At 44.0% G+C, this 71,706-nt stretch overlaps 1 protein-coding gene across 3 annotated transcripts; it reads right to left on the reverse strand.

The window, feature by feature from the left end:
- Nucleotides 1-17,954: 17,954 nt before the first annotated feature.
- PDGFRA (platelet derived growth factor receptor alpha) lies at nt 17,955-54,329 on the reverse strand. Of its 3 annotated transcripts, none has more exons than XM_021267644.4 (23): nt 54,269-54,329; nt 45,193-45,253; nt 43,665-43,979; nt 40,726-40,989; nt 39,815-39,945; nt 38,218-38,389; nt 37,925-38,114; nt 37,280-37,395; nt 36,656-36,782; nt 35,715-35,908; nt 35,150-35,244; nt 34,910-35,042; nt 30,646-30,750; nt 30,073-30,183; nt 29,678-29,831; nt 28,204-28,370; nt 26,972-27,087; nt 26,290-26,412; nt 25,583-25,694; nt 23,511-23,610; nt 23,287-23,392; nt 22,326-22,561; nt 17,955-21,312 (listed from the first exon to the last, which is right to left on the reverse strand). In XM_021267644.4, exons 1-23 carry the CDS (start codon nt 54,311-54,313, stop codon nt 21,165-21,167), a joined length of 3,321 nt encoding a protein of 1,106 aa, XP_021123319.1. In that variant the 5' UTR covers nt 54,314-54,329; the 3' UTR covers nt 17,955-21,164. The 3 variants fall into 3 exon arrangements, with proteins under 3 accessions (XP_021123319.1, XP_005012768.1, XP_005012769.1); XM_005012711.6 differs by lacking the exon at nt 54,269-54,329 and adding an exon at nt 52,390-52,655; XM_005012712.6 differs by lacking the exon at nt 54,269-54,329 and adding an exon at nt 52,383-52,644.
- Nucleotides 54,330-71,706: the final 17,377 nt, after the last annotated feature.

Raw genomic sequence — 71,706 nt, forward strand, 5'->3', positions numbered from 1 at the left:
AATACCTCTTAACACAGGTTTCAGCTCTGAACCTAAGGAAAATGTTATCAGTATCTCACTGTGGTAGCAGACAGTTCTGGGAGAACAGGGCTTATTCTGGAAAGAGCTTCATTTCCGCCAGCGTGGTGTCAATGCTGAACCTCTGGAGTGGTATCTGGGCCTGATAGCTGAGGTCAAAGTGGGATTGTGGTGATTTTCTTGGGTTTTACTGTAGCCTTCAAGCAGCAATGGCCCCAGGGTCATCCTTGACCTTTCTAACCAGCCCACAAGACCTAGACTTAGTCACCTTAACCCACCCATGAGATCCAGAATGAGTCAGCTTGACCCACCACTGCTCCAGTCTGCTGTAGAGGGCTTGGGAAGGCTTGGAGAAGGGGAAACATCTCTTACCCCAGTCGGGTCCAACTCTCCTGCATCTTTCAAGCTCCCTACAAGCACCTCTCAGTCAAAGCAACGAGGCCAAGATAAAAAGATATTGACATCTGTATTCATATTTTAAAGGAGGGGAAAAAAAAAAGAAAAAAAAAAGAAAAAAAAAAGGCCTGTGGGATCCTCTTTTATTTCTGTTCAAAAGGATTAGTAGAGGCTAAGTCCATTTTTTTTTGTTTTCTCGCTTTGACTTAAACAACGGCCTTGCGTTTAATAACTAGAAGGACATTGCAAATGGGTGGAAAGCAAATCTGAACAGCTTTGTAATGCTAAATAAAAGTTACCAGAAAGCCTATATCTGCCCTTGCAGTCTCCATTTAAAAAAGAAAATTAAAGCTTGATTTTGGTTGCAAGTAAACTGCAAAGTTTAATTATTCAAATTAGTATCCCACAGGCACCCCTGTGAAAATATGACTAGTTCAACAGGTGAGCAGAAGCTTACCTGGTAATCACTTAGCAAGACCAGACACAGCCCTGTCCCACCCAGCATAGCCCTCCTGGCTGGCAGTGAGGAGCAGAGCTCCCCCTTGCAATGTTCACATTACTTTAAGTAGCTCTACTGCAGTTTTGGGATCCTCTTGTTCCGTTAGTGATCTTAGTGCGAGTTTTTACTCTATCTCAGTGTAAGCAGCATGTTTATGTTATGTGTCTGGTGGCAGATACCACTTTGAAATTTCAGTTTATGTTTGTGTGCTTCTGCCTAGTGTCTTCTTGGTGGTGATGACCCAAGTTTGCTTCACGCAACAAACTGTCGCTGATGTGGCATTTTTTCACTTGTTGCTCTGAAATAGTTATGGCATGCTTTTGGGCCACCCTTATATCAACATCTCTTTTGTTTTTGTCATTTTAAACACTGAAATGTGATTCTCACAGCTGATGTTTATGACCAATTGATATGAAGTAACCATCAATCATCAGGTGATACACACATATCCAGCACTAATGTGGCTAAATGAAATTAACTCTTCAACAATTAGTTGTGGACATAACTTTAATGCCTACAATGCATTTCTCTACAAATTCTATACAGGGGGTAGATTCTCAGAATTAAAGGTTCATGTTTTACTCTTTCCTATTTTTTTTCTTCTTTCAACTTTCTTTTTTGCTATTTCCTGTTCAGACCCAGGAGTATTTTCATAAGGCCAAACTAGCTTTGCAATTGTTGCTCATGTCAATAATTTCTGCACAACACCACATTTGTTTGAGCGTTACTCACAGGTGTAAGGCTTTAAAGGTTTGGGCTCCTTTTCAATGGAAGATGAGGTACCAGCCACCAGTAATCATTTTTTCCAGTGCATGATGAAAACCAAGCACTGTCAGGAAGAACACATTTGCTTTGGAATACAGCAAATAATAAAATTGAATGAATAGGCATGAGGCATCCATGAGACAACAGCAGGCAAATGTTTTAATCCTCTTTCAAAGCATAAAGAAAATGTCCAGGAGAAACAAAACCATGATGCCAAGTGTTCTCTTAGGTAGCTGTGCTTGTCTGATGCTCCAGTCAGCACAAGAGATGACCTGCAACAGTAATGCCCTGTTTTTTCCCACTAATGATTTGTTATAAGCATTCATATCAAAGGAGGAAAAAAAAAAAAACACATAAAAAGATTGTTATTAAAACAACGGGTTATCTCTAATACCTGCACTATTAAAATTATTCTCCTTTTTCTACTAAAGAAACAGTGGTGTGCTTTATATTTTGATGTGAATTGAATGTAAATATTTTCCCCAAATTAGGCCAGCTGCATCGCAGAGATATGCTCGATATGGTTACCTGGCTTGTCAGTGGATTCACAGCTTCTTTTTAATTTCTTTTCTGCTGTGGCACCATGCAATTCAGTGCTTCCTCTCTCATTTCCCTGGCAAGCAAACCAGTGCCTTAGGGCTTTTAGGGATAGTCACAGCCCTGTGCAACACAGGCTGGCTCGCTTGTCCCTGCGTGCTGGCTTAATGTCACTCTGACAACGTTACTGTGCATCGTGTATACCAGCACAACATCACCCTATTAGAGCATTTGAAAGTAATTGTGTCTGCCAAGGGAAGGCTCTGCAACATGCAAACTAAAGCATACTTCATTTAAAGTACTTTCTCTAATTGCTCTGTGTGGCCAAAATTCAGTTACAGATGCTGTGAAGCCTGGACTCATTCCTGCAGTCCATATGCAAACAAAACTAACTGCTCACTGGTGAGGAAGGAATTATTCAGTGCAAGGAAATTCACTGAGAGTATTTAATTCCAGCTTAAATAAATGAACGGCTTGCAAAATACTTCCCTGTTTCCCTTGAGCTCCGGGCAGCTTTTGGGCAGCTAGGTCAGCTTCACTGCTTCTCCTGGTGCCTGGTGGGGTGATGGGATCAAATTGATGTGAGACCCACACGTGGCAAACTGCCTTCACCAAGGTGGCCAGCCTGCTTTCTCGGTACTTAGGAAAGCTCTGTATTGCCTTCCTAAGTGTAATACTAAAAGAAATAGTTTCCTACCATTTGAAGAGGAAAAATTTCTCAGCAATGAATAATGAATACCTAATACATTTCAGATTTGCTTTTCAACCACCTATAACTTGTCCCTAAGGATAAGTAGCCATCCACTTATCTTAGACTTCATGCTGTCCACATCAATTCTGTAGCATGTAGGGTAAAGCCCTGCAGAAACAGCATGGCTTCAAGTTGGCTTTGCTGGGTGCAGAAGGGATGCTGAGGACACTGGTGCAGGATTTGTTTGTGTTTTGTGTATGCTTGGAGCAATGGCTGAGAAATAAGTGATGAGTAACAAACCGCCTACTCTGGATGTCAGCCTCTCTAGATGAATCCACCTAACTTTAAATAATGCAGTGTGGGGAAAAAAAAAAAAAAAAGAAAAAAAAAAAAAGTTTATTCACCAAATACCATTTCCAAGTGAGTCTCTCTGGTGGATCTGCTTTTTTACACACACTCTAAATCATTCAGGTTTTGTTAGGCAGTATTATTTTTACTAAAATGATATTTTGCATTCCACAGCTTCCCATTTCCTGGAAAGGAAAGCAAACTTAAAATATATACCTAAACCACTAAGCCATAGGCAGAGAGTAATAAGCCAATGCACAGAGTGTCTCCACCTGTATAAGCAAAATTTTAAAAATAAATAAAAAAAATCCAAACAAATAAAAAGACAAAGCTGGAGTTAGAGCAGACAGCCTCCCTTCATAAACTTTAACATTATTTTCAGTTCCAAGTGTCAGGATGCACACAAACTCTGTGTTAAGTTTCTAGCTCATTCCTTGTGAACTTCACACCTTCCTTGTGAACCTCTTACTCCTTCCACTGATTTCCTGTCCCCAGAATAATTTCTCCTGGAAAAGTGGTGGCTGGCATAGGGAAACATCCTACTAGAGAATCTCAGAGGCTACAAGAAAAAATAAACACCCATGGACAAGCATATTCCAGAGCACGAGAGCCTGTTTTTGTCTTTTGCCTTCACTGATTACAGAATCAGCCTCTTGATTTTTCTGACATTTAGATGTTGTTTTCTTTGTTTGCAGCTCCTTACACATGGTTCTCAGTTCTGAATTTGTTGAGCCAAGCATCTCAGAAATCTTTTTTTAACGTCAATTGTAATTCGTACTTTGCTGGCAATTCTCTTCTGGATTTTTGTACTTCCAGCTTTTGCCCATGCCCCAGGATGACAAGAATCTGAGCAGTGTCCTCATTTTCTATCTCTCAGGCATTTGTTTATGAGGGGTCTCTCTAGTCAGAGGGAATATCTTCCCCACTTTATGAAAAGGAGATAAAAATGTTGTATTGTGCTTTAGAAGGCAGTGGATGCAACAAAAATGCTGCCCTATGAATTGAACATGCAGGTGTGCAGAGACAGCGAGACCTCCAAGCCCTTTGGTGTGATGGCAGTCACCTTACAATTGCTGAATTCCCTAGAAATGCTTACAGGAAACCTAGAAAGTGACAGGTCCTCTGAGAGTTTTGCAGCTACATCTCTCCAGCGACCTCCCAAGTTAATGGGGGCTCTGCAAAATCAGCTGCCTTTGGATCAGGCCCTGCTGCCTTCCTGCTGGCAAAGGGTGGTGAGAAACAAAACCCCACTTTCACAGCGGGGGTCTGCTTACAAGAAGCACACAGTTTTTTTGTGTGTGTGAGCATGTGTGATACGCTCTGCTATGGGAAGTTAGCTTAAACTGGCTTTTTTTTTTAACAGAATTAAAAACAGAAGGTTTTTCCAACTTCAAATATTTATATGAACAGGAGTACTGTACTATATCAATCAAATACTTGTGGACCAAAGATGTGTTGAAATCTATGTACCTGATCTCATGGAGAGCCTTGCGAACTGCTCTGAGCTAGTTTATATTTAAAAAAAAAAAAAAAAAAGGAAAAAAAAAAAAAAAAGAAACTAACCCAAATGACAATACCAGAGCTTGTTAGTGCTGTGTTTACACTGTGTGAACTTAAGTTACCAGCACGACAGGAGAGGATGTATATTTTAGATAACACAATCTGGTTTCTATCTTTTGTATTTTTAGATTTTAATCCTATCAGTCTCTTAGCCAAGCAAATGAGTATTGAGTTTAAATATTGTTGTATAGAGGGAAAAATCCCAGCTTATCTTAGAAAACAACTGGTTTGAGTATTAAAAAAAAAAAAAAGTTGAACTTAATAATTCCACTTAGAAACTAAGTCACGTTTCTCCAACTGCTCTTTCAGTTCATGAACCTCACTGTGATAGAGTAAAAGGAAATGGATTTGCAGAATTTTTGATTCTGTTGCCTGCCTTTTTGTCCTGGGTGAACAGAAATAGACTCTGAGAACTGACTTCTGCAGGCATTATTTCTCAACCATTTTCATAACATTTGAAGTAAAACATCCACTTTTCCTCTGCCTGCCCTGTAAACACCAACCTGAGAGGCAAGCCAGATCCTCAGCTCCTTCTGGCTCCTTCTGCATGGCCACGGGGCTCTGTCTCCAGCGGCTGTGGGACCTTCTGGGAGCACAAACAGGACTCTGTCATCTGCTACCTTGCCCGCCTGCTCCCCAAAATGGCATTTCAAACTAATAAGTTGTGAAGTCCACTTTTGGAGTTGGGTTTTTCTCTTTACAAGCAGCAGAGAGAGGTCATAGTGCTAATTACTTGTGGAAACTCATTGGCACCATATGGCAGTAATTATGCCCCCAACCCCCTTGACACAAAGATAATAAGGAATTGGCAAAGTGCTCTCTTTGGCTGGGACAAAATATATTGCTCGGGAGAGGTGTATCACTTTGTGATCCTAAGGTCACCTCTGCACCCTTGAAAACCAGCCTGCCATCTCAGGAGAAGAGGCAGGCTCCAGAGAGGACCTTACTTCATTGCACCTCATTCAGGGGCTGGCCGTGGCCAGGCAGCTTTCCAGAGCCCTCCCTGCTTCCATATCTGCTGTGATAACCACTGCTGGGCGAGCTGTTTGAAGAAGGTTAGTGTTGCACTGTAAGTGCAGCCTGGGATATTGCCCAAGTTGATTTCCACCAAGTGAAACCAGGAAGCAATAGGAGCCAAAGTGAGCCATAACAGCCTGGTTAAAATAAAAGAGAATTTTGCCCGAGTAAGGCTTGTAGCTCAAGCCTTTCATACAAACCAACTCAAGGAAAATACTTTTGATTCAGCACTAAGCTAGCTATTTTAAAAGCTTTGAACAACACCTCTGATGTGGGTGACCTTGAAGAAAGTTGTTATTTATGGTACCATCAGCCAAAAATGTTTGAATTCCTACAGAGGCTTTACAGGGTGGTTTCCTAGGAAATTTATAGCAATGGAAGCAAAATCAGCAAAAGCAATTCAGATAAGCAAATAAGTAGATCCAGACTTGCATTTTTCAGTGGATTTAAAACATAGAGACAGAGAAGGAGAGGAAAACTTCTGTTTTACATGAAGATTTGTGCTCATTAATAAATAATGTATCATTAACTCATGCTTAATTTCCAAGGGACAATAGATAGTGAATAACATCCCCAGCAGTTTTAACTGATGGGCTTCAAATTGCCAGGAGTACAGCACCTTCCGGTGCTGTGTGGTCTCTCCCCTTGCCAGCATGTTCCTCGAGCAGATTGCCTCCCCCTTCCACATCGATTCACACCGGTCCTCTCCCTCCTCACTACCACAGCCTCCAGTGCTCTTCCCCAGCTGCATCACCACTCCCAGGGCCCAGGCTTCTCTGCTCCTGCATATTGAACCAGCAATGTATTTATTTCTGGTATGCCTGCACAAGAGTATCAAACATTGGTAGTGCCTTAGAAATCACAGGGAGGTTTCTGAATGTGTGCTTTTCCCCTCTCCCTCTTCTTCTGTGGCACCACCACAGCCTGATGGGCTGATAGGCAGTGCAGGAAGCTGTGATGGAGACTGAATTCATGCTGATTCTGGGACATCTGGCCACGTCAGATAATCTCACCGGACGTCTGAGCTGACTTTCACTTCGGCGCTTGCAGTGCTCTGTGTTGCTCATGGGCTGGCTGCTTTCAGCCCTCTTACTTAATCTGTGGGTTGATTTACGATCTTTGCTCTGTTCAGCCTGATGAGCACTACTGATAAAAAAGTAGGGCTTTTAAAGAGATGGGTGACTACAGCTGGGGCACTCTGACAAGTGTTTGAAGACGTTTTGAGACTTCTCTTGAGAACAGTTGAGGGATAGATGCCATGCTGAGAACACATTGACCTAATCACTTCAAACTGTGCTATCAAAGAAAATAACTACCTGATGCTTTTCCTCATAGAGCATTATAAATGTTTTGCATTCACGTTTCCATAGTTTCATATTTTCCCATAATCACATATAATCTTCTTGGCAATAATAAATATAGTACTTGTTGCAACCACGGCTACGAGGCCTGGGAGCATTTTCCAGGACTGATATTTTGGCTGATCTTTGAAATCCCACAGGTACAGGGTCTGCCTGTGGCCTGCTCTGGTTTAGTGTGTCAAGTAAGGTGAGGCAACGAGTGGAAGCTGGAAAGTCAGCTATGTGTGCCTGATCTCTCCTTTCAGCACTTAAACACCTCTTGGGTTCAGCAGGAGTTTAGACAATGTTATTTTACCTCTCTTCATGAATCCTGATGGTGGCAGTGTGCTGGGCTTGGAGCTCATGCTCATGCTGAGCCAAGGGGCTCATCTTCAGCATTCTTAATTTTCTGCCAGTTTTCAAGCACATCACCCCCAGTTGGGGTGCTGCAGCATTCCCATCGACTGCAACAGCTCCTGAGGGCCAGCAGAGCCCTAGAGCAGTGCTCAGGGAGGTGCCCAAAGCCAGCCTGGATGCACTTGGGTGCAGGTGTGCCCAAGGCATGGGAGACAAAGGCAGCTGGAAACAGAGAAAAATAATGGGGTTAAAAGAGAAGAAAAGCAAGGGAAATGAATCTTTATATGAACACCAGTGTCCCTCTTTTCATACCCCACTTACAAAAGGATGTGATTTTCTGGTGAGTGATCATGGGACAGATCAGAGGCTAGCCAACGAGTGGATTACATAATAAGCTTATGCTAAAGTCTGTGATGCCAAAACACCCTGTAACAAGGATACTGGAGAACAGTTTTAATAACATATTCCAAACTTCCTGAGGTTGTTTATACCATACTTCAGACTGATGAAAAGCTTTTTCTTACATGCGGACTAGTGTGAAATACCTTGTAACTAGTGCTAAAAGATCTGGGGGTAGCACATAGCACATGGTTTCTCAGCTAGGGACAGAAGAATTGCTTATATACCTCAAGAAAAAAAAAAAAGCCAATCACATAATTACACGATTTGGGGTTTATTCCAAAGCCTTTCCTCCTATAAATTAACATCTCAAACAGGAGATTAGCTGCTATTTTTAGAGTAATGTTATGGTGTAGATGTTTTTCTGCAGCTTTTTCTTTCTCAGACATCAGAATGGCTCAGAGGATTGATGGTGCGAGGTGAAACATCACATGAGAATCATTAGTCTGATCAGAAACAGGGTCACATCCACTTCTGCACCCCAGATGTATGCTCGTGCAAACCCCACCGGCAATGGTACAACACTCAACAGATAGAGGCATGAATCACACCCAAAGTCATTACAGATTGAAGCTAGTTACTAATGAAGGGCTTGTTTGGTGAGCCATATGAAAAAAGATGGTGTTTTCAGTACAAATCCCAGAAGACAGATGTCCACATTTCAGAAATTACTTCCAAACTGGCACTACTTGGCACTCTCAGAAGAGAGGGGGGGGGGGGGAAGATTTAAAAGAACACTCTAAGTCTAAAAACATATTTGTGTCTGAACTATATTTACCCACTATGGCCTGTGAGCTTTTGAAGGAAAAACTCAATCCTGCAGTTATGTTGTTGATTGTGGCAGTCTCTAGATCTCAGAAATACTTTAATATGGCCAAAAAGCATCTATTTCATCTTCTTTTATTGCATATTGCGCCCTTCTACACAATCATCTCCTCTGCTTGTTTCCAGCTCCGCTGCTTTACAGAAATCTCCCCAAGCTGCCAGGTGAGAACCCAGGTAGAAAGTATTTAAGATCTCCACTGCAGGCTCAGGCTTCTTAGTCAGTTTTCACCATCCCTTACACAGAGACAGAAATCTCCATGCCCTACAAGGAACCCCACAGAGCTATGGGCTCAGCACATAATGAGGCCACAAGAAATCCCAGTTCTGCCCTGTCCTGCTGCCGAGCACAGCCCCGCAGGCACTGCCCGTGTCTCCCCACAGCCTCTTCCTTCTGCTGTCAGCACACATCCTTTAGACGCCGGCAGGAAATACAGCACAAAAGTGGAGACGGGAAATTGTTTAATGACAGAAATTGGCAAAGACAGGTGTAATCCTCAAGCTACTTTTAACTCGTTTTAGGAAAAGAGCAGGTATCGTTTTGACAGCATCCCTTCAGCATGCAAAGCTCCCACGGTAAGGTGTGGTCTTCCTAGACTGGGCAAGGAAACCCAGTCTCCCTTCTGCTGGAAAATGAAGGTTCCAGCTTCTTCACAGCTGGGGTGGCAGTTTCTGCAAAATCAGTCCAGGAAAGTGTTTTAAATTTAGCTTTCAGTGCCATTTAACATCATTGTTAAATGACAGCTATGGTGTAGCACAAATTGAAGGAAGTCTATTAGTATCTGCCCTTGGTTTTGCAGCTGCTGTTTAGACACCAGCTTTGCCATTTTCATACCTACAGCTGCTCTTTTGCTGCAGACGTTGGGCCAGGTTTAACTTTGATTTATCTCCAGCATTTTCTCTACCTAGGGATTTGTCTCTGCTCTTTTCCTGCCTCTTCTAATTAGCCTAAAACATACATTTTTTTCTTCCCGTATCTCTATTCCTCTCTCTCTCTCTTTTTATTTTATTTTATTTTATTTTTTTCTTTTCCATCCTCTAAGAAGCAAATAGTGAAAGTGATCATACATCTCGAATTCCTGGAAGTACCACTTTTAAACCAGGGAGGCAACTTGTGTCCTGGAAAGAGTTTGAGGTCCCACTCCTCTGCTGTTCCTCAATTTTTAAGACCCCCGCAGCCTTGCTGACAGCTTCCATGCACAGACATGGGGTTGCTGTAGGGAAAAAAAATAAATAAAAAAAGGACAAACCACCCCCCTTCCCAGCTGTGCATTCACATACACAGGCAAATCCTGCTGGGAAATAACAAGGAGCAGCGAGAGGAAATGGATCTCAGAGATACTAAACGCTCATCGCCGCCTCCCCAGGAATGGATGGGATGGAAGAGGAAGTGTCAAATCCCAAACAGACCCCGCATGTACACCTGTGGCTGTGTACACACGGCCGTTTGAACCTGCAGGAGACAAAAAGCAGGCGAACAGCTCAACTTGATAAGGCAATCTGGATATTTACGTTACTGCATGCTAATGACTGCACATAAGCCAGAGCACAAACCTGGCCTCTGTGAAAATGGAGGAGATAAATAGGAGTTAATCATAGTTTTCCTGCAGTTGTGTTTTAGGAACGTGAATGCTTGAAGGCAGTGTCTGGATATCTTATTGAGCATAGTCCTTGAGCTTCAGTTTTAGTCAAATTACTGCTTATTATTAAAGCTCATCGAGGCAAACTGTAGTATTGTTTAGCAACACCTCTCAAGGAGATATTACTAAACTGAAAAAAAAGATGAGAGGAAGGAATATTTTTTCCCGTCAAAGCAAGTAGTCATGCACAAAATACCACAAAGTCAGCAGAATATTGGTGCTTTTCCCAGAGAACTAAGTTCTGGAGAAGGAGCCCCAAAATCTTCAGTGAACCCCTGAGGCACTCCTGTGCTTCCAGCAGAGACAGGCTGGTGACGTGCTGGGCTGCCAGGGCAGTGTGCTGGGTCAGGCTGCTCTGCCATGGTTTTGAGATGGATGGTGTGGCCCCAGATGCTGGAACCACAACTTTTTCACTGTCATTTGTGCACAGTGCATTGCTCATTCTTGTAGATTCAGATAAACATCATACTGTGAAGCAAGAACAACTCAAAAGTTCACCAGATGGAAGTGAAACAACCCAGCATGGTTTGCCTTGTCTTAAACCATGACTGGTACAGCAGTACTTCAGTTTTTACCTGAATACCATAATCATTTTGCCCCCTAGACAACTACCAGGGCTAATACCTTCAGCCAACAAGCAGTACATTGCACACTATGTAAACAAGACAGACTCCGAGTCAAAATCCTTCTCCTCCAGCAGGAATCTTTCCAAACTTGTACCAGAAGATGTATAGGGATGAAACAGCACAAGGACATTTTTGATAACTCTTTGGTAATATACTAGGAGCAGAGACAGGAGCAGACCTTCATTTACAAAGGGCTGTGGAGTCATGGATTCAAGATCTGCAGATGGTAGCATGGGGCTTGTGCATCTTTCCTGTTTATTGTTCATACACTACCATTTTTTCCTGATTTTTGTTTCTCTTCTTCAATGGGCAGCCTTTACATATAAATACTTTTTTTTAAATTTTTTTTTAAGGGTGGAACTATCTATGTTCCCGGACAGTCACTTACATGCATGTCCCTTCAAAATCCATAGGTTTAAAACCTAAGACCAAGCTGTGATTCAAAGTTTTGCAGCGAGCGTAAAGCAAAACATCTGTGTCCTCCAGAGCAATGTGAATGAGTCACAGCACCTGCAGGGAGGGAAGAAGGAGTCAAACTGATTTTCCAAAGTACTGACCACTGACATATCATAGGGGCGATGTGGCCTTCAGTGAGGAGAAGGACAAGAAAGGAGAATGGCATAGCTTTTCTGTGTCTTCCTTAATGAGATGTTTGCAGAATTAAGAGGGAGGGAAGCAGGAAATGCAAGTATTTATCAGTTGCCATTTTCAGTTTGTTGCATGCTATAGGACTTTTCTGCTACTCTCTTTACCAAAAAAAAAAAAAAAAAAAAAAAAAAAAGAGAGAGAGAGAGAGAGAGGAAAAAAAGGAGCTTGTTGAATCCTAATCTGAAGGTTTGTACTGGAAACAGGACACACTGATGGCAGAGCACAGACAAGCACAGTCACTCCACAGATAGTTCCTGCTCCCTCTGCTCCCCCTTGGACCCTTTTATTTCCTAGTACCCCTTGCTTGTACTAATCCATCCAAAGCAATAATTTATTCTTGTTTCCATGAGAAGTTTTCTCTCCAGAGAGAAACTATGGCCCTTTCAGAAGGAGTTGAGCAGATGTACAGTTGCACATCTATGCATTTAGCAGAACCAATTCTACAGAACTACGTACAACAGAGGTCACATGCAAAGGGTGATATGCTGACTAAGTCTAGATTTTAGACAAAATTTTAACAAATCTTTTTGATATAGTCATGTTAACATACTGAAAAGTTCGGAATATGTATAACTTTTGCAATAAAGAAATATTCTTTCATGATTTCAAGTATTAGTACTAAAGTTCAGTCTTTGAGCACTTCCAATCACAGAACTACTAAAACCAGAAGAATTCAGATGGTTAGCAAAAATAGTATGTCTTCAAGATGTGTCTCCTGTACTAAAATGATTTGATCTCAGCTTTGGCTCTGTGTCAGGTAAGATAGATAATATTTGTTTTCCAATTGCTGTTGTTAAAATGTTTTATGTAAAGCATTTTTTCACTAAATTAAACTTCTTCCATCTTTCCACAATGTTTTTCCAGATTCATTTAAAACGAACAAACAAAATTTCTGAACATTTCAAAAACTTTTTGGTAGGTATTTTAATGGGGAAAAAAAGGCAAAAAGATGCAGAGTGTATATTTCAATGTACAAGATGCCCAATATCTGGAGTGCTTGATCATTCAAAGACAGGAGAAGATACAGTTCTGTACATGTTTTTGGAAATATAAACAACTTAATCTCATGTCACCACATCAGTTTCAACAAGGTAAGAATATAACAACTCCATAATTTGTCAGAATTTTAGCTCCTGCATGGCTTCGTGACATAAAACTCAAGCTAAATGGAAGAATGGGTGGGTTTGGGTGTTGATAGGAGGTTCACTTGTCAGCTGCTCAAGTTCAGCCCAGGTGGCCAAGAGAAACAATGACGGTAATGGAACCACCATCACTATTACACCTGACAGCTGCTTGGCTTATGTGAAATGAGGCAGTGGACTAATTTGAAATTTTTAGGTTAACTGTCACTCCGGTATCCAGGCAGTACCATACCATACCATACCATTCCCTAAAAGAGAGGGGTCAATGCACAGATACCAGTGAGGGTGTCTTTAGTGATGGTGAACACACCTCACACTCAGAAACGTCAAGACAGAACCAAAAAACCCTCCGAGCTCCAAAAGAGCCTCTTTCTGAGCAGGCCTGGGACAAAGTGGCTGCTTTTACAGTTTTCTGGTGTTCTGGTGATTTCCTCAAGGCCCAATGCTCAATTGTCCCTATGTCCCTCTAGGTGGTCCAGAAACATCACATTTTGGCCAGATCTTTCTGCTGTGCTCCCATGTGAATGAGAACAGAGCTGTGTTGTCCTAGGTCATAGTGACAGGGTCTGGTTCTTGCTGGGATGTAGGCTGTGTTATAGGACGACATTTACCTCATGATAGTGCTTATTCCCATGGTCTATTTCCCCTCCCACCACATTCACCCATACGGGGGTTTATCTTCCGTCCCTTGCCCACCCCCAGATCCAAACTGCTCCCCCTCGCCTCCCCAAAGAGACATCAGCATTTTTTTGGGAAGCTGTCAGGATAACGTATCCTGATCAATATTCCCTGTGGCTGAGCCTCTAGCAGCTGTTCCTGTGACAGGTTCCTGTAGCGGCGCAGTCTCGGTCTCAGCGCAAGGTGTCGAAACAGGCGAACAGCTCAGTACAGGAGGTGGGAAGGGGGCCTCTTCTGGAGGGAGGGGGGAAGAGTGGATTACAACAGGGGAAAAAAAAAAGGCAAGCTTTCTGTCTACGTTTTCCATAGCAAGCATGGCATTTTCAGGAGAAAATCTGAATACCAAAATACTCGAGCCAAAATATAAAGTTTTTGAATGTTGGCAGCTCAGGACAGGTTTGGGCTGCTCAGTTTTTGACAGTAAAGCAACATATATTCGCACCATTTTTTTTCTTCTTCTTTTACAGAATGCTGACATTTCCAAACCCATTTTCTCTCGAAACGCATCTTCACTGAACATTTTCAACAACGCTCCTCATGGTATTTAGTTCTGAGGGTTTCTCACTCCTGGGAGTGACTTCGAGCAGTGTTTGGCCTCCTGTGGACCCTGCCTCTGCCAAACAGCAGAGAAAGCAGAATAAGCCATGGCCCAGCATCTTCTCGGCAGCAGAGCCAAGGCTTAAGCCAGACACCTTGCAGCTCTCCCATCCAGCCTGTGGGATGACAACAGCCCCCGTGCTTGCAGCCAAAGGCAGTGGTGCAGACCTCTGTGCTGCTACAAACCTACGTTGTAGCTGGGATTGGTGTAACAAGTGCCCTCTGTCCAGTCCTGCTGTTCCATATGTAAAGGACAAAGGCAGGCAGCTGTCACCAAAGCCCTGTGCATACATAGACCAGGCACAGAGCTCTGCCCTGTGCCTCCTGCGTGGGCTCACCAGCAGCATCCCTCCTGCTCTGCTCAGAGAAGCACAGCTCAGAAAAGCCTGAGAAGCTCCTGGGAAAGAGAGAGAAAACCTTAATGTTTACCTGACTTCACCTATGGCAAAAACACCACACCATTTTTATTTTTGGCTACAGGCACCCTTCCTTTTTCAGGCCAGCCTGCCTCCATTAACTTTCAGCCAGAGGAGCTCCTGTTGCATACACAGAGCATCAGAGTACACACATAGCCAAAACTGCCAAAGACAGAAATGAGGAACTAAACTGAAAGTGATGGAAATGTGTTGACGAAATCCTACGCCCTGGCTCACCCAGCCGATCAGGCTTGGGATGGTGGCTAACGGCTTCCTGAGCTCCTCTGAGCAAACAGCGCAGAAATGTAAGTCGTGGTTTGGTGCATGCCCAGCGTGCTGAACTAATAACATTTGTCTCACATGTAAGCAGCTGCAAAACCTGATATTTACACAAGGATTCACAGAGATGAGAAAAGACTGCTTTTTTTTTGCCTTTTTTTTTTTTTTTTTAAGATTCTTTTTTTAGTCTCTGGTTCAGATGGGAATTAATTTGGGAAAACCCTCTGGTCTGTGTCATACAGCATGCCAGGTTAAATGACGACAGCAGACTTTTTTTATCATTGAAGATTGGCTTTAAATCATTGCCATCGTTCCCACATCAATACAGCAGTGTTTTTACCTACCAAAGCACCCAGCATTTTGCATGCCAAATAGATTGTGAGCAAAACAAAATTCTACCTTTTAAAGCAACCAGCCAAAGACCTCACAAAGGCACTTTGTATAAATACAAACACACACAAATGTGAAAAGAAAATGCTGTGAAGGTCTGGGAATGTCTTTTGTTAGCCCAATTAGCAGAGCTGGAAAATACATTCCAGCTTTAAATGGTCAGACCCTACCTCAGGTCCTGACACAAGTTACTTTTTTTTCTTTCTATCAGCTGGTCTAATAAATCACATCCCTCTTTTTACAAACCTTGTGTCACTTCCATGGAGAAATGATAGAGCAGGTGAAGCTCCTGCTGGCAGACCGCAGCAGTGCTAATGGCAGGGTGGAGATTGAAATGTGTGATACATGAGATTGCTGCAGGATTTAAAATTGTTTGCAAACTCAAAACACTTGAACATGGATGCCTGCTGAGGGGTTAGACTTTGGGGGTTCTGGCTCTGTGCATTATACTGGTTCCACCAGTTTGTTTTAATTTCATTTAATTTAATTATTATTTTTTGAAGTAAAAATCAGAGTGCCCAACAGAGCCATCAGGGCAGCAGGATAGCATGGCAGTTGCCAAAGATTTTTCCAGCTTTGCAGAGAACTGGGGTTATATGTTCTAACACAAAGTGTAAAATTTTGGCCCAAATACATCCCGTGCAATTCCTTCTCTTCCATAATGCTGTTTCAGTTTTTCCTTTGGTATGAATAGACTTGAGTACATGTATTACTCTTAGACGGGAACTTCTTCCACAGGTCTTACCCTACAGAAAAATACGGCTATCATACCCAGGTTAAAAGTCCTTCAAAACAAAACATTTGGAGCTGAGGGACAACAAATGTGTTCCTTTACCTCCTATTTCTCTAAAGGCTCCAGGTGCTCTGCCTCTACCGTGGCAGCACATCTGTGCTGCTGTTGAAACCAAAAGGGGAAAAAAAGATGAGGAAACGAGGAACTATTTAACAGATTTTTGTCTGATGCTTCCATCTTGTGGCCAACTCAGAAAAGAAAACTTTTGCTCATTATTTCAGTAAAGGTAAAGCTAATGCAAGGAAACACCAGAACTTTTAAAGGTGTCTCCTCCAGTTATGTGGATGGGAATGAACTTAAATTAAGTTCTCCATTTGGAGGGCACCAACAATAAATGCTGTCAGAGGAAGGGACTTGGTGCCTCCTTTACCACCCACTGTGTTTTGGACTAATGAAGGCTGGCCGTGCTGAAGGGTGAGGGACAGAGGGCTGATGAGCCCATGGGTACTAAGCCTTTGCCTTGCTGTGGTCATCAGTGCCAGGACTCCTGTCATGTATGGGCTTTTTTTCACCTAATGTCTTCATGGGTCAGCCCAGCTCTGCAATATGGCTTTCCTTCTTCATCATGTATGAGCATGTGAAAGGCTAACCTTTCATTTTCTCTGATCTCTCCCAGGGGTGACCTCAACACACAGCTCCCACACCACCAGGTGATGGGATGTGGCCACCTAACTGAGACAGCTGTGAGCTCACCCTGCCTCAGGTGCCACCAGGAGCTTCCCAGGATGGCTGGGTGACTGCTGTTCCTGAGGGAACTGCTGTTCTCTGTTGGCACAGTAAGCCAGAAGGTTAGCCAAATGCCTTTTCACCTGCATACGCTGAAGTCTCCCACCTAGGGTCCATGTAAAAGGCTTTCCCATCCCATTCTGTCCAGGAACCCACCCTTCTTCTGTCTCCAGGAGCCCACCCAGCTCCTGTCTCCTTGGCAAACGTCTCTTCCACAGGCCAGCAAGTTCCCTTGGTGGATTTTCAGCCAAATATGTGCAGAGATCTTGAGAGAGGGAGTGGGAACATTAACATAACTGCTGGGGAAACCTTGGCTGTGGTCTCCAGTGCAGCAAGTGTCTGGGCTTTTGTGCAGGATGGGTCTACTTCAGCAGGAGTGCTCCCAGCGTGAACACATGAATGCAGTCATACCTGACACAGTGGTGAGTGTGTTCCTGCTCTGCAATGGGAAAGAAGGGGGCAGAAAGGGATTTGTGCATCACCCCCTTAATGGGGCATCAGGATTAATAAGTGTGTCACTCCCCATGCCTCACACAGATGCTGACGTTGCAGACCAGCAAGCACACAGCTGAGAAGGACAGAAGATGTAAGGTCACAGCACTGCCATGACTCTCTCCCCATCCCCTGATGTGGTGACAACTGTTGTGTGTCCACACAGTGCTGTGGGATAAAGCATCCACTTTGGCAAGAGTGCAAAAAAGAAGTAATCTGCTGAGCCTAAGGCAAGGGCTCAGGCTGCTGCACCCTGCTTGATGTGAGGAAGAGCTTTGCTTTGTGAGGAACTGGTGAAGGAGAAGATGTTAGATGGAGGGTTCACCTCAAAGAGTGTTTGAACAAAAGTGACTACTCCCTGGACAGGAGGCTGCTAACGTGCCCCTTCTCAGGGCTTCCCCACTGCAAGCCTTTCCCAGCTCCTGCTGGCAAACAGGGGCAGTTTCCAGAGCAGGGAGCTCATCAGAGAAGCTTAATTCAGTTTTCAGGCTGATATCACGCAATTCTTCTCAAATTCTCATTCAGCTATATTAATTCCTGTGGGATCTCAGCATCATAGAGCAAAATTTGTTTGGATTCGTAAATAAGGTTTGCTCAGGTTTAAAAAAATACATACATCCATGGCTAGAGGAAGAGAAACCATGGCCATGTAAAAACAGGATCATCTAATCCTCTACATTCATCAAGAGCTTCAGACCAAAGAAAAACCAAACAAACAAAAAAAGAAAGACTGACTCCTTATAACCACCTTTCAATAAGTGAGTATAGACCCCTCACATATCCTTAAATTATATATCATTTATTGAAATATAGAGATCTTAATTTACAGGATTTTTTTTTTCAGAGACAAAATATCAACAGGGGCATTTTGTAATACATTTTGTGCCTACCATCACTCAGGCCAGTTTGCCCTTCTTCAAACATTTCACAACAGCCACCATTTTGGAAACACTTCCTTTTTTATTATTCTAAAATATAACTTTTGGACATTCAAAGTGCAACAGTTAACGTGCCTGTGGAATATATCACAGTAAAAAAAAAATATAAACAAAGGCAGTGATATAGCTGTCATAAATGTTTTGGCAGTATTCTAAAAGTCTATATAAAAATACTTATATACATATTGATGTATAACATCACCATATCTCACGTCCTTCATCATGAAATAGGACCTTTTTGTACAAGTTGAAGACCACACTGTAAGGAATTGGTTGGCCATTCCAAATCAAAAGCTGTGTTTCATAGGCTAACGCTGATTGTCATTATACAATTACCCTAGAAAAAGGTTTGGGAATATCTCTTCCAGTGGCTTCTCAAAAATTAAGCCATAAAAGAAAAAGTCGGTAGTACTGAAAATGTTGTAAAACTAAAAGAATCATCCTCCACCTCTCATTCTATTTTCCAGGCCAGCTTATCTGATTCCACTCTGAAGTGAGCTGGGTTTGGCTAGACCTCTGCCACAGATGAAATTCATGTACAATATTCATGAGAGGATGGAAAATTGTCATTCCCAGGCATTGGAAAGTGAGCTGGCTCTGGTTCACATCCACTGTTTGGGTCTAGCCCCAAGATGTGTTGTGCGGTATGGAATGAAACCAGTGAGGGGAAGGGGAGACTACTTGAAAATGTCCTTTGTATTCCAGTAACTGGTAAATAAAACGTGCTGGGCCTGATTTTCAAACCCTGAAGAACACTAGGCCATGTGCAAAAATGCAGGTGAAATTGCTTGCCTAATTTGAGCATGTAGTTGTAACGATTACACATGCAAATTAAGGCACTTGTGTGGTCTCAAGTGGCCATTCAGATATCTGGGATATCCAATAGACAATTTGTGTTTCCTCAATTCATAGTTCATAGCTGGAGGGGGGCTTTACATCACCTTGTGTGTCCTGGCTATATTAAGAGTCTTTTTATTTCACAGTTGTCCCCATACGGAGCTCAGTGGCGTGTTTGGCTGAAGCACAGCTCCCAGAAAGATGCTCGGTCTTGATCTGTTGACTGCAGGAAATGGAGGATGCACCATTGCTCTTGGTTCACTCTGATTGTCAGCCATCACCAGGGCTGGAAATGCAAGTGCCTTGCTTCAGGTTGTGTTTCCACATTTGCAGAGCATTTGTATGTGGCCTCAGCCAGGTGACATTTTGAAACCCAGATCCAGAATTATTTTCCTGTAACACTGACAATATTAAATTTGCTTTCATTTGGTCCACAACCATTCACTAGTGAAGCCAAGGGGAGTTGTGTGGCTTTCCTTCGAGCCATTTCAAGCTAAACTTTAGTTGTTCAGATCCAGGTAGCATGTGCTATAGTTACTGCTGGTCCATCTTCATACTTCCTAGGAAAAATACTGCAACACAGGGATGAACTTACACCACGTTTGCATTGATTGTGTCATGCCAGATGCTGAGCGCTCCTGCGAGGTGCTCATCACACTGAATTAGGGTTAAGTTTGAAAGCTGAGCACCAGAAAGTATGGGGCCCTTTGCAGTGATGTACCTTTTTTCACATGTAAGTCTTCCAAAACATCATATATCAATAACACATTGTATAGTGATAGCAGTAATCATAATACTTTGTTCATATAAGTGGTGTCAAAAATAACTATTGGAGGCTGAGATCAGGTTCATTTTCATGCACCTTCTTCCAAAAAGCACACTTGGAAGCAATTACCATTTGTAATTAGTCTGCAAAGATAATAAGTCAGAGATTTCTGCTCTTGTTTAAACCTGAAAACTAAGACAAGGATACTTGTTGCAGAATTATTTCTGCTTATTTAATCTGGAGCTCGAGGCTGGGAGAGATGTCTTTGTTCCTTGAGCAGTTCAAATATCAAATTGATTCTTCACAGCTAAACCCAGGGTAAGATTTCTTTTGAGTACAAATGAAATACTAAACAATGGGATGTTGCTGGTGGTTTACGATAATTTCCATCCTAGAAATCTGACATAAATTTAAATTTTAAAAAAATTTAACTTCACTTAATTGCAGGACAATAACTGCTTCTAGTACATCTGATTAGAAAAGCTACTCTGTCCATGATAAAAAACTAAATCTTAGTGTATTATAAGATCCAAATTTTTCTCCATATTAAAGTAGTTTTTGCTAATCAGAGCAATTACCATACTCTTCACAGCCAGATAAAAGGATTATTTCTTAAAATTTTTCAGGTCAGATTTTTTTTTATCACACTTTATATAATTTCTTGAGACTGTGCTTTTACTGAAGGACAATGAATTATAAAATATACACTTAGTGTTACTGAAAACAGTAGTAGTATTATCATGAAAACAGCTATCTTCTATAGTTAATAAAGACTTGCTAGGTTTCTAACACCTATTATAGACTGTTTTTTTATTAATTATTATTATTATTATTATTCCCCTTGCATTAATGGTTAAAAGTAACATGTTTTTTTAGTACCGGTCAGTTTTTTTGTGGTTTCAGACCCTTTTGGTCCAAAAGTGGTTTTTGCATGTTCTTCAATTCACATGATAGTTCAACAGCAGCTGACATTGAGATTGAGGGAGGAAGTACACAAAATTCATGAGCAATCTCTTCTAAAATCCATGGAGTGTGTTCAATGTGCACCTCAGAAGATCCTTGAGTAGACAGTTATTTACATAATTACAATGGTGAAGTATTGCTGCAGTGGAAATTCTATACATCAAAGTCATAGGAATGCCCTTGAAACACGAAACTGGTCTGTTTGTGGCCTTTTCCTTCTCCCTCCTATCAGTTTGAATGGCAAACAACACTGAGATGCTAATGAAGTACTGCAAGAAGCAACACTAAAAAAATCCATCTTCGACACGTCTCTCTCATTCACACTCAGGTTGATTCCCGTGCCCATCACTGGGATTTCTCTGTACAAATCCATCTTCTCTTCACATCCTTGACATTGCAATAAAGTGGTTTTCTCTGTGGAGCAGAAGTCTGTAGACAGCACGGCAAGCTTCCCCATGTGCAGAGCTAGAAGGTGTCCGTGGGGTTACAGGAAGCTGTCCTCTACCAGGTCTGAGGAGTCAATCCCGATGTCATCCATCATGTCAATGTCCTCAATGGTTTCATCCTCTCTCTTGATAAAAGTAGAGCTACTGGAACCAGTTTCAATGGCACTTTCTTCAGATGTCTGGGAACTGGAAGAGACAAACATCTCAGAGTTAAAATGTGCAACAAATGTGGCCAGGTAAGTGCCCCAGTTTCTAGCAGAACTGAACACCACCTCCCCATGTGCTTTCTGATGCATGACACAATCTTAGGTGGTTCTGACCACCTGTTTCCTAGGTTGTGACACACCTTATATCTCAAGAGTAATGAACCACCTTGGCATTCAGTGGAGGAGGTTGTTAGTATGCTCCTCCAAGCACTTTCTCTCTCGTTATGAAAATATCGTTATGATGGTGCTGGGACAGTTAGGTAAATCTAGAGAGGTTGAGTGAGAATGAGATAAGAATAACAAATAGATTAATACGCAGTATAAAAGATGGACTTAATAAATCTTAATCTCATTGGCGCTTCATTTGCCCTGTTACTGAAAACAGTGCAAAAATGTCTAAAAAATAAGTTTCTAGGTTGCTAATTCTGTATGCAATGCTGCTGAAAAGGCAGTGGTGCATTAAGTTACTGCCATTCACAGTAGGGGTTAGACAATGCTGTGCTTTAGTGGAGTCATTCGTATATATTGATTAGGAAGCAGTAAAAGGTCCTGGACAGACTGCTGTCAATGAAAAAATATTGTAAAAGAAAATGACAGAAAAATCTGAATTTTGGAGTTGGTCTCACAGAGAACTAACCAATCCCTTGAGACCTGAAAGGCAGCTCCAAAACACTGAGTTGTAAGGACAAAAATGTGCCCACAGAGCACTCAGACAGCTGCTGTGACTTGACCAAGCTAACAAGAGAGTCCCAGTGACACACAGGAGCACCCTGTGTCCCTGGCAGTCACAAAAGCACCAAAATAAGGTATTTCCCATTGAAGATATTGTGGCTAGTCATATTGCCATAGTTACAAGGGACCTTCCTAGTCAGTAACTCCAACAGAGCCAAGGAAACTGTTTATGGAACAGGATGCTAAAAAGCATTAATGCACATCACCAAAGAGGACCCAGAATGGTGACGATGGGCCACCTGATCTGAAAATCACACCCACCTGTGCCGGTTCCTCTTGCCAAGCTCATCTTCAGAAACAGGGTCAATGTCAGGCAGGGGGATAATGTACCCACTGTCAGCACTCAGCCTCTGCTCATCAAATCCACTCTCCCTGTCCTTTAACTTGTCTTCGTTCTTGTAGGTGACACCGATGTAAGCATTGTCACAGTCCCCTCTCATGCGTGTGACAGCTGGGTGATCACTTTTCAGGAAGTCCAGGTGAATCTTCTCATAGCTCTGAAAATATTCATTTCAAACCCCTCATTAGATGTTACTCACTAAGACTGCTTTTCTTCAGCTGGGTAACTGTGATTCATTAACCCATTCATTAATTCATTATTTGCACTTTGAGCCTGCAACACTGTATGGAGAAGCCCAGCCTCTTTAAGTGACTGGGAGTTTGAAGTGACAAGTTGGCTTTAGAAGATGTTGGAGTGAGTGTGGCAGAACAAAGCAGTCAAGTAGGTGTGACAGAGGGGTAGGGAGAGAGGGAATGGATTGAAGGCAGGTTGGGAAATGAAATTAGGAAATGAAGCACTAAATGATGGAGCAGGAAAAGCTTTTACAGAGGTGTTAGGAGATTGAGAGGAAAACTTGGTGGTGAAAAGTGGCAGGGTCCAAAGAGGGAGAGAGTAAGATTGTACATATGGGCCAAGTAATTCCTTTTCTGGAATACTTTCACTACCTGGAAAATCCCATGAAAATACGTGAAAAAAAATCCTCCACTAAAAACCTTGAGTCAGTAGGATTTCATTGGAAATAGAGAGTTCTGCTTCTCTACTTCCCACCTAAAACTGTAGAATTGCTTCTTTTGATAACCTCAGCTTCGTGTCCCCAGGACATGCAATGCCCCTGCCTGATTCATGTAATTCGTGCAGGTTAGGATGTGTCAGTCCAGTGGTTCTGATGGCTGAACAACAGTCACAACTCCCTCTAAAAACGTATGCAGAAAAAAAACAAACCTTTTTGTACTCTCCAGGCAACAAGCTCTCCACGATTTCACTCAAGTGGTAAAAAGAGGGTCTTTTCTCTGGTTCACTGTTCCAGCATTTCACCATGATCTCATACCTGCAGATAAGATGGAAAACAATTTAATTGACTGGGAGAGAAAATGAGTTATCAAGTGAAGACTGAAACCCAAACTGTCCAGGCTGTCCAGATATGGGAAAGCCAAACACACACTTACACTTCATTGGTAGCATGATCAGGTTTTGCCATTCGGTAGCCACTCTTTATCTTATTGTAGAAAGTAGAATCAACCATCATGCCCGGATATGGTGTGCCACCTGCAGATAAAACAGAAGAAACAATACTATTCTACACTGTGTTAATACTTGCAACCTTGCAATAAATCGCAGCTTGTGATATTAAAAATGTTCACAAATCCACAAATACCAATTAGCAGGTGTTTGCTGAACTATATAAAGATGCTGACTTGGGGAAAACCGCACAATTCATATGTCTGGTTAATACTCCACTAGGGTGTATTTTAAATTTTAGAGTGCTGAGGACACCCAAGAGTTTAGATGAGTGAGAAGCAGCTTGGTTTTAAAGGCTTTTTAAGAACTGCTCGGAGGCCAATATATCTATTCCAGTTATTGATCATTTTATGTTTCGTGATGTGAGATAAGAACTGTTAATAAAAATGATAGTTAATAAGCCTGGAAGCTGTGTGCAGGCTTGTGTGCCTACGTGGGCAAAATATTCTTTCCTCTCTGCAAGGGTGTGATTGCATAGAACTGAAGCTTTGTAATTCATTACTTGCAATGTTAAGTGGCTCTAAAGTGGAACCTGCTTATAGAACTGAAACATTGACCTTTTCTCTAAACACTGACTTGCTGCTCAGGCCAAAAAGTGTTAATGCCATGGTTTGACATGCCATTAAAATTAATGAAAGTAAACTGAAGTAGACAAAAAAAGAATAACTGAAGTACATTGTGTTGCATCAGCTGCAATTTCTTTCTGAAATGGTCTGATGTGAAACATTGGCTGGGAAATTTTGAAGTGGGAACCACTTTAAAAAAATACCTTTGCAGTGTTTCTAAAGTGTATTGACTGGGCACAGAGTCTGGATGACACCCAGACTGGGTCATCAACCTGCATTTGACAGACCTAAGGTCACTGCTCTGCTCTGCTGCTGGCTTTCTGTGTGACTTTGGACAAGTCCCTTGCTTGTGACTGTGTTTTGCTTTCCAAGAAAGAACAACTTTCTTGGGTGCAGGCATGCATGCTGTAATATTTCCTCCAAAGACCTCATCCCTTTCAAAAGCAAGGTTTTCACCTCAAACTAGGCTTCAGACCCTACCTTACAAGCAGGACAATGAAGCACAGACAAATGTGCCTTGGTTCCCAATCTATACAGTGGCACTTCTGTGTTTCCCACGGATGCTGGTGAATGGATAGTACAATGCCCAGAGATTACAGTAATTAATACAATAAGTAGTGGTGCAATTGCTGTGTTGTTTTGTTGGTTTTTGTTGGTGGTGTTTGTTTGTTTGTTTGTTTTGAGAAGCAGCTACATGACAGCTTATTCTAGAAAATAGCATTAAGCTTGGGGTTGCCATGGGGCAGTAGTAGATACCATACAGGCACGATTAATTCTGCTCTGAGTAAATCTGGGCAAAGCACGCTTGCTGAAGCAGGCCAGCCACCCACCCGGGAGGCTAATTAATCAGCCTGAGTCAAGAGCCAGGCTGTTCCCAGCTGGGAACTGTACATTGTCTCTAACTGCTATATGTTGTCATAACCACTTTACACTGCCATAAACCAACTGTGTGAACAGTGCTGACCTGGAAATGAGAAATCAGTGTCGCAGAAGATTGACATTTGTTTCTGTTCAGTAATGGGGCTAAGACAGGATCTTTTGAAACATATATGAAGAGACTGCTTCAAAACAGCCACTCGGCTGGGATGCAGCCGAGTCTCCCCGATGCATGGGGAAAGCTTGTTCCTCTGCGTTTTGGCCAGAAATTTCATCTTGGCCTGGAGACACCAATATTTTTCCACAAAAGCTTTCCAGTCAGTGCTTTCAGTTTTCTAGCAAAAAAATGTTAAAATGTATCTTGAAAAAAAAAATAGAGAAAGTATGGACTTCTTACTTCACACCTAATTCTGGGACCTGAAACCCCATATAGAAGAATAATTAAAAGTTGATTTCATGCATAAATTTCTACTGTAGAATTGGAAGTGTTTTATGTGGAACAGCTTGGACTGAAAAAGCTTAATTATGGCACGAAAGAAAGTGTTCACAGTACATACCAAGAGAAAATATTTCCCACAGCAGAATGCCATAAGACCAGACATCACTTAATGTTGTGTACAGATTGTCAAAAATGCTTTCAGGTGCCATCCATTTTACTGGGAGAAAAGTCTGTAGCAAAAAGAAATAGACCCCAAAGCACACAGGTTAGTTATTAAAGAAATACTTCCCATTACAGTTGTTTGATAGCCAGGATTAGTTCATTGTTTTTAAGAAAATTTGTGTTAACATGGCTGGTATTTATTTTTAATTCCATGTCACACAGAGGTGCTAGGATTAGAAGCAATTAGAGCTACTCTTTGCTCCCCAAAAGAACTGATTAAGCTGTAACTGTATTCATGTTACTAGCAAATGACTAGGCTGACTGGAGATACAGTGCAAAGGGTGGCACTGATGATCTAGATTTGATATGTCATTGACTGATGTGTTACTACTCTACATATCACAGTAACAGTTCCTTAATCTACCCAGTCACAAAACTTGCCAGTTAAAATTTAAGCCTGTGAAGCACTAAGTGTGGCCAAGAGCATTCCAGCTTTCAAGCAGACTTAGGAAAGTTCTGTGAATTAATGAACTGAAGAAAAATTGTTCTCAGGAGTGCTCATCACAACAGTCAATTAGTGTAACCACCACTGCTAACCAACATTTAAGGCTGACACTTCTCATTGCCATTAAAACAGAGCTCAGAAGATTAAGAAGTACATACGCTGCCCTTGGAGACGTAGTTGGAATCATGCATGATGTCTCTAGCCAACCCAAAGTCACAGATCTTCACGATTTTTCCTTGAGCCAGAAGGACATTACGAGCTGCCAAGTCACGGTGTACGCACTGCACGGAGAGAAATTAAGTAGTTCAAGGACGTGATAATTCCAGGAGGGCCACTTCCCCTGCAGAGCCCTCTGAAAACATCCAGTTCTGTTGGCTTTCTGGGCACAGTCTTTACAAGATCTTCTAATGTACAGTCACCAGTCCTGCCCTCTAACAGGGGCATGGAGGCATGAGTCCCCAGAGACAGCAGAGGCTCAAAGTGGGGTTACTGCAGTGGGGAGGATGCCACTCTCTCCCCCTCCACCCATCATGTGCTGGTGATATGTCTGTGCTTCTAAGCACGCTGGCCTGTGGCTGCACAGACTGTGGCTGCACACCCAGTCTCTACCTAGGTCCCCCACCTTCTCCAGGACCCTGACTCCACAAATGCCGCGGGCTACAAAGGAGAAAGAAGATGCTGCTTTGATTTTTCTAATCATGGTGATCTCAATTTCCAGGTGAGTGAGAGAGCTGCCCAAAACCCCAGAAGAATATTATACTGTGTCATGTTTTCAGAATCTAAACTGAAACTCACAGCTGAAGACATTTTGACACTTTCTTACATGTTTTATTTACTTACATTTTTAGAAGCCAAGAATTCCATTCCCCGTGCGACCTGGTAGGTGAAGCTCAGCAAATCCAGTAGGCTGAGGCCCTCCGAACTGTCATCTGAAAGAAGGTTTTTGACTTCTGATTCTATTGAAAAAGAGAGAAAAAAATATGTTTGTGCTGTAGAGTGTCAAAGCAACATCCATTTTCCCCTACCTATCATGATTCTGAGCTGATGACTTTAACAGAGTACCATGACCAAAGGCTTTTTATAATAACTAAACACTTTTAACATCTTCATCAGCCACTCACGCTGCACTGTGTTAAATATAGGGTTTGTTTTTTCTCCTGTCTGCATTTTTTCCACCACAGAATGGCAGAAAAGGGAGAAATTAAAAAGGCCCAACAAAGTGTTATACAAGTTGTTTGCAATACTGAGTGTGTGGTTCAAAAATATTTATTTAGGGGTGGTACCTCTGTCAGGTTTTTGTGCTTTCTTATCCATTTACTGTCACTGAACACTGTTATGTTTTCCAGAAAGTATTCACTGGGACAAATCCAATACCAGCAAAATGGGTCAGGAATTTTATGGCAACAAATTTATTTTTTTATGAAAGATGTCAGCAAAAAAAAACAGTCAAAACTTAGTGATTCATTTATCCCTACTGTCCGAGAGCACAATATGAGTGCATTAGTCTGCCCGGTAAATCTGGGACTGGATATGCTTCAGTTCCTAAGGCCTAGGGCCAGAAGTGACTGTGCCTATTTTTAAAGCAAAGCATATTTAGTTTCTGAGAACAGGGACAGGGAATGGGATGCATTCATTATCTTCATTACATAATTCAGGAAAGTATTTGGGAGTGTTCTGCATTCGGTAAGTGTCAGCTAATGTGAAATGTAAGTGGAAACAGAGCGATATAAATTACTATTATTATTGTTCATTCCTATTGCTCAAAATCTTGCAGACTACATGACTAATGAAATCAGTGCCTCCAAAGACTGTCTATAGCCCTGCTGCAGAACACGTCCCCTCAGCAATTCAGCACAGAAGGAAATTTGCAGTTCTACCCTTCTGCCCCAGGAGCATGCGCTCCTGCCACCAACACTGACAGTCCTACCACCAGCTCTTAGCTTATAGCTGATACTCACACGCTTACAGAACACAGCTGAGTGGTTTACGTCTATATCATAAATGGCAAAAATAAGACACATTTATGCAAAAGTTGTTTAACAGTGCATTCAGAGGGAACAATTCTACATTACCTGACAAAGATTTCTTCTTATATGAAGCTGGTCGATCATACACAGATCTCTGAATATCAGAATATTTAGATCCCTCCTTCCTTTCCAGCATTGGCACGTACTGGGTAGTATCAGCTTGTTTCATGTCCATGTATTCTCCAGTGTTTTCAAATGATAAAATCACATAACTGAAATTTAAATAATAATAATAATAATAATACAGTTGTAACAGTTAGTATTGCCCAGTCTTCCCCACCAGATCCTATGCATCTGACAGTTCTTATGGCATACAGCTTTATTGCTGTGAAATACAAGGCTGTAAGAGCTGACTTCTTGACAGATAATACGTAGGGATCCTGTATTACAACACAGCCATGTATTGCCACACATGCATTACCACATATTACTTATCACGTTACCATGGATTACAGTAGTGAAACAAAAGTGCCTCAAACTTATTCTTTTGTCAACAGTCAGGTATGCAAACATATATTGTCTAACTTCCAAAAATCCCACTGAACTCATCTATTTCTGCCTCAGCTGTATAGTTCAAGGATTTCCAAAGGATAGATGTAGTTAATTCACTCAGTTTGCATCAAATCCAGTCCAGCTGAGCAACCCCATGCTCAGATTAATGTTTCTGGCTACATTTGGCTACCAAGTTGGTCTATTTGCCTGCATGATTTTTTGAGGGAGTCTCTGACACCTTCTAAATCCTGGCTAATGTTATAACATTGCTTGATTGTTGAAAGTACAATGACAAGCTTCCTCCACCGTCATCTGGAAAAAGCTATTGGAAATTATTGAGACTAGCTGGGCCTTTGGTAGGTAAAGGAGATACCTGGAGAGCAAACTCTGCCAGGTTGTTTGAAGGGAAGGAGTTTTAGACAGTGGAAATTCCACAAACAAGGAAACAAACCAAGTAGTGGTGCTTTACTTCAAAAACTTGGGTGTGTAGAGGCAAAAGAACATCTATAGAGAAAGAAGGAACACTGGACCATGCTTTCTTAATGGAGATGTTCTTTGGTACCTCAGGATCAGGTAGGGAAGAGAGAATGGGTCTTGAGGAGACAGGAGACTGACTGCGATACTCCAGAGACGATGCTGTAACAAGGCAGGTATGAGACTGCTGGGGACTTGTAAGGATGTTAGCTGTTTCTCTAGATCCATATATCTCTCACACTACCTTGGGCACAGCAGAACTTGTTTAAAAGGTTTGCAAAATCTGTATGTTGTGCTCTCCCTTGAGTACATGGAAGGCTCTAAGTTGCTGGTGTCTGTGGAGAACCCACAGCAAATATGAATCTCGGATGCATGTCAGGGAAGCCAAAGAAAAGGTGCTGAAACCTTCCCACATCTATGAAAACTGATAAATGAAAATCCATTGAGAAGAATTAGGGAGAACACTGAGTCATGGAATGAGAGGAAAAGAATAAGGGTTAGTAATCACATTCCCTTATGTTGCAGGTCATACATTTTTCCCCCTTTTTCCTACCTTCTTGTGCTTTCATCAGCTGGGTTCATCCCAAAGATATCCAAATCTTTCTTGGGCTTCTCTGGGTGGCGGCTCAGGAAGTTGTCCCTGTTCTTGTGCAGATAGTTCACCAAATCACCATAAAAGCAATATTCAGTGATGATGTAAATAGGACCTGATGAAATAAGGCAAATTAATGCATTTGGGGTCTTTCAAAAATGAAAGATTTCAAAGACAGCAGAAAATCCATTCTAACATAAAAAGTACTGGGAGTTAATGCATTTCAATTTACTAAGTTATGATGTAACTTCTGACAAATAACTTTCATTTATTTATATTTTATGTTAAAGTCCTATACTTGACATTGGTGCATTTTTTACAGAGCAGCAAACCTCTGCTGTGTCAGCCAAACTCACCTGATTTTGTACAAGCTCCAAGCAGGTTCACAATATTCAGGTGGGGCCCTAGATGTGTCATTATCTTCAGTTCAGACATGAGCGCCTGTTTTTCACTGGATCTAGCTGTAGCTGTTGAAAGAGCACACCAACCCCTTAGTGAGAACAGTCACCTTCTTCACAATAACAACCCATCTTTCTTTGCTTGCCTCAGTAGGGCATTTCTCCCATGGTGTCTTGGAGAAGACTGTGTACTTTGCTTTACAAGGAGATCTCTTAAGGATTGGAGAAGAGTCATAAATCACTAATAAAGGATTCATTTGATCCATTTCAAGAGCTGACCCAGTCTGTTTGCCCTTTTCCAGGGGTACAGTGGATTGCCTGGGTGGCACAGAGGCACTTTACAAGCTGCTCTTTTCAACACAAGAAAGCTCCTCTTGGTTCCTGGGCAAGTTATCGAAACCATCTCTACCCACACTGTAGGTAGATTTGCAGCTTCAGACGTGGAGGAACTATTTATATACAAGCAGCGTTTAAATAACCCCATAGGAACATGCACTGCCTAGCATGGGAAATGAAACGGTGATAACTTACGTTTCAGCATTTTCACAGCTACTTTCATCACCGGTTGAGAACGACTCAATCCATATGCAGTCCCTTCAACCACTTTTCCAAATGCACCAGAACCAAGGATTCGACCTGAACACAAGGGAAACAATTATTTAATTCAGAGCAAAACAGCAATTAGCCTCTTTTCCTGCTGCCATTCCACTTTGGGCTGTGATTCTTATGTGGAATGAGCACGCTCACTTAGCCAGAACACTGGCATTATTATTATCAGCCTTGTTAAGCAGAAAAGGCAAAAGTATTTTTAAAGAAATGTTGTAATTAAGAACAATTCCTAAATGAAAGCAAGCAAGCAAACATCAGGAGCACATCTGTACATGGGCACTTGTAGGAAAGGAGCTCTGAGGAATTTCATTTCATTCAAACTTGTCTCCTAACCTGCCCTGCCACCCTCACTTTACCCTTTCTAAACATTGAACTTCCAATGTCTAAGCTGACTTCCTTGCCTCAGTCAGTATCCGGCTACAATACAATTGTGCTTTTTACTTCAAATCTGAACTGGACTCTCTAGCTGTAGTTTCAGGCTGATATATCAGTGCTGGATACATCTAGCAGCAAGACAGGCTGAAGAGAATCAGCAGCATGTTTAGGAATAGACATGCAGGGCCATCAGTGATCTGAAGGAAACTGAAATACATGTTGATCACATATGAGGGGAAACTCCTCTGAAGTTTAATGTACAAGTGTGCTTCACATGTTTGAATAAATTTTATTGCAAATTTCCAAATGCTATAATGAAACAGCTAATGTTTATACACACTTTACTCTTCCCGCAAATCATTTTAGACCAAAATTTTGGATTATCATATCCTGTCTTCTGTTATGGATATAGTGTGCAGAAGAATTGTGTACAGATTGAGCAAGATTTTAGAGAAATATAAACTGCACAAACATGATCCAAAATACTATATTTCATAGCTTCCATATTGGACAGCAAGCTCATTAAGGCAACGTTTATTCAGTGAACAAACACGTATATGAACTCCAGATGACAGGACATTTTAATATTCCCAGTGAGCTTGCCGTTTCATTTCATGTTATTTTTTAACTTCCAACACTGGCAGACTAAGTAGTGGCTTTTACTATGGAGATATATGGCATCTTGTCTTTGACGTTCACTTGCAGTTTGAACTTGCCGCCTTTTACACTCCTGAAGGTGTTATCTGGCATGCAATACCATATGTTTCTGTTATCCTGTGGCTACAGCCCACACTTTTATTGTATACACACTTTTAGAAGAAAGTTTTCGGCCAAAAATAAAATTAACTATCAGCATCATTAACAAGCATGAGAAATGGTTAAAGCATGAGTTACCACTGAAGAACTTCTCCAAGATCATGACAGTGTAGTTTGTCATGCACACAAAAACTGTCCAATTTCTTTTCAAAATTCCTGTGCTCCAAAGGTTATTTTTCCCAGTCAGGATGTGAGAAAGCTTCCCACTAAATTTCAAACTAATTCAAACAACCTGAGTCTGAAATTTGGCCCCTGAAATTTTTCAGCCCAAAGGTCTGGGAGCCACATGGCAGGATGCAGCCCTTCAGAAAGTGATGGCACTCACTGATGCTCCTTGATCTTCTTGTCTTCACAAGCCAATTCCTCCCCAGACCATATTGTCGACTGAGCACGAGACACACATCTCCCTCCCCTGCACCTCGGCTAAGCCTGAGCGCATGTGGAGGCAGTGAGAGCGCTTCTGGAGCAGCAGGGAGCTATTGCTGTTATTTCCCCTTTTCACCCCTTTCCATATACGTCCCATGTGTCTTACACTTGGAACTTGGAGCCAGGTGGGAGCTGACTGCTTACAAGTTGGCAGCATCTGTAATGCAACCAGCTCCGTCACTTTCTGGATGCCAAGGCCTGCACTGGAGCCCAAAATTATATCATGGATTTATTTTCTTAGTATAAAGGCACGATGGGGATCTGCCCACTGGAGGAACAGGAATACTTCCCTGCAACAGAGGGACTGTGCAGACAGCAGCAGCTCAAGGCTCCGCAGACTGGTGGAGGAACAGTACTTGGGGGTGAGAGCTAACTTCAGTTCAACTTCTGCACCCACTCACAGAGCTCATCTGCTGAGACCAGTGGAAAGGTGCCATGTTCTGCTCTAGGGGACACGACTACAAAGGTGAAGTCCCAGACACAGCCCTGGGCTCCCCTTTGGCTGAAATTGCACTGGAAGGATCATCTCACCCCAAATTGAACAATTACTTTCTTGGCATATACAAAAAGCCAAAGGACAAGCTTTATAATCTATATCCAGCTTCTAGACTCGTAAGAAACTAGGTACCACATCCCTAAGTGCTGAAAAGCTTGAACCTTAACTTGTTTTTTGCAAGCTGCAAGTGGGGATGGGTCTGATTCTACATGTCAGACCAGCATTCCATTTATTAACTCCCCAGCTTCAAACGGGTGGGCTTTGGGGAAGCAATGGGAGCAACTCTGCAACCTCTACAACCATCCCAAAATCCTGAGATCCAGCAGCACTCAAAGCCCTCTCTTTTAAGGGCCCTGCCCTCTACCATCTCAGGATGTCCTGCAAGGACAGCTTCTCAGCAGTGCCAAGAGAAAACTGGTGCACAAGCAGCTCACTGTGTTATCCAATTTCTCATTCTGTTGCTCATCCCCTAGTCCTGTGCTGGCTGCTGGCTGCTTTAAACAGAGCACTACCCATATTGTGGAGCGGGGATCACAAAGGGAAATGTGCAGTGTAACCCAAATTTATCAATTGAAACTCCAGCCAACAAATGTTCAGAGTTGGCATTTAACATAGTTCTGCACTCCAGGCATTACTAGCTCAGGAAAAAAAAAAAAAAAAAGAGAAAAAAAGAGAGAGAGAGAGAGAAAAAAAAATGAATGCCAGCTGGCTTACTCAGCTAGGGCGGGAAGTGCTCATCTGAATGAGCCAAAAAGTTTTTGCATCCTCTTTCAGAGCCTCCCTGAACTAAAGGTGCAATTCCTTTGCTGCCATCTCCCACTTCAATAAGAGAAAACACACAGACCCAGAAACAAAACGGTCCATGTCAGCCTGAGAGGAAGCATTTAATATGGCAAAACGGCCAGCAGGGAAACGTTAACTGTGTCAAGAAGAATGCTTTGCGCAATCCTGTTTGCTAAAAGGACATGTAGCACCCGTGTTTAAAGCGCTGACTGTCGTGAATGTACTTGTAAACAGGAAAGCACTGAAGTAGACTGGTGCTCATGAGTCAGAGGAAGACAAAGTCACAGTGGTGGTCTGTTAACTCAGATCTGACAAATCCTATTTGGGCATATAATTAAAGTCGGGGCTGTTATAAAATAATTCCATTAAATATCCACCCTCGCTAAGTTTTCAATTAGCAAGATGAATTTAATTAAAGGATATCATTCCTGAACCAGAAATTTTTTGTGCCTCTTCTTTCAAGAATTAGTATCAATTCTTTACCCACAGTGGGGGTAGAAGAACTACACCGGGGAATGCGTTCCTTGAACAGTATCAAACAAACAAAAAAAAAACCACCTTTCAGTTTTCTTCTGAATTTTTGTATACAGCTTGGTGCACTGATACATCCAAGAAAGGGATGTCTTGTGCATTTAAAGCAGTACCTGGACAGAATATTAAAGTTGTTTATAATCACTACAATTTCAACTGATATAAATGACAAATTGGGCCAGCCCTGAAGAAGTAATTGCTAATTGAATTCTGTATGAATGCCAATGCAGGGAAAACACAGCAAGAAAGCAAAGGGGGAAGGAAGAAGGGCAGTAGCCACAAAAATAAGTTATGCAGTTACTCAGCAATGATATATGCACATCGTGGATTAATAATTTGAAAAATATTTTAATAAAACTACATAACTACTTGCAGGTTTCCCTTGGCCTCTCCACATAACTATATAAATGTCTTGCGAATTAAAACTGCTGATTTGCTCCTTGTGAATGCCTTAGCAGAAGTGACTGTTGGAACTGGAATTTAATGCTGGTGGGGGCCAATTAAGCCACATTGAGGTGGGCATTGCACACAGAACATTCAGAGCTGAAATGAAGGCGTGGGAGACACTAACATGAGTTGCTTGAGGCTAACACCACTGCAGGAGAAGAGGATGTGGAAGGAGAATTAAAGAGAGCACGTAAAGAAAGAGTTCATGGCCGTGAATTACATCACAAATGCTGGTATTAGAGACCTTAAAGTTGTCCTTAATTGTCCTTTTCCCAGGAGAAGGACTGGGTTAGCCCCATAGAGGAAACTTACCAAGCACTAACCCGTCTCGAGGAAACTCCCATCTGGAGTCATAAGGCAGTTGCATGGGGTCCACATAAATGTATTCATGGCCGTCGGGGCTGATAGACTCAATGACTCTCCATCTTATCTCATACCTTGGCTTCTGCAGAACATATTGAAGGCAAAACCAATCATTAGTCCTGTGCCTGACTTGAGATCAAAACCCAGCAGGGCTCAGCATTCGAAGTGAAATGTTTCTTTCTAGGTTACCTGTTTCCAGATGATGACCAGAACAATCAGTGAAATTATCACAATCACTAGCAGTACTAGGACTGCAGCAGCCACCGTCAGTTCTGATCGCAAGGCTGTGGAGTAACAAAACAGACCATATTTTCCTCCTGAGACATGAGGAACATGACACATGCACAAGACAACCATCTCCCGCACCGCCACAGTTCCCATGTCCTGCAGATGTGGCAGGAGCGCTCCCTGGGGCTGGTGACTGTAAAGCCTTTCCAAGCCCAGAGCTACACTGCCTTCCTGTTTCAAGACCAAATGTGAAGATTGTCTGGAATAACATCCCATAACCAGTGGTAATAAAATGATTAAATGAATCGCGGAACCACGTAATAAGTGAAAAACAGATGCACCATAAAGACCTGTAAAATGCCTCATCCTCAGATGTCCCAGGGTGAATAAAATCTATTTTCATTTATCTTTATTTGCAGTCTTTTATGTTTTTATCTATTAAGCATTTTTCCAAACTGAACTGATGTGTGTTAAAGACAGTTCAGACTGGCTGCTGTAATCTCTCAGAAGGACAAAGCAAACTCACTGGGAGCCACAAGTTTCAGTTCCCGAGTAACAGCACCGAGGTCATTTCTTGCCACGCATCGCACAGCCAGGGTTTCCTCTACTTTCTGGAAGGTCACCTGGCTTTCCACCATGTTCTTCTCATCCAGATGGGCTTCCATGTGTATATCGGAGATATTGTTAGTCAGAAGAGTCCATGAAGTGTCATTGCTGCATCTGCAGAGAAGAGTAACAGTGGAAACAGGGGCTGGGCGTAGGTGTGGATAAAGAAGAGCGAACACAACAGGAATCACCTTTCCCTATAATCTTCTTCTGGCAATGATCATTTTAAAGACCAGAAGTACTTAAGACCACCTCAGTGAAAAGCCTGCATCTTTCCTCCATCAGAATAATTGGCCTTCTGATCCTCATTACTGCTGCCACTTTGAAGGCCTGATAATGCAGCCCAGCAGGTCCGGTGTAGATAGATCCTGGTGCTGCTAAATATCATGCATAGTTATAGTAGTGGATGGATTTCTACTTCTCCCCGAATCCTTCATGGCTTACAAGGCTTCTTGGAGCAGGGCTGAGAGGACAACCATCCCACGAGGCAGGAGGAGACTTTACCACAAGGAGAGCAGAGCACAGCTGGGCTGTGCCCAGTGCTCCTAGCCTCCTTCCATGTGTGGTCTCCTTATGCCTGGTGTACAACCTCCCAGGAACAGCCTGGGAGGAACAACACTTATTGAACACAAAGCTTTTATCAGAGCTAATTCAAGGCATCACGTATTCTCCTACAGGATATGGTCACTAGGAAAGATATGGACAACCTGTCAAAATATAAGCAATATGCCTCTGAAAAGACAAATCAGATTTATAGCTTACTGGGCCTTGATGAGGAAAGTGTGGTATAGTAACTAGCAATGTTAAGCTAGTCAGTGAGAAAAACAGACATATTTTAGATCACAAAGCACCCCTTCTTACTTTTTAATGTCCTTGCAAACCAGCCATTCCACATCAGGAAGTGGGGTCCCCTCTGCCAAGCACCTCACTGTCTGTCCCCCTGCAGAGCCGTGGTGGTCATCCACAAGGTCTAAGATCAAGGCTGGAACTAGAAAGGAGTCATGAGTTTGTTAAAATATTAAGCAAGGTCTAGAAAACAGTTTAAAATCTCAAATAAAGCAGGACAGGTATTATTTGTCCAACAGTTTACTGGCAGCTAGAGACTAGGACTTGGCCAGGAGTTCCTTGTCTCCTGCAGAGCAGAAGGGATCCTATGCTAAAGCCACGAAAAGGAAGTGCAGCGGGTATGCCACGTCCTCATGTCATGCTAAATGAGCTATTGTCCCTGCTGTCAGCTGGAATAACTTAGGAGGGAGGATAAAGTTTCTTTCTGGCACAATGCCAGTGCAGAAGTCAAAGCCAGGATCAGTGTACAAGAACTCCAAGGACTCGGCATGCACGCACTCCTCTGGACACCCTAATTCATGCTTTTCTTATCTTAATAGTCCAGGCAATCCAGTGCTCAGTTTTGACCCTGTGTGTAAGTGGATCAAATCTTTGCTGTGGGTCATCAGTTGCGGTAAGCTAGGTTTTGGGACTCCTTACCTTGTATTAGCAGAGAGAAGGTGTATCTTTTAATCTCATCTTCATTTTCAGCAACCAGAGTATAATATCCACTATCTTCTTCCTTGGCCCGGATCAATTTTAGTATACTTTGAAACCTGCAGAAATGGGAGGTGTGGTTTGTAATTTTATGTTTGTATTTTGTTTGTATTTTTAAAGGAAGCATAAAAAAAAAAATCTGCTTCTATGCAACATGTAATCTGGGTATGTGGAGATTATAATGTGCTGACATTTGGCATGTCTAGCATGCCTTTGCACTAAAATCATTTTTCAAACAACAAATATCTACCAAAATACAACTGAGTAACATGTGGACATTATTATATTCTGCATGGCTCTGACAAAGACTCTGATGTTATTGGAAGTAGCTAGAGATTACTGGAGTGAAGATTTCCTGGAGGGACTGAAGAGGGCGAGTGCCCAGAAACCGAGGTTTGTATGTTTTGGAGATGTTAATGTTATCAAGGGAACAAAAAAAGGCAGACTAGGCATCACCCTTTAGAGTAGATAACAAAGGCTTTTTAAACATTACTTTAGAAGAAGCAACAAACTGAAGTAGATAGAGCAGGAGTAGTTCTCAAGTTTCTAGGGGAGATGGCAAAGTAAGATTCATGAGAGTATTTTTACCTTGTTTCCTGGACTCTGCTTGAACTAGTAACAATTTCAGTAAGGTTTTCAATCAGAGTCACATTATCCTTCAACCAGTACATTTTTGGAGCTGGGTACGCCTGCACATCTACGACAAAATTTTTGACTTCATGTAGATTGACAGCTTCCAAAGGGCTGAACTGAGGCTCTAGATGAATGAACCCTTTGTCTGCAAATGAAAAAGTCATGCGTGAACAATGCTGTGCAGCATTTTTCAAGAGTAGTGTTTTTGAACACATTAATAATTTTTGGACACTGAAATCAGACTATACCATGAACTGTAATGACTACTTTCTTATTTTCCTTAACCTCCTTGGTTGCATGCCGAGCAGTACATTCATAATCCCCTGTGTCTTTCACTGATGCCTCAGGAATGGTCAAGGTGTAAACCAGCTTCTGCGATGGGACTTTGATATCATCAAGTTTTATCACACCTTTTTCTTTCTGTAGTTTGGAGAAGGAAAAAAAAACCTTACTTAAGTAACTAAGCTGAAAGTAGACCATTGAGGATTTATGATGCCACTGGAATGAGAGTAACCATCTAAACCCTGTATGGCAGAAGACTTGTTTATTCAGTTAAGGATATATTTTCAAGCCACAGGCACAAAAGATGTGTCTATAAAAATACATCCTTCTGGGGGCAGTCACAGAAGGGTGAGGAGATTTAGAGCTCATATTTTGTTCACTTGAAACAAAATGCCATTCAAAACTTGGGTAAGCAGTCTGAAAGTGCATTTCACTGCTTCACCTTCTCCTCAGACAGAAAACCTCTGGGGTTTTATTTTGAATTTTCTTTGTTTAGTTCCCATTAAGTTTAGGGTGAATTTTTATCCCCTCCACCAAACAAAAAGTAACTGGTTACTACATGATTTGTTCTGTGTGCTCTAAAACAAGAATAATTTATCAGCAAGGAGAAGACTCTTGCAAAAGTAAGGATGGTGAGAATGGTCAACCATGTTATAAGAAGCTGGAATAAAAAATACGTTGGAGATAGTTTGGAAAGATGGCATATAGCAGGGGTTTTAATGCATAAAATGGAAAATAGAACAAAATCTCAAATCATTTTTTCTCTTGGGGTCTTAATTTACTTAAATAAAAGCTGCAATATGGGGTCACAATTGGGCAGTCATTTAACTACTCCATGCCCTCAGTTACCAGGCATTTTAGATGGGATATTCTGAAATTTTGTTTTGTCAGGATGCTAACCTATTTTCACTGATTTTTATTTTTTATTTATTTTATTTTTTTTTTACTGCAGAAGGATGTTATGCAGGTTTGAAAAGTTCTGAGGTTCTCTGAAAGTTTTAAGGTTTTCTTACAACTTTTTTTTTTCTTATATGTTCTTTTTTTTTTTTTTTTGCTTTGATGTTCTCATTAGTGAGTAATTATATTGACTGCAAGAGTCACTTTAATTTACACCTGCACATCTAGGAACAACTAAGACTCTGAACCTCATTCTCCATCATCCTTTATTATACCCAAGAAGCCAGGGTTTGAGAGCCATCTTTGAGGTTCATACCCTCAGCAGTAGCACTATGCACAGATGTCCAATACATTCCTAGATCTTTCTATTTCCACAGCATTTCTGTTTTGAACTGGCACAAGACCTGAGAGGCAGCATTCCTCCCTCAGTGCATGGACTCCCAGTCACACCTCACCTTCCTCTCATGCTTTGCATACTTACTAACAACAAAGTCTAACTTTTGGTACTGACTTTCTTTTGTGCTACCTTAGAAGAAAAAGAAATTACTTTGTTTTCTCTCCTCAGCTGTCCTCATTCAGAGAAGAGATGAATATTTCACAACCCCACCTTCTTCCCCAACAAATAACTACAAACATGCAGAATGAGAAAAAGAGAGAGACATTTACCACTTTCCCAGGATAATTCCACTGTAAATTAACCACCTCGTTGTCAAAGACCACACAAGTTACTACGATGGTCTCGCCTGTTTTGTAGACAGTTTTAAGAGCTTCAATTTCAACTGGCAGCTGTGAAGTAGCTAAAGAGAGAGAGAGAAAGAGAGAGAAAGAGTACAGATTTAGTTTAAAACTGTATGCGATTTTCACATTGTCTAATTTCAGGGGGATATTTCTATTTCACTTCCTCTGTTGAGGAGTTACCTGGAAAATTCAGTGAAAGTACTGCTGATTTATACTGATGTAAACATTATGTATTTAAAGGATGAAGTGTGCAGGCATTGAGTTTAATCAATTCAATTAAGAAAGAACCAAGCATAAAATTTCAATTAACAGTTCCTATCTCAAATGCCCCTATGAGATATTTTACTCACTGCACTTGGGATAAAAGTAATTATCCATTTTGCTAATCAGTGGCTGTCTTTGAAAATCCACTACTGGTCAATACAACCTTGTTCTCAAAATACTTGAATTGTGTTGTTTTTTCCAACTAACCAAAGTTCTATCATCTGAGTCCACTGGGGAACACCAGGCTTTTAAGTTCTGTTTCAACAAACAGGATGAAAACAAATGGATTACAAAAGACTTTTGCAATCATTTGAGAGAGGAGGTAAAGTTAAGGACATTTTATTCTCATCAAAATTGTATACAAGGTAGTTTGCTAGGCAAATTAGCAACTAAGTGACTAGTAATATTGCCACAGGATCAAGGAGCTCATCATTGGGGTAATATCTGTAATATCATGGGGTATAACCCCATGATGCTGGTGCTAATATGACTCTACAGTGTGAGAAAAGAACTGGGCTGCACATTACTGTTTTTTTTTTTTTTAATTATTATTATTAATGAAAATAAATAAATACCTCTTAAAATATAGATGAGGAACACATCAGACTTGAACTCCATGCCTTTAACCATTGTTTTGCATGTGTATGATCCCGCAGGGAAGTTTCCTATGAAACCTCGTTTGTTGTCATAGGCAGCATAGACAGCCTTGTCTAAACTGTTAATTAAAGTCACTTGAGCATTTGGGTCACTTGTCCGACATGGGATAGTGGTGGAATCACCTTCTTCTACTAGGATGAACTGGTCTTCTGGTATAGACGGAACAAAAGGCACATCTGGGTCTGTAAAAAACAAGAGGTACATTTATACTACCTTGTTTGTAGGAAGTCCATATGCAAGAACTGGTTATCAATGACCACCTATAGGTCTTAACTGAAATCAGTACAGTTCCGCTTGTTCAGAGACTGCAGGTGAGGCATGCTAACAGCATCTCAGTTTTGCTTTCTGGTGTGTCATGTAGTGAGACATTTGACCTAAGCACAAAAGAGGAAAGGTCTCGGGCTCCTTCCTGAAAAATCAGGATGCAGAATTGGAAATGCAAAGGACTCCAAGAGAAAAAAAAGTTAATTATTATTCTTCCCATTAGACCTGGTTCTGATATATTCCTACAGTTAGGGCAAAAGGCTATTAAGTGACACAAAGCATGAAAAATAACTAATGGGTATGAGAACATTTACGCAGTTTCTGGGGATTAAGTTAAAGATGACTTCTCTTTCTCTGTCATAAACAACTCTATCAAAACATATATACAGCGATGAATCTGGACTTACACATCTAATTTTTAGGAAAAAAGATTTTGTGCTCAAGTGTAACTTTCACTGCAATAAAAAGAACTGTAATAAAAATAAAGTAAAATTAATGTATCAACAATATTTTATTGGAACGAATCACTCATCTTTTTCAGTTGGATTTTTTTCCTTCTCTAATAGTAGCTGCCCCATAACCAATACACAAAGAAAAGAAAAAAGAAAAAAAAAAAAAAGAAAAAAAAACTCTTAATAGCAAAAAGTAGAAATCAATTTTGGTGTTGCTTATGGCTAACACCATTAAAGCCACATTTCATCAAAAATAATTCAGGATACTTATCTTTATGCATATCTAACATGTCCAACATTGCAGTTATGAGACATAGTTAATTATGGTCATAGCATGTGGTTTCCAGACTATGGTATTTGACCATAAAAAAGCAAACAAACACCTGGTAGTTTTTGTTCCTCAAAGTCAACAAAATGCTTGCCAACTTTCCTATCCAGCCAATCCAAAGTCTGAGTTCAAAACATAATTGCATAACATATCAAACATAAAAAGCAAAGCCCTTAAATTATCTACACTTGGCCATTCAGAATAAACAAATAATCTCTGCTAGCCTGAAGCTTCTGTGCAAAGCTTTATAATGAAATTTAATAAATAGCAATACAAATCCCTCCAACAATAGAATTTATGCTGCACTGGCAGGCTCTTTGTAGCAATAGTCCAAACACAGCCCTCTATCCCAAACACACTGCCAACTCCATGTATTCATTTTCTCGATGTAATTTAAAACAGAAACGGGATTCACCTAGTTTGGTTTTCTCTGTGCTTTTAGTGAAACTGGGATATTGCGTGAAGTCTCAGAGTAACCCTCCTTGGCCAAAGTGGGTTGCTGCCACCCATTGCCCTCCTAATTCATTGCAGGAAAAACAATTGTAAAGACAAAATTTATAGTGGAAACAGAAACATTCTCTATAATTTGGAGAAAAGGATATGTTTCTGCATTTATGACATCCTAATGTTTACTGAGTGGAAAAAATTACAGGGTGTCTCTGCTTTGCAAATGTGGTAGGCTGAAATCTAGAGGCATTTCAAAATCAAAACAAAATGCCCACTTCTTGAAGAAATCTTCCGTCTTTCGCCCTTCTATTCTTTTACTGCATGAGTTATAAGCACACTTAACAGCAAGAAAATCTTTTGGTGATTTGGCTAAAGCTGGTTGGAAATTGAGATACATGTGCCAAACCCCGCAGCCTCTGCTGAAACCTCTTAGTGCTTCAAGAATGAATACAAATGCATTAAGTTTGTTGTGGGAAATGTAGAGAAAGTCTTGGAAGAATCGCTGCACTTGAATCACACATCATGAACTGCAAAGAATTAATAACACTGTAAAATAGCCTTTAAAAAAGCCTCATTAGTCCTTCCTGCCCTTTTCCCCTTCCACAATCCTCCTTGCAGTTTCAGACATCATCTCCTTCACAATTTATTTTAGTTTTGCAGAATGATTTACAATCCCTTCTTTTCTCCATCATTTCCTGCTCAGACTATTTACTGCAAATGTCATGGCTTGGTCTTCTCTGGCCTTGCTGTTCCGCCACTTATCCTCTGAACACCAAGGAAACATCCAGACAGTACTTTGCCAATGCAGCCAGCTGTGGCTCAGTCTGTGGTGCCTATTTCAGCCACAGAAAAATAAATAAATAAATAACCTGATGGATAACATGGGAATCCTTTAAAGGAATTGTCAGCCAGAACAAGGGGGTGGGAGGGCAAAGCTGGTGATAGGAACTTCTGAAGAGAAGGGATATCATTTCTTCTGTGTCCAGCACATTTTCCACCACCACAGAGAAAGGTGGCACGGGGACTGGGAAGGCTGTGTTTACTTTGAAAATTATAGGGCACTGCAAGAAATGCTGTGTAGAAACACCATATTTTTAATCTTGCCTCAGACTGGTCAGCAGCAGCATTTCTCGTTTCATCCTCCCTTGTAACAACTCCTTGTAACAGGACAACTCTGCTGCTTCCTGGGCCCTCTGCATATGTGAGCTTTTCCACATTCTCTTTAAATCAGGTTAAAAACAAGACCTGGCCTTCCCCAGCTGGCGACTGCTTTAGTGTCAGATGTGGCACTGGTTTGGGCAACACATGTCCCAAAATACAGTCACCTCGGAAAGTGGGTCAGTCACCCTGTGGCACCCCCGCTTACCAGGCACATAGATGTAGATGTTCCTCCCCTCCACTTCCCCATCCTCCACTTGCGTGTGGTTGTAATAGCAAACATACAGGCCCGTGTGAGCGGCTGAGGCATTTCCTACTTCCAGCACTGTCACGAAGAGGCCACTGTTGTTCTCTTCATGTCTGATGTCTATCCTGTGGCTTCCCTCGGTCACTGGGTACTGCCAGCTCACTTCGCTGTCTCCAGAGCATTTGAGTGTGAAATTGGAATTGAGCTGTACAACCATTTCATTTCTGTTGGGAACAATAGTCGGCAGAGGAAGCTGGCAAAATGTTAGGAGCGGGCCTGGAAAAAGACACAAATAAAGAGCACATGAACACACAGCCCCTCCTCAGCACAGGGATGGGAGAGGGTGCAGAGTGGATGAAGAGCAGGCATCTTTATGGCCATTTCAGACGTGCTGACATCCCAGGAAATTTACCCTTGTTAAAAGCCAGAGCTGTTCCCTGTGGTGGGCAAATGGCCTCCTTTGAAATGCTAAGCAGAGGAGTGTTTGCTCGCTGAGCCCTGTTTGACAACTCCAGAGGTGAAAGACAGAGGTGAAGTTAGGGATGGCTCCCAATCCACACCTCAGCTTCATAGCCCCAAGTCCCAGCCCCAGTCCCTGGCTCCCAGTTCATGGGTACGCTACAAGCCGCGCTGCAGGTCCTTGCAGCAATGGTCAGGAAATCAGCAGGCCCATCAGTTTTCAAGGAAGCCCACCGCTGAAAGTTGGAAACCACTTCCCAAGGCCAACACCTGCACTTTACATCTGGCTTCTATTTCGGCAAAGGGCCGGGGAAGGGGCCTACATCCAAAATTTGTGCATTGGGTCTACCTCTGGCCAAAATGTACAGAAAGTTTATAGCCAAATAAAACTGTAATTCACTGAACTAGATGTTGTAGATGGCACCACTTTTCAGATGCAATCTACATTTATGGGGTCAGATTTGCAAGCCTAGGTAATTTGTAGGTGGGCTGGTGCAGGTCCAAGTCCCAGAAAGAAAATGAGAGGGCCCACACCCTAAGCTCCTGAAGAAGAAAATGGGGAATTCACCAGGAAAACAGTGTGAAAGTGGGCCCTGCACAATGAAACAGCAGTAGGAGCCCAGACTTTCTTTGAAACCAGTTTCTCACGTCTGCACGTGTTATCTCAGCCCGCAGGGCCCTTTCTATATTTGGCAGCCCTGTGGCAAACCCTGCCCTCCCCTCCCAGCGCCATTCGCTCTGCAGATGTGGGCAGCCCGGCGAGTGTGGTTATGTGGTGGGAAGGGGGAGGATGCTGGAGCCCACACAGGCAGCCCGGCTTGCTCCATGCTGCTGGAGGTGCTCCAGCGTGCCAACGGTGGGACAGCTGTAGGTAGACCTTGTCTTAGCCTACCAAAGGGGAGGACAGAAAAAATAGAGGCTGGAGGCAGCAGGCCAACCGTTTGTTATTGTGGACACAACAAAAGGAAACTTAAATACAGGTTTTTGAAGGAGCAGGGATGGGGAGGCTTAGAGGACTGAGGAATATTACCTGTAAGGAAACATCCCAGGATCAAGAATGTCCTTGGGGAAGTGCCCATCGCTACCGACAACTGAAACAGAAAGAGGGCAACACGGAGCCAGTTAATAAGCTGACAACAGATACAAGAGCTCACAGGACCACTCTCCAACAGTGCCCTTTGCTTGCACCCTGCCGAGGGCAGGAGTACCCCCAGGACCCCATCTCACACCCTCATCCTGGTGAGACACCCGCCCACACCACCCACATGGCACGTGGAGCCGCAGGCAGACCACCAGCACGGGGAACACAGCCAAAGGTCTCCAACCTCTTCTCCTCACTAAGTTCTGGCCCACCCAGCTTTTGAATTTTGGAAGTTACACAGAGCACAAAGCTGGCACTTGCAGCAAAGAGCCTGCAAACAGCCCTGGTGCCCACTGAAGCACCCAGGACTGAGCCCATGCTCCTACTCGGATGTCAGTGGGGATGCAATGGCTATATGCAGTAAGTTCTGACCTTTTAGTGGCTTGCAGCTTTTTTTTTTTTTTTGGGGGGGGGGGGGGGGGGAGAAACAGCATATTTAAAAGCTACTTTTATTATACATCACACAATTGTGAGTGATATTTTTGTTTTGCCATTGTACGTATGTATATATATAGCTTACTGAGCACAATACAATACAATAGTGTTTATTGCTTATTTAGCAAGAATTCCCTTGATCAAGAGACATGATATTTAAAACATATGCTGAAATTTTCTAATAGAATAAATACATGACAAACTGTAGGCCAGCCATGCTATTCACTGAGCGCCTCTTCTCTCCAACAGTGTGAAAATCATAGGCTATTTGTGATAATTTCAGCTTTCAAACAAATAATCAGAAGGCATCAGTTGTGAAGAGGCAACAATGGTGATAAACAACTCTGAATCTTTATGCTATCTAATCACATTTCTACTTAAACCCCTCAAGCAGCCTGCTAGGTAATTTCCAAAAGAGGAGCTCCTACAACCTCTGCTCCCATTGAGATCAATGGACATTTTTTGTTGACTTTAATAGCAACTGGATTTGGCCCAGAGCCAACATAGACTAAAAAAGGACCATACAGAAGAACCCGTAATCTGAAACACAGGCTAAAGAGTAAAATAAAGAATGATGTGCCAAAACAGAGACTAGTTTTTCAAAGGTTCTGGAGAATTTCTATTCACCCTCTGCTCCCGATTCTGAGATAGGAAAGCACGTAGGTGCATCCAGTTATGAAGACTATGCCGATGCCATATGGGAGCTAAATGATTACAACATGCCATGGGGTGCTTCTGAACCCGTCCCTCTTTCCTCCTGCGACATGTGGAACAGACGGTGCTCCTTTGCAAAGCAAAAAGTATTTGATACTCCAATCAAACAAAAGGTCTCAGAAGCAGGATTAGAAGACTTACAAACTACCAGCCCCAAAACTTGTACAAACAACCTCGGAAATTCAGCTGACAACTTTCCAGCAGAGACAAACCATTTTGCCTGATTCTTCAATTAGCAATAATTGCCACGTGTTTATGTATCTGTCTCCTGTTGATAACAGACACTCAGACATCAAAGAAGTCCATTTGCTTCAGCCTCCTTATTCATTTTTATCACATTTATATCCTGCAATATTTTTTCTGATAAAGTGACCTACACTGTATATCTTTAAAGAATACCCATCATCTGAATCCTAAGCTCCCAAGATCCACAAGACAATGTTACCCCACTGCCCACCAAATTTCCTTAAGCCTTTTCCATTTGAAAATAGGGTCTCTACCCCTACTGTGTTGTTTTCCAGACTATTCAATGCAAGTGATGCAACACAGAAAGAGAAAACACAAAGCTAATATCTTTTACACACCAGACTGCAGAAGCTCTGCTGAAGCGAACTTACACTGCTGTAAAACTGTGTGAGGATTGAAGCCTGGTGAATAAACTGATGTAAATAGAGGTGATGGCATTTCCAAAGTGGTATTTGGAATTTTTTGCCTTAGTTGGGCTGCCATCGCAATCAGTGAGAACTGAGTGCCTCAGTCTACCCTTGCAGTTTAAAAAATCACAAGGATTTTCTAAACCTGCATTTCCCAACTGGCTACTCTTTCAGACTCCATAGCTTTGATCTTTCCTCAATGATCTGTTAATCTCAGCAAGACCCAGAGCAACATTTACGCACTGTGAAAAACAGAATAATGTACTAAGGACTCATCATCATTCATACTCAAAATCTGTTTGAACTGGATTTAATTACATCATGCATCTGACTTTGGCATGCTGGAGTCAAGGTTTAACACAGAATTTAACACCTCTGTTCTGGGCAAAAGACAGTTTGCTCATTCCCAAAACACCAAGCGTTTGCTGTTTATTTACCATCACTTTTTTTTTTTTTTTTTTTTTAGTACACTTATTTTGCTTTTTAACCTTCTTTGTGGCAGAGGAGCACTCTTTGTCCTAAAACACCCACATCTCAGCCCTGAATAAATGCAGCAGATTCAGTTTCTAGCATCACTACATTAAACCAAAAATTGGTGTAACCTTTGTGAAGCCAGTAGATTTATGCAAGTATTGGTAGCACGCATACAACGTAAGTTGGAGCCAACCTTAATTCCTTGCATACCTTGAACAGTGCTAGTTAAAATAGAAACATGGGAGTGCATAGTGAAAGCTAGATGATGCCACAGGGGTGTTGCCAAACTCTCTGCAGTGGAGGTTGATTGCCCAGGGTAAAACAATCATCACATCTGCTCTAATCACTAGGTTTTGAAAGGAACTGACTGAAAATTTGGTATCTCTGTTGTGTGCTTTAATGATAAAAAAAATCAGGAAAAGAACATCAGAAGAACTTTTATCAGCAAGGAGCCAATCTTCCAAACACTCTCTGCCAAGCGCTGGCTTCCAACCAAGAGGGGTTTCATTGACTGCAGAGCAGAAGAGACAAAGTAAAATCAATATCCAAAAAGCTGATGGAAATGTGTGTTTAGAAGATATTCCTAGGCGATTGCATGACCTAGACAGAAAGCATGGCGGCGGGGTAAAAAGAGCCATCCGTATATGTTTTTCATACTGCTGTAAATCAAACAAAGAACTCTTTCAAGATAGAAAACCGTCCCATCTACCAGCAGCCCGGAGACTGACAAACTCGTTTCCTGCCAGCTAAGTAGTCACTGCGCTTCATGCTCTTGGCCACAGGATGGCAATGTTGATCCACAGCAATAAGCCAGCTCTCTTGTCCAGCAGAAGGAAAGGCTGGTCTCCAGCGCGGCAGCTGGAAACTAAGCTAGGTCTCCTAAATCAACTTAAAATTAAATTTCTTATGTCTTAACTTCATGCGAATTTTCTGGGTTTTCTTCTTTGGGGAAAAAAAAAAGTAAAAAAGTCCCTATTGCTCTGTATTTATATAAATTATACGATAGTAGGTGGATTGCAAATCTTGGCACGTAATGATGTGATTATCCTTGTTATGAGAGGGCTGGATAATTTCAGTGGAGGTTTTGTCTGAGTGGCAATCCGTCCTTCTGGGAAAGCTGATCTTTTCCAGCAAGAGCAAAGGCTAGCCCAAGAGCAGAGAACAACTTTTCTTCGTTGTGGTACATGTCACCGGTTGAATGCAAAGGTTCAGTCAGGACCTCCTGAAACATTTCTTGGTTTGCAGTTCCCAAATTACAAACTCAGTTCTCCACAAGAGCTAAGCAAACAGGAGAGCGTCTGATGGTTTCGCTGGGGAAAGGCACAAGTGACACAAGAAAATTTCTTCTTTGAAAAGTCCGGCTTAAATGTTCTCCTAAAGAGCGGTTTGTTCCATGTCCCTTTGAGAGTGTTTGCATCTAGCATAGCCTGTGCATCTCTTCTGGGCTGTGCAGGAAAAACTACACAGCAAGCTGAGTCTGTTTGGGGCTCCTGCAGCGGCTTCAGGCTCTGCAGGACACCTAGTGATGGCTGCCACAAGTCCGCCTTCCAGTCAGCTCCAATTCTTCAGCCTAATCCATCAGGACAGACCATAGGACTAGGAAACAGAGGTAGAGGGCAATTTACAAAGTCTAAATTTACTTAAAGGACTTTCTGGTCTATCCCAGCAGACAGACAACACAACGGGTACTTCCAAGGGTACATCTCACTTAGGTTCTCAGGATTAGGTCAGGAACTTCAGAGAACACCTCAAATCCCAACTTAGGTGCTCAGAAGTGGTGGATGGAAAAAAATACTCCATTTCTGTTGACCGCAGGAGTTAGGAAGCTCAGCCATTGCAATCTGTTCCCTTGGGTGTCTACGTGAAGCTTTATTGACTTGAAAGAGATGAGTCAAGCAGGAGAGCAAGGCAAGAGGGAGAGAAAGGATCACTTGCTTACTTGCTTCCTTCTTTTAAATTATCAACAATTCTTGCCAGCACCAAAAAAATGACCTCTCAGAAATCATTCTAGTTTTTAAAACGAGTGAAGCAAACATGTTCTAACAGAATTTTCAGCGTTCACAGGCAAGAGTAACACCACTGCAGCCATCATGATGTAAGGATACAAGCGAGGCGAAATTTCTATAGGGTTATCCATTTCACCCCTTTTCAGACCAATTGCTGCTGTTGGAAATAACCAACAGTAGGTCGGTTACAAAAAAAAATAAAGGATGTGCAAGTCTTTTCTCTCTATATGAATTGGACTCAAATCCTAGCTTGATACTGCAGTACTGCGGAGAGGTATTTTATTAAAATATTTATTACTTCCTGCTTTCTTGAAACCTAATACCTATGTATTTGTCTCCCAGCCCCATGAAGATCCCCCATACATCAAGGAGCAAATAAAAGCAGAGATGCCCATTGCAGTCCTGCTGGCACACCTTCTGCTGTCCCCGCCTGGGGAGTACCAGAACAAGGGGGCTCATTTCTAGGCAGCAGGAGACCGCCTGCAGGCTGGGAGAGCTGCTTTGCTTGCAGACTCCTATGTCCCAGTGCTTTGTGCGGTCTCATTTTTCTTCAAACTTTTTTTTTTTCCCCCAAGCTTTGAGGTTGGCTAAACTGCTGTTTAGCCGAGGGCTTCACAATGCTCTTTGTTAAGTGGAAACTGAAAATGAAGAGCCTTGCTGCGAGATCTTCCTCTATCTCTTCTAGAAGTAAAAGGCAGATATCCACAGCTCAGAGTTTGAGCCGCTGATGGCGGAGGGACCTTTGACGCCTCTCTCCTTGCTTTGATCCTGTCTCTGGCCCCGTCCAGGAACACTGAGTTAATGCAGCCTAGCTGGGCCCCCGGCTGGGCCCTGCCCCAGCCCTGGGAGATGCTGAGGGCAGCACCCCCGGCATCCCCCTGCTGGCTGCCCCCGCCTCAGCTCTCCCCCAGGCAGCAAAAAACAGCGGGGGAGCGTTAGCAAAAGGAGGCACAGCGGGGACCCCGTCGGGGATGTAGTGGGGACCCCATAACCAGACGGGGCGTGGGTGGGGATGGAGCGGGAGCCACTCTCCAACCCCCATCTTTGGGGTTTTCCTCCCTGCTGCAGGATGCCTGAGTGGGTGGCCCCCAGGGAGAAGGAAGAGGGGCGACCCCGAAGCCCCCCCCAGCTCGGTTTACGTCTGTTAGAAGCGCTGCGGATCAGAGGCTGCCCGGGACACCGAGCAAACCTAGCAGAGACGGCAGCTCCCAGCCACTCCGCTGTTTGTCTAGGAAACAATAGAAAAGCCTTTGCCAAGCTGGAGCATTTTTTTTTTTAAACGCGAGGTAACTAGAAAAAAAAAAAAAAAAAAAAAAAAAGCGGGATGGGAGGGGATGGGGCAAAGCAGAGCCGTGTTTCTCTCCAGGGCTGCTCCCCGACGTGAGCTCCGGGCTTCTTCTCCTGCCCGCTCCGCCGGGCGAGGCACGGAGCGCTCTGTGCCCCCCGAGGGGGCGGCCACCCGCGGGGGGACAGGAGCTGTGCCCCATCCGGGGCTGTGACAGCGACGTGCCCGCAGCCCCGGGGACGGCTCCGTCTGTCCCAAATACCCTGGGCGTGTGGTTTCGGGTCCCGGAGGCTCGCCGGGAAGCCGGAGCGTTTGCGAGATGCCGAACTGCCGTCGAGGGGCGCTGGGTGCGTGCCCCCGGCGAGGGAGGGGGCCGGGGCAGCGGCCCCCGCAGCCCGTCGGGACGTGGGCAAGCCCCCGGGGGCGGCTGCTGCTGCCTCGCTGGATCCGCCGCTGCTCGCACAGAAAAAAGCTGTCCAAGTCCTGTTCTCTGGAACGGCTCCTGGGCCGCTGGGTCCCCGTCCAAAAATGTTGAGCAATGCCGCAGCCAGCCAAAAAGCCATTTCCTACTTGCTCCTAGGACTTTTCCAGGGGACTCCAGCCTGGCAGAGGCTGGCGAGTTTGCAGCCTCCGCTCTTGACCAAATCCAAACGGTGGCCGCGAAGACTTCAGCCCCCACCTCCGGGGGGCGAGGCGGCGGGCTCCAGCCGTCCGGCGGGGCGGGCGGCGCTCCCGGTGCGAGAAGGGGGCTGTAAGCTGGAGAGGCTCCAGGTACCAGTCCTGCCCGAGTTCAAGCATCTTCTCTTTCCGCTGAGACGTGGAAATAAAGCAAAAGAGCGGGGAGGGGGGGGGCGCGCAGGGATGGAGATGGGGTCGCCCGCGCAAAGCGGGGGTCGTGCGTGTCCCGCCTGGGCTCCCGGGGGGGGTGATAAGGTGGGGAAGGGGACCTGAAAAAGGGAAGGTGGCGAAAAACAAAGGGTGGGGGAAGGGAGCGGAGAGCGGCGGGGTGAAAGAAGCGAGGGCAGAAGGTGGGGATGCGAGAAGAGGGGGAGCCGCCGGGTGCCACCCTGCCCTGCTTCCCATCCTCGCTGCGCGTCCCCCCTGCGCCCTCCGGGCGGGCACCGGCGCTGCCCTCGGAGCCCCGGCGGGGCAGGAATGCGGCCCGGTGGCCCCCGCGGTCCCAATGTGTTTGTCATTAGCGCTGCCCGAGCTGCTCCCCGCCGCCGCCGCCGCCGCCGCCGCGCCCCGACGGCCCGCGGAGAGCCCGGTCCCAGCTCCCCGCCGCCCCCGGGGGCCGCCAGCCCCCGGCACCCCCGCGGGAAGGCGCCCCCGGAGCGGCTCAGCCGAGGAAAAAAAAAAAAAAAAAAAGAAAGAAAAAGAAAAGAAATACCAACAAATGGATAAAGGGAGGGAAAAATTAAAAAAAAAAATGGGAAAAGAAAAAAATTGTGAAAAATGGGAAATAGAAACGGGGGAAAAGGAAGGAAAAAAAACGGGGAAAGTGCCCCTCACCTCTTACCTTCTCCTCTCCAATCCGCAGCTATAGTCCCGCAGATCGTAAAATATCCAAAATATGTCCACGTCTTTTGTGACTTTCCCCGCTCAGCCGCGCTCCTTCCCTCCCGCTCGCCCTCCCTCCAGCCCCGACTGCAGCGGGCTCACAACCCGCGCCCCGTAATTGATTCAATGTTATAGTCCATCCTTCCAAAACTAATCATTTGCTTTAAGTAAATAGCTGTCAGGAAATGAAGCCCCCCTCCGGCCCCTTCGCAATAAGAGCCGCCCTGGCTCGCCCGGCGCCCCCAGCCCCGCGGCCGGAGGCGGGCGCAGGAGGGAGGCTCTTACGGAGGCAGGGGGGCCAGTCTCAGCCTCCAGATTTCGGCAGCCTCGCAGGGGAGGGGGAGGCTGGCCATATGGCAGGGGGGGAGGAAAAGGGGGGAATCGGAGAGTTTTGCACTGCGGGGGGAAGGAAAAAAAAATATAAAGGGAAAAAAAAAAAAAAACTTTGGTGAAAAGTCAGAGGGCTCCCAATTTCGTGAATGAGCCTCCTCCCTCAGCCCCTCCAGGACGGTGGGTCACGGTGTGGGGTTACGGACGGGGAGATGGAGCTGGAAACGAATTGGCGGCTTCCTCGTGTCCTTTGTGCGCTCCTGAGCGCGGGCAGGGGACGCAGAGCAGCACGGAGGGCTGCGAGGCAGCCAGAAGCAGGAGGCAGCGGGCGAGAGGGGCAGAGCCGCACCGCTCGGCTTTATGAATGAAAGCCACAACGAAAGGCAGCCGTCGCCGGGAGCCGGCCGCCCCAAACCCTGCTGCTGTGCCGGGACCGGGGAAGCTCTTCTCATCCTCTGTGCCCTCGGCACGGCCCGTCTGAGCTCGCCCGGAGCCCCGACGGCTTTAGCCGGGGACCTCCGCCTCGCCGTGGCGCCCAGCGGTGGCCGGGGAGGTGGCGGGGGCTGCCCCCGTCGCCTCGCTGCGGGGTCCCGGAGCCGAGCCCGGCGAGCGGGGCGATGCTGCGGCCGCGGGAGAGGGGGCAGTGCAGCCCCAGGAACCGAGCGGGGACGGAGGCCCCTGCCTCCCGGGAGGGCTCCGGCCTCGGAGCCGAGCCCCCGGGCTTCTCCCCGCTTCCTCCCTTCCCGCTCTGGCCCGCCTCCCTCTTTTTATTTTTTTTTTTCTCGTCTTTATTATTATTTTTTTCCGTTTAGCGCCAAACAAAAGTTTTGTCCTCAAAGTCAAGCAGGATGCGGTGGTTTTTTCTCCCTCCCCAAACCAAGGAGAGCTAAGCCTCCGGAGCGAAGATGCCCCGAAGGGAGTGGGGGCAGGCAGGAGAAGAACAGCGTGCTCAGGCTGAGGGCCCTGTGGCGAGGCTCGCAGGGTCCCCAGCCTTTTTGCACGCTCTCCTCTAGTGCATCCTCAGCTCGGGTGAGTGCACAACCCCGCTATTGCTTCCACATGTTCCTGCAGGAAACCAGTGGAGTCAGATCCCTGGTCGGAATGCTAACAGGATACCGTAATGCTTGTGAATAAACAACAGGCTGCGAGTGAGTCAAAAGCACAATGAGGAAAAAAATAATAATAATAAAAAAAAAAATGACTACACCCGGGTGTTCTCCACCTGGGGGGCGAGCACAGGCAGCAGCCCGGCCCCCCCGAGGTTGTGCAGGACGAGCCCCGACGGGGCGGGAGGGCTCCGGGCAGGGTTCAGCTCCGCGAAGATGTGCGGGAGCCGAAAATGCGTGAGCTTGAGGCCGTGCAGGGCTCGGGCTGGCACCCAGGAGCCTGCTTTGACGGGTTTAAGGATGGAGGTGATGCCTGGCGAGGGACCGCCAGCATCAGCCGTGGCGCCCGCTCAAGGAAAAGAGCAAAAGGAAGGGGAGAAGGCGCTCTCTGTTTGCAATTACCTGCCTCATTTGAATAATGCCTTCGTCGTGATCATTATCGAGCATTCGTTAACGGCTTCCACGTGGGATCTCACAAAAACGAGCACAGAATAAAACCAAATCACGGAGTCGGGACGGGCAAAAAGCTGCGGGCGGGGACCCCGGCGGCTCCTGCGGGGCCGGGCCGGGGGCAGCGGGGCCGCTTTCCCCGACGTGGCTCCCCCTTCCCCGCCCCGACGGCAGGAGACGAGGGGCCCCCTGCCCGCGGGAGGAGCCCGGGAACCTTCTCGGGGCCGGTCCCCCCCTCCCGGTGCCGGCGGTGCCTAGGGGGTGTTTGAAATAACCCCTCCGGGACAGCTCCCGAGCGCTGCCCCCGCCCCGTGTGGCGCAGGGGGGTCCTGTCCAGGGGCTTGGGGTTAGCGAGAGGACAGGCGGGGGGTGGGGGGATTTACACCACGGCAGCCCCCTCCCCTCCCAGCCCCTCTCCCCTCCCCCGAAGTGCTGCAGCATAAGGCATCCTGCATGTTTATGTGGCAACAGATGGAAGCCGCACGTCTTAAACAACCCGGGCTGGAGCCTCTGCCGCCTGTTTACTCTTCCAATCTGCAGCCCCCCAACGCCCTCCAACACCCCCCAACACCCCCGGGGGGGCGGTCGCGGTCCCGGCTCCCTCCCCGGTTCTGTAGCGCCCACAGCCTCCGGGCGGCGGGCACCGACGGGGCGGCTCGCTCCGGCCCCGGGAGCTTGCGGGGGGGGCTGGGAGCTGAGATTTTGGGCTGGGAGGGAAGGCAGGGATGGGGCTGAGAGCCGTCAGCCACGTTTTAGGGATGCCCGGTGCCGGCTGAGCTCTCCCGTAGGCACAGCGCCGCTCAGGAGGACCGCGACACCCCTGGATGCACACCTCTCCGCTCATTAGTATTTTTCTATTTTTCTAAGATTTTAATTTATTTTTTTAATTTATTTTTCTAAATATCCATTCAATGCATAGCTCTCGGGCCCGGCCGTTCCCCGAGCAAAACACCGGCCTAAGCCACAACCCTAGCATCGAGAAGGGCAACGCCGGCCAGGAGCAGAACCCCGACAAACCCCGAGAGAGGGAGAAAACCGAGCGGGTTCTCCTTGCTTATGTCTGTAAATCTGTGCCCCCGTCTGTCGCGGAGGGAGGAGAACACAGCAGCGGGACAGACGGGGACAGACGGGGGGCACAATCGGGCTCCACCGAGCCCAGCCCCGCCGAGGGAGATGCTCGGCCCTTGCAGACGTGTCGCGTTTACAGCCACGGCGGGGATTTTTGGAATTTCCCCTTTTTCCACAACTCCTTCGTTCTGTTTGTCCAACATCGGCTGTCCCCGAGTAGCAGGGATCCCGTGTCGGTGGGCGAGCAGGGAGGCAGACAAAAGAAATGGACGGCTGCTCCCCGCCGCCAGCCTCCCCTCCCCTCCCTTTATTTTCATTCACCCCGGGGTGGTTTAAGGCAGTGCCCCGTGCCCGTCGGGTTCCCTCTGAGGCCTCTGCTGCTTCGACGTCGGATTGTTTTGTTTTCACCGTCACATTTGGCTCTTGACGCTCAAAGATGCCAGAACAAGCGTGGCAGCCTTATTCTTTGCGGTGGATCAAAAAAAAAAAAAAAAAAAAAAAAAAAAAAAAAAAAAGCTTTGTTTTCCCTGCTTTTTTTTTTTTCTTCTTTTTTTGGGGGGATTGGGGCAGCACAAACAGGCTGCTCCGGTCCTAACCCGGTTTAGGGGTGGAGTAATGGGCCGGGAGCGGAGGCTGCGGGGGCAGCGGGCGGGACGCTAGAGGGCACCGCAGCCCGCGGGAGGAGCGGCCGGGCAGCGCCAGCCACCGGGGGCACACGGCTCCCCCCCTGCACCGGAGGAGCGCTCTTTACACAGATTCCCCCCCAAAAAAATAATAATTAGCAGCCGCCCTCCCCGTAAGCCCGCGGGAGAGGGCAGCGCTGGGTGCGCGCCTGTGTCTTGCAGCCGGGGGGGGATGGTTTTCTTTCCTAAATATAACCCGCGAGCCCTAGGAGGAGTTCAGTGGGGCACGGCACACCCCGCAGACGCTTGGTTTCGCTGTTCGCAGTTAAAGGATCGGCTGGGTTTTGGAGATGGGGAAGCGAGGATCCGAGCACTGCATCCCTGCGGGTCCAGCAGCAGCCCCGCGGCGAGCAGAGCTGCGAGAGCAGGTCCTCCCTGCCACAGACGTGGGGTTTTCCCCCCAGAAAATCAAAGGACCTCCTCCTTCTCCAGCCCAGGTTTGATTTCGATCCGTAACTCCTTAGGCCATTATCTTTGCCTTTGTTCTTTCAAACCGCAGCAATTAATGGATTACAGCAGGACACAGACACAGCCAAGCCAGGCGGCTCTGTTTCTCTGCCTAGTTACTGTTGGTGCCAGCTTTACCCCTTCGGGCTGGTGCCCTGAGATCTGCACAGGACAGCTGGCTGGTCCCTGGGCCACCCAGGACACGGAGGTCACCATCCCCCGTGGTGTGGTGAGCACAGCCAGCCCAGGTCCATGCCTATGTCACTCCCCACATATGCACGGGCTGGCCATGTCCACAACACATCACTGCCACGGGCAAGGAAGAGCCAAGGTAGGCTGAGCATCATGAGGTGCCCAGCTCTGGAGGGACCCCACAGGTCTGTCCAGTGACTTGAATCATCCATGCAGCAGACACAGGTTGTCATTTTTCTGCTTCATCCTGTGATAGGTTTTCCTCTGGTGCTTAATGTTTTGACAATACATCCCTTTGGAACAATGTGCTGTAGAATAACTGAAGCTAAGGACAAGTTTTTGGAGATATAATTGACTTTACAAAAGGATCCATCTCTTCTCTGTATGTTTTTTTGCTCTGAAATACCGTGACAAACAAAGCACCGTCCCTCTGTTTTCGTGGCACGGAGAGATCCTGAGCAGGGGTCTCACTCATCCCGCGATTCAACTCGTGTCATCAGTTGCTTTCTTTAGTCGGGAGATAGGAGGGACCGACACACTGAACAGCCAGGGGAAATTGTTCTTCTCTTTTCTGTCTCTTCTATAAATGACTAATTGGGCTTTTCCTTTTGTCTGAGGTCAACAGGTTTTAGCCTGTACCTCATCTCATTCTCCAGGGAGTACTTGCTGCTTCAGTTACATGTTTATTTGCCTGTCCATTGTCGAGAGTCCTTTAGGGTACTCAGTTATTTGCACTTCACTTGAGTGGGGTGGCCGCAGAGGGAGAAACGAGAAAGTGAAATGAGAGGAAAATACAGGCACAGGTCAGTTCCCGGCAGCTGTGGACAAGAAATGACGGCTCAGGCTCGGCTCAGACTGGGGAGATCCAGCATGACTCAAGAACAGGGCTCATGGGGTGGGTTTGGGTCCTTGGACCGCTGGCTGTTGTACTCAGACAGCCCTGGTCTTAACCTAAATTATCTTACAAAAAAGGGGTCTAATGTGGAAACCGGGACAGATTCTGCATCGTGTAAATCTGGTGTAATTCCAACTTCAAGGGAAATATTCCAGATTGAATCTGGGATAATTAAGATTAAAAATTGGCTCTGGAAGTCTTTTCTTTGGCAATAAAGTTAGAGAAGTACTGTGAAGAAAAATAATTCAAACCAGAACATTGTTTCAGTGCTCTTTTAAATAACATATGCTATAGGCGCTTTGAAGGCATTTGTTCTCCATGGCAGCAGTATTTTAAAACTTTCACTTTGGCTCCACTAACCGAGTTAACCCTTGAGAACCAAGTGTGTTTAAAATAGGCTACATACACAGACACCATTTTGCAGGACATTCTCCAAATAACAGTAATTTAAAAATATCTTTTAGAGTGATATGATTGCTGCTGTGGCAGTGGCAAGCTTCCTAGTGAGGATGAAGCCATGCATTCACAAAGCAGGCAATGCAATGAGTCTGTATTTATACCTTACTTGTCACAGTGTTGTTTTTTCTTCTTTCCTGGTGAAAACTTTGCTATCTGAATGCTAAACTCAACACACCAAGAAGGAGCAATTTTGGAAGGCAGTTGTTTAGTGTCTCTGGGAAGCAAACTCTGAACGGAGTCCCTAAAGGAATGGAGGAAAACTGAAGAGCCATAAATTACTCGGCATTTTTCTAGCTCCCATGAATAAGATGACAAGCTCTCCTCTAATAGTCACTGTGTCCAGTGCCACTTCATTTGTGAGGCCTGTGTCCCCTGTAGAAATGATTTCACCATAACTTTATTGCAATTGCTGAGGAGGTGCTGGTGCTTGTTTTGTGTAGCTGGGCAATTTTTCCAGGTCTGGCGTTCAGCCCCAATGAAATCACGAGGTCTGTCATTCCTATAGTGGTCCCAGATTTTCACCACAGGTTAATCAGATCTTTCTTCAGGGTGTGGAAAAAAAAAAAAAAAAAGAGGGGAAAAATAAGAATCAGCTGTGTCTGTCTTTGATTCCTTGTGGCATATAAATAATATGTCTTTGGAAAACGTGTTTTCCACTTTTTAAGCGGGGTGGGGAAGTAGGAGGGGTTAAATCTTTCAAAAGTACAGGAACACTGAGCCTTGTCACCCCTGTTTTTTTGCCAGAGGACCCCTTGTTGAACCAGCAAACGAGGATCTCACAATAACACTAACTCTTTCTCTGGGCAATCTTTCAAGCCACTTGATGAGCAGGTTCATAGGGCTAGGGAGCAGAGAGACATGTCCTGCCCCAAACCTGCTGCTGCAAGGAACTGAGCAGCCGTCCTCCCACCACCCCGCATGGGTGCCCCGGAGGGAGGCAGGGAGATGGAAAACAAGCACAGAAGAGACCAGACGCAGCCCCGAATGGACCTGCAGATGGGGCCCATCTGAGGTTTCTTTCAGAGAAAGTGAATTGTGGGATAATCCCTCACCTTTCTGGCCCCTACTCCCATCCGTGTTTTGCTTCCTTTGTCCCAAGATAACAGGCTAAGTGCTGAAGGAATAGTGGTAAGGACACAAAAAAATGTCTAAATTAGAGCAGTGCTCTTTGCTGGCTCTCTTTGCTAGTTGAGGACACCACAGAAAAGGAGTAGGGTAGGAACAGGTCACTTCACCCCTATTTTCTATTTTCACAGTCAAAGGGAATAGAAACGTGTTCTCCTCAGTGTCAAGAGAATCCAGAATTTCCTTTCCCTCTCGTTTTGTGATGGGAGAAAACATTTGTGCAGCCAAAGTAAATCCAAATAAATTCTTGCAATTCCTATCCGTCACCGAACTTCTATTTTCTCTTCTTAGTTATTTTTCTCCCAATGTGCTCTACACTACTACAAGAAAAAGGTGTTATTTAAATCCACACCTTTATGAAACCTTGTGGGGATCACCTCATTAAGAAAGCTGCAAGCAGAGTCTTGGGAGGTCCGAATGAATCTATGATGCCTGCTATGATTACTCTTTTCTGAAACATAGTAGGGTTTAGTCAACTTGACAATGTGAAGGGTTCGAGGAAATGCTTTCCCCCAGAAACACCAGCAGCTGTACGGCTGGGGGCTGATCAAAACAGCACTCGGAAGTGTCACTGCAGCCTCTGCCATGAACGGGGAAGTCAGAGGCACGCAGTTCTTACGGAAGGTTAAAATATATAGGTAGTTAGACAGCTTGGGTGGACAGAAGCCATTGTAAATATCTGAGGAGTCGAGTGCCTTTTTTTTTCTGGGAGACAAATGGTCCCACAGCCCACTTAGCACCTGCCAGTGCCCCTCGGCTGCCCTTTGCCCCGTGGGGCTGCTTGTTCTGACGGCTTCTAAAGCTCTCCCGGCTTCAAATTCCTTCTCCGTATGTTGGCTTTTTTCATTGCTGCCTATCCCAATATTGACTTAGGAAAGAAGGGGAGTTAAAAGTAGCCAGCTCCTGTGCTGCCTACAAGACCTTCTGCCTAGCTTTGCTTTAGGCCCCTGAATCACAAACATTGGCTTAAGCTACCATTAGCATCTGAATGGAGATAAAGGTCGCAGGAGAAGCTAGGGTAGGCAGCTACCTTGTGCAAGCATCACCCCTCAATTATTTTGAGGAGTAGAAGAGAAGCAGGATCACAGCAGAGAATGTTTGCGTCCCATTTCAGCAGCAAGGGATTATTTGGAATTAAGGAAGTAACAAATTTGCTTTAAAAAAAAAAAAAAGTTGCATTCCTGAAGGAGACTACTGGAGCCTGAGCGAAGCCTGCTGTCGGTGACGGGTGGCTTCAGCTCCTCACTTCTCCTTGTCCTTGCCCCTGTGCTGCTCTGCCTGGCCAAGCCCAGGGAATGGGGGGAAAGGGAAATGTGGGGCATGCACGGGTGGCACAGGTTTACAAAGGTCAGTAAACTTGGGCTCCATCAGACCACCAGAGAGAGTGGGTTTCCCAGCTGGAAGCACTCAAACATGTGGCCCTGCACGGAAAAACACCCTCGCTCCAGCCTCCAGGAATGCATCTCTGCCACGGTTAGTAAAAGTGTCCCAGAATATCTCAGCGTCGCAGCGTTACACAAGAAGACAGCCAGACTCGGCGTTCAGATTCGGGATTAAAAACAACTGCTGGATTCCCACCCAGAAGCAAAAATAAAACAAGTAGAGGCTGAGAGCACAGGCACCGTGGGCTCCCTCAGCTCAGCTCCGCAGCTTCTGTGGCATCTGCTGGAACCACAGCAGAAAGGAGACACGGCAAAAGCCAAACCCAAAGTAGACTGCAGTGACGTGTCCTCCAGGCAGACAAGTTTCTGGATCTCTACAAAGACTAAAACACGCCAGGAATGGTTGTTTTGACCCTGCTTTGATTCTAAGAGCAGGTGGTGGATCCCAAAATATCCTGGTGCTGTGGCTTTCTTTGGCAAGGCGTCAGCACCAAGAGAGATCTGATGTCATCTTGATGTCAGAGCTTGAGTGTGATACATGGATATGTCAACACGATGACCCACCCCCTGGGACGTGGGCCTCTCCCGTTTGCAGAGGAGAGCTGAGGACCAGCCCGGCCATGCAGTGAGCCCGCAGAGGTGGCCACAGAGGGAGGACAGTGACAGGCTCAGGGACATGCTTGATGGCATACCCTGGCAGCAGCTGGGCAGTTCCTGAGGAAACACACAAGTGGAAGGCATGCAGCCATCAAACTCGCCCTGTAACCAGAGGGGCATGTCCAAAGGCTAGCTCTGGTGGGGAAGACCTGGGCACAGTCTGTGCTCCTGACTCCAGGAATTACATAGGTACCTGGAACCTGAACAGGACCACAAGAGATGCTGTGTGCTGAGGGTACAAGCAGAACTTGTATGGTCTGAGTGGTAAAGACCACTTGTTTGGTCTTCATGGTGGTGGTGACAGGTCCCCAGACTTATTAAAATGTGTCATCAGTCCTCAAGTTCTTTGGACATGTGGGGGGTAGTTTTGCTGACAATTAGAGAAAACACAGTGATCAGGTCCGTGTTAGGAGGAGGATTTTGTCAGGGGAAGAGAAAACTGAGGGCAGAAGGAAGGGTTAAGCCTATGAGGAAAGCATAGGCAGAGGCTTGGGTTCTCTTTCAGGGATTCAATTATGCACTCAGTAATTTGCTAAAGCAGCTACAAGGCTACAAAGGTGCAAATTTAGATTACCTGTTGTTGTGTTCATAGTAGGCCAGAAAACCTTCAGCTGTCTGAGAATTTAGGAGACTGGGTCTGACCAACTAGATGAAATCAATCAGCTAACTATGTAGGGAAAAGAAGACCACATGCTCCAAAAATGCAGTGAATTCACTATGATGTGTAAATGAGGGGCAACTGTTGAAATCTACAACATTACAGTGTTGTGTTACAGGGATGAGAAGAAGATGAATGTTTTCCTTGAGGCCACCGTGATCACCAATGATGTTTGTCACATTTGGAAAATGAAATAAAACATAAAATCCTTAAGGATAATATTACGTGCAACAAGCTGTTATCTGCAGGAGTCTGCTAGATGTCTCTGAGAAAAATCTGTATCCAAAAGGTGGAATTCTAAGGAAAGTTTCTAATGTTTTCATTTCACTCATTCGATCTACACCACTGAAAGGGCTTTGCTTTGGAAACACAGAAAACAGAGCCAACTTTCCACTTCTAGCATCTCCCATTCAGAAGGAATGTGCAGAAGACCTTGATATGATATGAATTAAAATGATTATGTCTTTGCCAGCCCTAAATTCCAGGAAGCGAAGCACACCATCCTCATCTGCTGTTCCAGGCAACATTTGCTTTTACTCTAGCCTAAATACCAGACTGTTTCCTAAATCCCCAGAAGCTGACCGTTCGCTCAGATTCCCCAAGCTCTCCCAGCAGAGCAGTGTGCTCTCCAGGCATTTCAGGCACTCTTGCATGCCATCCAAAATCGTCTCCTGCCCCCTGGGGTTTTAGAGACGCCTTTGGAAGAAAAACAATGGGCTTCCATGGTATGTGGGGCTGGTAGGACACACTGCCTGCACAGGGGCCCCTTGGTGATACCTCTTGGTAGGGCCAGGAGAGCATTTGTTCTTTGAACCCATGCTAGCTTGCAAACCTGTAGGTTAGTGGGTTTCATAAAGGAGATTCAGAGCTTCATGAAACCTTTCCATAGGATAACTGTGCTATTATTGCTTCTTTGATTCCTCTCTAACATCTTCCATTACACTACTTTCTATGCATAGGCAGTGGGTATCTTATCCCCCAGCACATGTCCTCCCAAAGAGATGTAGAAATCCTCTGGCCTTGAGTAGATGTGTCTTGTGTAGATTTGGGTGCTTGGCCACCTCTGTGACACCATGGATGCCTCACCTTCAAATCTTACTTCTTGGTCCAGGGAAGCTGTAGGGAAGATGATAGGCATTGGAAGGACTGAAGCAAAGCGATAGGGTTTGTAGAAGACGAGAAAAAGCATGTCTCATCTGACTCCCATAATAACCATGCAACATGAGCATCCCAGGAGGATCTTCTTTTCCTCAAAACCCCAGGAAATCTCTATGTAGAGGCAGGACAATCTCTCAGCACACACTCCTACTATGTTTCACCTGGCCAGGGAGTCAGGAAGGGGAAGGGTGACAAGGTCCTGGGGTTAGCCCCAGGGGTATGAAGCTCTGTCGCAGACAAAGCAAGAGGTTTGGTGAGATGACCCATTTGGGGATTTCCTCCTTCCCAGCCCTCAGCCCTGGTGGGTATTGCCTAGCCAGTCCCTGGCTCTGCAGAGGAACTGGGCTGATGTTTTCTGAGTGTGGAACGCATCATGCCAGCAACATCTGACGCTCTTCAAAGAGATTACAGACTACATCTGGCGGAGGCGCTGGATTTGCTGCTGTCATGTAGAGGAAGGATGTAGATAGAGAGGCTCATGCAGTAGCCAGACAGCTATTAAAATGTACAGATTTTGATCCAGGGGACAATAAGGTCAATCAAAACCTTAAATTTTTTGGGATTCCTATGCCTGCTGTATGCTGGTAAATCACCACTCAGCCTGCTTCCCCCTCCTGTCACCAAAATCTGCTGACTTTGGTGTCCCAGAAGTGCAGGGCTGTAGCAGAGCAAACAGCAAAGCATGACAAAGGGTGTGGTGTTCCTACTAGTTTCTACTGAATTAAGATTTTTAAAAAAATACAGAAAGCTGCAGCATTAAGTACTTTACTAGGTATTTTCTGAAGTTTCTGAGGGATTTATGTACTGAATAACCAATGATGTCACTCAGGGGTAGTATAGTAGCTTTTAATCTTGAAAAAATAATTAATTAGACACAATAGCATATTTTGACAAGCACTGTTCTTTCCAAAATACAAAAATAATGTTATTATTGCACTAACTACATAAGAAATAATTAAGGACTTGGTAAGCATTTGGTCAAAAACTGTCCCTCTGTATACAGTAAATAAAAGTTTTTCCATAAAAGACCATACTGCCTGGGTTAATATCCATGTTCCCAAATTCTGTATAAGGTGACTAAAAAAATTTCAGCATGGTATATGTATATGTACATCACCTCATGTCAGAGGTCCTCTTTCTTTTCAGTGGGAGGAACTCAGGACAGGGAGTGCAGCTGAGCAGGGCGGCTTCAGCCCAACATCTTTCTGCAGCCAAGCATCACGAAATCACTGCTTGAAGCGGGCTCCTGGCAGCTGCTAATGCAAATGGAAAAACTTCAACTAACCAAAACAGGTCACTGCTTTCTCCTGGAAAAGACTTTAGTAGGAGTTTTTAGTTTTCTCTGAGAAATCTCTCTTTTCCCCTGAACATACAGAAAAAGAAGGAAAAACAACAAAGAATGACAGAAGTCCCCCCGGAGGTGTGACTCTCCCCACAACTGCCAGGGCGATCCGAGCCCCGTGCTCTGGCTGTGCCTGTTTACTTCTTTGTGCAGTGATGAAGTCCTGCTGGCTCACCTTCCAGCTGTTGCAACAGACAGCCACATCCTGAGACTCTTCCTCTGTCCATCTTACTTCAGAGCGAAGCACTTTCCTGCTTACTGAAGTGGGGACAGGGGAAAACTGGGTCAAGAGAAAGTGCAGAGGCTTCAAGCTGTGCTGGCGACACGGGCGGACCAAATGCTGGGTGTAGCTCTGGACTGAGGCAGGGGTATACACCCGAGAGAGAAGGAGATCATGATGGGTTTGGTCAATATATGGGTCCAAGACTTCTCTAAGCAGTTTTGAAAACAGAGAATGGTGAAACACAGGGATGAGGCCAAAGAAACACAAGTAGCTCCTTTCCAGCTCCTCTTCCTTCTGACACCTCCTCGTCTGGTTAAATCCAATGTGTAGGACAAGGCTTCAACAGGCAGTGACTGTAATCCTAAGTATTTCTAAGGTGCATCAAAAGAGAGGAGAATTTGAAAAACAACAACAACACACATAATTTCATTAAAATATTGAGGAGTGCATGGTATGCTGTCTCAAGAAAATGAGATATGCAGTATTTCCAGTAAATCAGATAACATTCATACAAGAACAAGAATGTGACTACACTAGATATTTAGGCTGATTTTTACTATATTTGACAACTGCTTTGAAGAGAAATCAGCATTTTAGAAAGATTTTTCGTTTCCTATATGCATAGCAAAAGGATTTAGAGGTGCAGAGGTCAGTCATTTTTTTAAAGGGCATGGTTCTATAGATCAAAATGTTATATCATGGCATTAAATTTGTTTCATTACAAACTTTAATCCCTACCAGGTTGTTATGATTCCTACTGGAGAAAAACTTTGAAAAATAAACCAAGTCCTGATAGCACAGTTTTGAAACACTATCTCTGGCATTACTTTTGAAATCCTTTTGAAATGTTTTTTTTTTTTTTGTTTGTTTGTTTGTTTGTTTTTTTTGTCACATTATTTGCTTTTACTAGCTTGCTTTCCTAATCTGTGAGTTTTATATTATAATTAGTGTCTTCTTCTTTTTTTTTTTTTTGGCAAAGAAAAATCTGAATATTTTCCTCAGAGAAAATAATACACCAAGTTTCTATAGCATACTATATACTGCTTGTCACTCTGCTGATGACATGTTTTGCAGGCACAGGTATAATTTCAAGTTGGCAGTGCAACCTTAAACTTCAATTTCAAGAATGCTACTTTATTAGCATGACCTGCCAGATTCCCATAAACTAGCAATGTTGTGCAATGCTTCTCCCATGCTGCCATCCCTTAGCACAGATCTATTTTTTTTTTCCCTTTTTTTTTTTTTTTTTTTTTTTTTTCCAGAACAGAAGAGCATTGCAGCATTACTGGGGCAGCGTAGGCAATTTTACAAAACACATCTTCTAGAGAAAGATTACCATAATCCATTATTTCCTCCTATAGCTAATCCAGGAAGTGTCAAGAGCAGCTTGATTTACCGTCTAGAACAAATGAATGTAAAAATAAAACTTAGAGAACCATATGAGTAAGCTACATACAGAAGTCAGTCATTATTGTACTTTCTGTACACTATGTGAAAGAATACTTTTTCCTGCAACTTTCTTAATTTCTCTGTACTTTCATTTACAATTGTTTTGTTGATTGTTTGTTTACAACAATTGTTTGTTTGTTATTAATATTTTGTCATTATTTTTTTTTACTCCGGTAAGTACCAAGATTAGGGCTATGTGGTGATGGATGCTTTGTATACACACATGGATGGATAGATAGATACCTATAGATATAGATATAGATAGATAGATGTAGATAGATAGATAGATAGATAGATAGACAGATAGATAGATAGATAGAAATAGATAGATAGATATTAGATAGAGCCTGTTCCACAGCCTGCAGACACATGCTCCCCCATCTCCTGTCTCAATCCTTGGTCTCAGGAGAAGACAGTAGATCTAGGTCTGGTTCAATCACTGTGCAGAGGTGAAGTTGCTCTGGCCCTGGATTTGGTTAAGGATTGGGTGCTGCTGGACCATGAGAATCGAGGAACTCTGCTTATGCAGTGGTGGTGGGTCTGCACCAGAGGATGCTACAAAGGACACGACGGGATTCACAAGGAGACATCTCATTTAAATGAGAAAATTTTTCAAAATGTTCAAATTAAAAAGGAAAGGGAAAAGGAAAATCCGGGTTTTGTGGCCAAGATAAGAATGGAAGAACAGCCGTACTGAGTCAGACCATAGGCCCATCTTGTCTTTGACCATGTCCACTAACAAGTAACAGACTAGTAAAGGCAAATATGTAAAGCTGTTTTCTCAGAGTATCAATCTAGACTTCAATGATTTGCATCTCAGAGACCGCTGGAGCCAAGGGTTTGTTTCTTCATGTTTAATAGTTCTCCATGTCCATGAATTTTTCCAGTTGCACTTTGAACCCAAGCAGTTTTTTAGCCTCTGACACCAAAGATTTCCCTGGACATAAGCATCAGCAGACCCTTAGGAGAGACAAATACCACTGACAACAGTATGGACACTAGCAAGGTTGGAGAGGCCCAAAGGCAAAGTCAAAATGGGGAAATCAGGCTTTAGAGATTCCACTAAAGAGAAGCATAAATTAGAGCAGGCAATAAATAACAGGAAAATTAATAGGAAGGATCATCATAAATTTTATTAAGTGAAGTGCAAAAAGTTTAAAACAAACAGCAAGGGATTCTTTACCTAAAGAAAGAGGGTTTTGTGGAAAGAATTGGGGGCCCACTGGATCATGAGGAATGAAAAGGAATATTCAAAATAAACACACTATTGAGAAGCTGAGTACTTTTCCTTCATCTTTGTCTATCAACAAAAATGTGGAAATATGCCTGCCCTGAACTCAGTCACTTCCTTTAAGAAATACGAGATCTTCTTGGAAATGAAAATCTCAGAAGAAACCAGAGTTTGGAGGGAGTAACTTCTGCAGGGAGTTTACTTCTGCAGTAAATATATAGAAGTAAATATTGATCATGCACATATTCCGTGATATTTTGGCTGGTAGTCAAAAGGTTTCCAACCACCAGAAAGAAGGGGTCAGCCCTCTCAGATAGTGGGCTGGTCAAACTAGGTGACAGCCCAAGAGGTGAGGACAGAAGAACACCTAACTTTGCCATGGGAAGAAAGGACCTCTCATGGTCTTCGTCTTGAAAGACCATGCTCCGTATAATCCTGAAGACCGTGTATTTTACCAGAAAGCTGGGATAGCAGAGACAAGTAGACATTGGAGCTGTTATATCCTATTCCCAGCTTGTGGAACCAAACTATGAGACATTGGCTTCTGTTATGGGGTGGAAGCATATCCTTCACCAGTAACATCCGCTCTATAGGTACTGGTTCTTTCCTTGATGGTGGGAATTGAAGTCTGACTTTCCAGAGCTTTTGGGTCCATGGAACAGGCAGAGATTTGGCCATACTGGGAATTAACGTTGAATTCTGACACTTCAAAATAACCACTGCAGTTCAGAAAAAAAAGTAATTTCTTTGTTATAACGTCTAAAGATCTTGAATAAAAGGAAACCATTAATTACCCCAGTGGTTCATCAGTTGGTTTGTTAGAAGTCCAGGGTTTGAAAGACTGAGGGAAGGGGCAGAAAAAGAACAAGATTGCAACCAAGACTGCAACCTGTTAACTTCACTGAGACCTGGCACGCTTCACCAAGAGCAGCTCAGCACGGTGTTAGGGTGTCAGCTTGTGAATCCTCCCTTCTCACCACACAACCCTCCAGAAGTTGGCTGGAGATGACAGCATAACACAAAATACCTTGGCTACGTGCTGAATTGTCTTATTACGCTACCAAGAGTAAAGGGAAGACATTAAGGCAGGCATAGCTGGAAGCTGTATTTGTGAGAGTGATCTGGACTTCATGTTATTTATATCTGTAAAGCGATTAACCCTTGCACTCTTCTTTCAACACTTCAGCTCTATTTTCTTTTTAAAATGATACAGAGAACTAAGTCTGGGGGTATTTCCTAAGTAACTCTGTATGTGGCTGCCATCGTTGCTTGCTCTTGGGGGTTTCTCTCTCTTCAGCACTCACATCTAAGTTTCTTCAAATAAGTGCATATAGGGGCTGGGGCTGTGCCAATCTCCTCTCACTTGTGTATGCTCGCTGCCTCTTGGTTGCTGAGAGACACAGAAGTGAGATTTCCCCAAGGTGCTGGGAAATATTTCCTTCTGCTTGCTCAGACACACAGGGCAAATGGCACCCTTACTCTGTGAGTTTACCTTCTTGTCTCTGCATCCTTTTTCCCTGCTGCTTCCACAAATCAAAATGTTTTGCTTTATCCTGAACTTTTTGCTATCCACTGTTACTTCTAGCAAATGCTGTAAGGGAAAATTTGTTTTTCTTTTTTCTAGCAATCAGCCAAATTATTTTTTTTTATAAAGCTTTGGTACCTGGACTGGGATGCTGGTTCACATTTGTGGGTGTGTGTTCACCCCCCCAAATCTGGGGAGACAGTCTATGGTTCAGGGGGCACAGACCTGTATTTTGAAGCTGAAGGAAGAGATGATTTCTAAACCTCAGTTCTGTGGGGTTTAGAAATAATTTATGTTAACTGTGTGTCCTCAGTCTGTGCCGCATGGCTCTGCTAACACCCCCCAAAATCTATTAGAAAAATACACTGGTTGATTGCATCAATTTAAAATGTTGCATGTTTCCTGTGGAGTGACAAATTCCAGCATGAACCAATGGAAAATGAGGTCTCTGTATCAGCACACATGGAGGCAGGAGGGGATTAGAGTCCTTTCAATAATCAAAAATGTATAAAGTTGGGGCTTGGTTCAAAGCCTGAATCAGAACCTATTGAATTGGCTGGAACATTTCCAAAGGCTGCACTCGGCTTTGGACCAATTCCAGGCTGCAGAAAATAAATAGGTGAAATGTAATATCCCAAGATATATGGGAGCACACTTTGGATGAGTTTGTAATTTCATTTTGGACTTCATCTCTGTGCTTCTTGTCAAGTCTGGGGCTTTTTTAGCCACTTAAAAACAGCTCTAGCGTGAAGAAAACACAAAGTAGACATCTACACTAAGCAGCAGGGCATGATACAGGGATCCCAGAGCCACTGCTGCCTGCACGCCGTCCCTTCAGCTGCATGGCACTGTGCCCAGGCTAATAAGACCTGCTGAGCAACAGAATTTGTTAGCATCAGAGTAGCTTGGCCTTTAGAGCTTCTCATCTCCTCTGCTCCTTGCACCCATCTCCACATGGCCACTCCATTAGTTTCTGTCCTGTCTGCTGAGCTGCTTGTAGGGTTCTGATTTTTCTCACAAATTGGGCCAGGTTAGCAAAATTAATGTTCTATAAATCAATTAAGTTAACCTGGTCCACCTCTTCCAGCTATAAAAAGGGAAGGGTTTTGTAGCAGCAGCTCCAGGGACAGACACAAGCAGCAGGGAGATGGTGGGAGGGTAAGAACAAAAGCTGCACCAAGACCTCTTCAGTCACCCTGATGCCACCAAAGTGTTGACCCCATAGAGAGTACCCAGAAAGAATCACTGTGGTTGGTTGTCTGAAAATGTCTGTGCCTTTTACTCTTTCAAAAACACTATCCCAAAACTTAAATATCTTATTCTGTAACTCTTATATCTATTACCTTTGCTGAATTCTTGTTATTCTTTACCTTTTACAGGAGAGAGAGCAAATGTAGAAGGAGAATAGCATTGTTCCACCTGTTACTGGTTTTAAAAGTAAAACTTCCCTATCATCATAAACACACGGACAATAACACATTTTCCCCAGACTTCTGTTTTGTCGAGAGCCTTATTCCCTCTTGAGACAGTTCATTATGTTTCTATTAAAAAAAAAAAAAAAAAAAGGGTTATGACTGCATCATTTCTGCTAGTGTTGCACATTCTAAATATTAAAAGCCAGCAGTGGCAATCTCACTCTGCAAGGAGATGTGGTATGTAAGATTTTCCCATCATACATTAAAGCTGCTTTTAAAGGGGAGCGAATCAGCACTGTTTTCCAAATTATGCCAGAAAGAGACTATAACTCTTAAGAACTCTGGAGGAATGGAAAAAACAGTTGGTCCTTTTACTGAAGAAAACAGTATTACTCCAATAATGAATCATTTGAAACATTCGCACAGCCTATTATAACAATATTTTAAATCAAGCTGTAAGGGAGTTAACCCCATAAATCTGAAAACGGGGTAAGCCCTCTGGGAACTACATTACTGTCTTGATAGGCCAGATTCTGCATGACTGAAAGCAAGAAATAGTTTTACTTCCCTGGGAAAAAAAGATATGAAGAATTTATGTTGTGGAAGTTTACCCTATTGTTTCAGATGGTAGCAACCCCAGCTGAACATACTGAGAATTGTATTATAGGCATTTTCTCTCATCAGTCAAAATATTTTCCTGAGCAGTTTAACAAAATATTTTTCACCTCTGTATAAAGAGGTCCCACTGTTACCTACAGAGGTGCAAATCAGGAGGTGTGCCGTGGCACTAGTACCACATCACTGCATGTCTGCCATAGGAAAGGAGAATCAGATAAGAGAATGAAGCAGGTGTATTTTACCTGCTATGTAACATAAACTGCTCCAAGAAATTCTTACTCATTCAAGAGACCTCTGAAAATTAACATCTGTTCACATTAATTTTATTCAGTCCTATTATATATGGTTGAAAAAAATACACACACATATATATATTTATATGCTTGTGCATTTGGCATTTTAAAATACAATTTCCTTTCCATTTAAGAAGGCACTGGTCTTTCTTAACCATCACAAGAAAGGTTCTCTCATCATTCCAGCCCTGATTTCTGGTGCACAATATGGGTTTCCCAACCCTGCAGTACTGCAGAAGTGCTACCTGAATTAGCAGTGTTTAGGAAGAGGAAGCAAAGAAAGCCAAGAAATCTACCTTGTCTGGAAAATACACCAATAGAGTAACTCAAGGACCTCATACAGAAACCTACAAAGATGACCTTACACTGAGGTCAATATGAACATAAAGAAGCACTGACACTAATAAAACTGCATTTAGTATTTTATGCCGTGTGCTACCTCCATCTAGAGCTGCTCTATATCATGTGAGAAGGTAAAACCTCACAGAAGTTAATGTGTAGTTATAAATATTACATTATTATGGTACTACCCCCCCCCTCTTTTTTCGTATAAAGCTGTCAAAGTAATAT

This window comes from Anas platyrhynchos, chromosome 4, assembly GCF_047663525.1.
Source record: "Anas platyrhynchos isolate ZD024472 breed Pekin duck chromosome 4, IASCAAS_PekinDuck_T2T, whole genome shotgun sequence".
Taxonomy (NCBI): domain Eukaryota; kingdom Metazoa; phylum Chordata; class Aves; order Anseriformes; family Anatidae; genus Anas; species Anas platyrhynchos.

Coding starts and splice junctions, on each gene's coding strand:
- PDGFRA (XM_021267644.4), bottom strand. CDS start 54,313: ATGCTCGATAATGATCACGACGAAGGCATTATTCAAATGAGGCAG. Junction 45,254..54,268: donor GCATTATTCAAATGAGGCAG/GTAATTGCAAAC, acceptor TTTCTGTTTCAG/TTGTCGGTAGCGATGGGCAC. Junction 23,393..23,510: donor GATCATGCTACCAATGAAGT/GTAAGTGTGTGT, acceptor TCTTATCTGCAG/GTATGAGATCATGGTGAAAT.